This window comes from Nuphar pumila, chromosome 4 (assembly GCF_984573655.1).
Source record: "Nuphar pumila chromosome 4, dmNupPumi1.hap1.1, whole genome shotgun sequence".
In the NCBI taxonomy this organism is placed as follows: Eukaryota; Viridiplantae; Streptophyta; class Magnoliopsida; order Nymphaeales; family Nymphaeaceae; genus Nuphar; species Nuphar pumila.
This window is the reverse complement of record NC_143252.1, coordinates 105,376,117-105,448,205: the sequence shown is the minus strand read 5'-3', so window position 1 is coordinate 105,448,205 and position 72,089 is coordinate 105,376,117. Positions and strand designations below refer to the sequence as shown.

The window sequence follows — 72,089 nt, the reverse complement described above, 5'->3', positions numbered from 1 at the left end:
TCAGCAATCGATTTTACACAGATAAAGAAAAGGAACTTGGAGTGAGTGTTTAGTGAAATACTCTTGTAGATGTGGTAATGTGCTCACCCTTACTCATTTCAAACATAATGAAAACTGATTATCTCTGATTTTGAAACATGACCATCCAAATGCTTCTAGATTCGAATCAGATTCCCCTTTTGCAAGAATGTAAAAGAACATACACAGGAGATCAGGATACGAGTATGAAATTCATCAACAGACATGTATAAGAGATAGTGGTGTTGATGCCATATTTGTTGCAGGTGGAATGTAATAGGTAAGTGCAAAGAATGCTATGCAAGACAATGAACCAACCGACATCTATGATGAACTAGTGAGACAGATTTTTGGGTATGTTACCAATAGTTATGCTGGACTAATGAAGGTCCAATTCTAGTATGCAGATGCAAAATGAAGAAAGAAAGGACACTGATGCAAATGACTTAACAGATGTGGGATGCAGAACATACACACAGTGGATACTAATTTGACATGATTGATACAAGCATGATGCTGTATCAAAAGGCTAACAAGCATACAATAAAATGAAACCAATCAAATGCAATGTGTATATGCAATCATGTTGCCGAAACTATGTGAAACATAAAAATTGCAACGAAGAACAATGTAAGCAGAGGCTGAATCAATGATATGCATAGGATGTGAATATTTTGAAATGAAAAGGATGATGCAAAGCATAACTATATGATGCAGTCGAGATCGAATGCAGCAGAGAAACGACTCAATGCTTCAATAAAATAACTACAGGTAATGCACAAACAACGAAAGTACAAAAAATGAATTTACAAAACAGAAAGAAAAATGATCATCGGAGAAGAGAAGTCAACATTCTGTTGCAAAAAAGGGGGCTTAGTTATGAAGATTTTTCAAAACCCTAGGGATTGTTTTTTCCAAGATTTTTGAAAAACCTAAAACATAAGGAAGACACGAGGGTTTTTAAAAGATGAGATCCAGATGAGGTTTTTGAAAAGTTTTTATAAAATATTTGTTTTGAAATTTAAGGATTTTTCGAAATGAGGTTTTTGGGAAAATACATGGTTAATTTCAGAAATTGAGTTTCAAAATGGATCTGGATTCAGAATTTTAAGTGAATATTCGAGTTTGGATCTCGAAATTTAGGAAATGAAATGAGTGGATTCAAATGGATACTAGATGAAATGTCTGAGCCATTCAGAAAATTGATTTTATATATTTTTTTAAATTTTGAAAATAGGAGGATCTATCTCAGAATTGGATTTTGGATATCGAATCTAGGATCGAGATTGGGTTAGATATGAAAATTGAGTTTGGATTTCGGATCTTCAACCAAGAACTGAATCCGAGAATTGACTAGAAGTTGACCCAATTGCTCAGCAATTGGGGGTCAGGGGCAAAAGGGGAATTTTTGAATTTTTAAAAAATTTGGGGTGTTCACAGTTATGCATTTAATATTCATCATACCTACAAATTTGATAATTGTGCTAAATAATGCATATCTGTAGGATATCCATATGGTCAAGTTGGTTATAGAGTATATGATTTGGAATCACTCAAAAATTTTGTTAGCAGAGATATAAAATTTTATAAAAATATTTTACCCTTTTGAGATCATAAAACTCCCAACATTGATGAAGACAATGTATTACCCATACCTATCTTTGAACTATAAGAATCCATTGTACCAAACCAAGGCCATGAATCCAACTCCACCAATTCCAACGATTACCAAACTCAAGGTTCCAACTTCCAAACATTTTCTTCCAATCAGGACGATATGAACCCTAATGTTGTTACCACTGACTTATCTACCCAAGAAATGCCTCAAATTAAAAAATGAGACCATATTTGCCAACCACCATCGCATCTCATGGATTTTAAATGTTATTTTGTAACTCTTGTACTCCAATCGTATGAATCGTGTGATGATACTCAAAGTACCAACTATCCACTTAGCCACTACCTTATATATAATAAGTTTTCTCATTGTCATAAAGTGTTTTTAGCAGTCATTACTCAAAACTCTGAACCAAAGACATTCTTTCAAGCCATGAAACATCAACATTGGCATGATGCCATGGTCATTGAAATTCAAGAACTTAGAAAGAATAACATCTAGGAAGTGACAGAATTACTTGAAGGTAAGCAACTTGTTGGATGCAAATGGATTTATAAAATCAAATATAAATATGATGTTTCTATTGAGTGGTACAAAGCATGGTTGGTCTCCAAAGGATATACTCAAATTAAAAGTCTCGATTACAACAAAACATATGCTCCCGTAGCCAAACTCATCACAGTTCATTGTCTTCTTGCCATTGCTATCATACAAAATTGTCATCTATATCATATTGATGTTAAAATTGTGTTTCTCCATGGTGACCTAGATGAAGAAGTCTATATTATGTCACCTCCAGGATTATCTAGTCAAGGGGAGCATCAGGTTTGTTGAATGAACAAGTCCCTCTATGGATTTAACAATCATCGAGAAATTGGTTTCCAAAGCTCTCATCCTATTCGAAACAAATTGAGTTCGTTCAATCTAAAGCAGATTATTTCTTATTCTCTCGGATTGGGAAGACCAGCCAAATGTTCATATTGGTTTACATGGATGGCATCATTAAAGTTGGAGATGACATTGCACAAATCGTGGAACTTTAAAAAAAAATTCAACAACGTTCTATTTTAAAGACCTCATCCATCTCAAATATTTTCTTGGCATTGAAGTGATCCGATCCAAATAGGGAATATTCTTATCTCAGCGAAAATATGCACTAGACATATTAGATGACATGGGCTATCTGGGAGCTAAACCATGTAGTTTTCCTATGGAGCAACATTTGAAACTTAATAATAAAGATGGGTCTACATTAGACGACCCAAGTTCTTATCGGGGCTTGATCGAATGTCTAGTCTACCTCACTATCACATGGCCTGATATTTTATATGGGGCTCATATTTTGGGTCAATTCTTAAGCCAACAACGTACTCCTCGTATGGAAGCAACACTTCAGATTTTGCAATATCTCAAAACCACACTAGGTCTAGGAGTTATGATGCATTCATCTAGCTCATTGGATGTTATTAGTTATAGTGATTCAGATTGGGCTTTGTGCCCCATGACACGTCGATTCACTTTCGAATATTTTGTCATGATCGGCACCAGTCCAGTATTTTGGAAATCAAAGAAACAATCTATTGTCTCCCACTCCTTAGTTGAAGCAGAATACCACTCCATGGCTTTAGCATCTTGCGAGCTCACAAACGCACAAAGCACATAGAGATTGATTATCATCTCATCTGAGAGAAAATTCAAAGTGGCTTGATTCACACTCAATTCATTTCCACAACTTCACAACATGCAGACATATTTACCAAGCCATTGGGTAGTGATCAATTTTCTCTTTTGAAGACCAAGTTAGGCATGATCAACCCCATGCTTCAACTTAAAGGGGCGTAATAGAATTATCAAGCATATCACCTTCTATTTGTCTACTTACCTTTCTTGCTTATCCATTCTACTGTGTATATCCATTGTACAGTCAAACCTTTCCCATTTTGTTGTATTCAGTTAACTAAAATCAAGGAAGAAAAGGTTGACCCAGGCTGAGAGTCGACATGTATATATACTCTTTATTTTTCAGTTTGGCAACAATACATGAAATCAGAAATATAATTTTTCTTTTGATTTGATTTTCAAAACATCCTTCCAAAAGTTGTATCATTAATAAATAATATATATATATATATATATATATATAGTGCTAAATGAGTTTTTCAGATTTTTTTAATTTTATTTTTAAATTTTGACCATACAGATGTGATCTATGTACTTGATTTTATAGGGATAAGCTCTGGAAGTGTTCAATTCCAACACATGGGTGAGTTTTTAAAATGTTCAAAAAAATCAATGGTCTGAAATCCTTATAAAATTTTGAGGCTCTAAATATCATTTGTTTCATCGAAAACACATGATCCAGGCGTGGATTCCTTGTAAATCAACTATGCCCAACACATTTATGGGGTTAGAACTGCTTAAAATATGCCGAAAGAGTAGAAAAACCCATTTAGCATAAACAATTTCTCTCTCTCTCTCTCTCTCTCTATATATATATATATATATATATATATATATATAGAGAGAGAGAGAGAGAGAGAGAGAGAGAGAGAGAGAGAGAGAGAGAGAGAGAGAGAGAGAGAGAGAGAGAGAGAGAGAGAGAGAGAGAGAGAAGCTAGGTGGTGTTCACTTTGTCAATGTATTTTTAAAAGGATATTTTGATGAAAAGTATTTATGAAAGTTGGTCACCAAATTTTAAAAATCCAACTTTCATAAGTAGTGAGAACCGGGATCGAACTCAAGAAACGGGTTGATAAAACTTTGTATTTCACTTAAAGCAAATTTATTATTGCCTTAATACGAAATTCTAGAATTTCACACTTTGATCTATTGCATTAAATCAAAGGATGAAATTAAAAATCATAGAAATAAGATCTAATCATTTAATCACTTAACCAATCTAAATCTAAAAGATCTAACACAATTAAAATTGCAGAATCATAAGTTTAACTAAAAAAACTCAAAAGATCAAAAGAAACTACAAATACAAATCCATGCAATTCCTTGCATAGATTAAAAAGAGAGAGAAAAAAGAAGATTCATTAATTTTTTGAGAATCTGATTGCTCTTCAACCAAAAAGATATGCAACTTCACTCCGAATTGAGCTCCAATCATGCCTCTATTGCTGAATTAGAAAAAAGAATGAGAAAAAGAAGAAGAAGAAGAAAAGAGAGAAAGAAACAACAAAAGAGAAAAGGCTTGGAAATCAAAAAAGGGAAAGAAAGAGAGAAATGAGGTTGGCGTGAAATGGGCTGAAGACCCTTTCACGCCAACCCCCTATTTATAAAAATTATATCTAGGTCCTCTTTTTGACAAAATTCCAAAACAAGGATTAAAATAAAAATAAATGCTATGCACCATTTCCAAAAAGAGTTTTTCTAAAACATTAAAATAGATTTGGTTTAAAATTTTTGCTAAACACTTTAGAATTGCATCCAAGATCCAATTAAGGTGTTTTGGATTGGATCATGGTCCGATCTGCCTTGAGATCTGGTTCAGAACCATAAAACGGTCATAACTTCCTCGTTTTAACTCCGAATTTCTCAAGATTTAAAATGTGACTTCTTTAACCCTGAAACATCATAAGCATGAAATGTAAATCAATAAAATACACTTAAATACATGATTTATGTAATAAAATGAATGCATGTTTATGCACTATCACTGGGGTTAGGCAAAGAGTAACACATCAAGAAGGGATGGAATCCCATTAGACACTTTATCTTTCGAACAAGGATTGGGACCATGAGAGGCCATAAGAGCTAGCATTCTTGGGATGTCATTGAACATTTTTGGCACCCGTATCTTTTTTTTATGATGAGGTACCTTGCCAAAGATAAAAAAATCTGAGTGGGATCCCACAACCACCTTGCCTTATGAAGGAACTTGTACCTGTACCTTTGTGACATGGAGATTTCATCTTTAAGTCATAAACTAATTTCCTCGTGCCAAAAGCTCATGAAGATGCAAATGAGGCAAAATTGGCTAGTAGGTAGGGATGCACGCGAGCCGAGTCTGAGCTGTTCGAACTCGACTTAGTTCAAAATCACTTTGTCCAAGCTCGGCTTGAGCTTGGAGCCGAGCTTGTAAGGCATTGTCCGAACTCGGCTCGGTTCTGAGCTGAGCTTAAACAAGATTTATTAAAAAAAAAATTGCAAAGGAGGGATTTGATTCCCCAACCTCCTTAATATTAACCAATGGACCAACCCTTAAGCCAAAATATATCTTTTGATTATTATTACTTAAAAATTCTATGCATACTAAAAATTCTCAGCGAAAAAGGCACAAAAAGCAAGATTTTAACCCAACACATTCTTAATAAAGACTAATAATGCAGTTTCAATTTTTTTTGCAAAGATATATATATATATATATATATATATATATATATATATATATATATATATATATATATATATATATATATATATATATATATATATATGGGGTTTGCTATGAACTGAGCCTTATCGAGCTCGACAAGTCGTTCAAGCTCGGGGCATTAGCTCGTCCGAGCTTCATATACCGGTTTAAGCTCAACTCATTTACAAAGCGAATGAGCCTGAGCCAGCTCGGTTAGGTTTGCATTCCTACTGGTAGATATGGACCAACACACAGACTTCCTTGGAACAGATCTTGGGCGACTAATCTCTCTCTCTCCCCTACTCACTTTTCTGACTCTGAAGCATGTGCAACACCAAAAACCAATGTTTCCAATATTGATCCTTTCTTTCCACATGTTCTTGCCAATCACTCTCATTAGTCAACAATGTAAGATGGTCAATGGATACAGTTTCAATGCAAAGGAGACAACAAGATAAGGCCGTTTGGGCTCCACCAGCACCATGGTTTTGTCATGATAGGCCAAAGAGATATACATTTCATTTGTGATGAAAGGCCAAAGAGATATACATTCCATTTGATCAATTTGCTACTCTTGGATATGGTTCAATGCAAGAAAAAATAGAGAATCCATGCACATTTAAAGAATGCTATGAAAAGGTTTTAGGGTGCGTTTGATAGCCTCAGATCTTAGATCTAAAAGCAGTGTACCTCCCCTCTCTCACCCGGTAGACGATAACACACATTTTGGGAATTTTGGAGATTTCACATCTTTTGATCTGAGATCCACATTTTGCGTAATTATCGGGTTTAAGCATACACCCTACACTGGATCTAACCTTGACAATCAAGATCCAGGGCATCCAAATATGCCCTTAGAGTTTTCTTTTTGTGTGGCAGTTTTGGAAGATTGAAAAAATAATCAAGGGGGACATTTTACTTTTTTGAATTTATAACCCGAAGAAACCACACCTGGCACGAAGACCTGGTCACGCTGATTCAGCCTGCCATACCCATAGTCATCGTGCCGATAACGTAAAACTTTAATTCTAGGACCCCTGCCCCTGGGGCCTATGCTAAGGATTGGCTTGCTTAGAGGGGCAACACCCACGAGAATCAAACCTTGACTGCCCGTCTAGTAGCCAAGGCCCCACCCTACTGCCAACCACCCTTGGGATCCATATCACTTTACATGGTATCAGAGTTAAAGACATTCAACAATGGGGACTCAGCTTGTTTGGTAGGAGCTGTTAATGCACGTCGCAAGTTCAAACTGGGGTGCAATCTGTTAGTTGTGGGGCCCAACAGAAACGGATGAAAGATTAGGTGGGCAGGACACTAAAGCGTGCTTATTGCACCTGATTTGGCGTTCATTTTCTTAAAAAAATAATAATAATAAGGCTGGTCAAGGGCTTACGCAAGCTTGTGCAACAATACTATTTCAAGTGACCGCATGTCTAACTTGCCAGTTATTTGTCAACTATCAACCAACTTTTCCATTACTGTATTTAACCCCTTGTATTTTATGTCTGATACGATTCCAAAAAATACTATATTAGTTTCTAATAAACATTGATACGGTTTCTAAAAGAATTGGTACCAGTTTCTAACAAGTTGATATGAAATATATATTTTTATAAAGATACCTATAAATTGATTAACATAATATGTAAATCAATTATTATTTTATAATAAAATTTTTGTAACATAATATTAAAAAAGCTTAATAAAATAGTGTCTATATAAAATGAAATTGTTATTTGTATATATAAATACTAATAGAAATGAACTTGATACTCACTTATAGTATAAAAGAAACTTGTTTCTATGTAAGTTGGTAAGTGATTCTTAAGTAATTAGGACAAATTTCTTAAACATTTGATACTTCTTTCTATGGTTTTGAAGATGAGTTTTGTCTCGGTATCTTGTACTAGGATGCATGAAATGCAATACTATTAAGGTGTATTGAGTACCAATGCAACTCTGCTTTGAACATCTAAGTATTCACGTGTACATCCCTACCTTTAGGTACACTCATACAAAGAGTAGGTAGGGCAAGCAGCTCCACATAAAGGCATGATAAATCTTATGGAAGTGAGACCTAAAGTATAGGGCACGGGAAGAAAAAACATTTACAAAAACCAATCTAACACATCTACTGCAATGTGATCATGACAGCAAGGGAGAGCATATGTTAGTCATTTCAATATTTTAATATCATCCATATATCTCAATGTGCATTTTTTATCAGCAATTCTCGTGTTATCATTATTCAATGTGTGGGAAAGAATTACATTCAAAAGGGTGCATCTATTTATTGTAACTAAAGAAAACATGAAAAACCCTTAAAAAAACCCGGTTAGCAGCCTCTCTACCACTCTCTTATATAGGGGTGGGCATCGGGACGGCCCTATTAGGGCTCGGTAAAGGCCCAACAGACTCGACCCGATGGCCACCCTTACTCTCTTATATATATAAAAATGATGCAAACATATTAAATAAAGTTTTCAAGTTTTTTCGTTTTATTTTTAAATTCTGATCAAATAGATGTGATCTAGTACTTGATTTTACAAGGATTAACTCTCGGTGTATTCAATTTTGACACATGGGTGAGTTTTTATAATATTAAAAAATCCAGTAAAAAATCTTTGTAATTTTTGAGGCTCCAAATATCTTTTTTTTTAACATGATCTGTGTAGTTATACACTGCCGGTCCCAAGCCCGGATAAAGGAGGAGGGTTGCGGTAGGCCTGTGACAGCCAGCATAAAAACTTTGTCATATCCTATGAAAATGAACCAATATGAGAATTTCGTTGGGGCGTTCCCTACTGAGCGACGCGCTGTACTCTCTAGGCCCGGAGGCAGTGATAAATGTGCAAGGGTTGCTAGGTCGTCGCCCAGAAGCGACGCGTCACACCGGCGCCCGGGTGTGGTGTCAAATAGGCAAGGGTTCCCTCACTTTGTTGGACGGGTGGGGGTAAAGAAGTTAGTCCAAGACCATAAAATTAGGTTAGCCACTTGGAACATAGGGTCTTTAACTGGTAAGTTGGTAGAGTTAGTAGATGTTATGTGTAGGAGAAAGATTGATATTTTATGTCTTCAAGAGACCAAATGGGTAGGTGAGAAAGCTAAAGTGATAGAACCTTGGGGATATAAGATTTGGTATACAGGAATAAATAGGAATAGGAATGGAGTAGGGATTGCTATGAGTCGTCAGTTTATAGATAATGTAGTTGAGGTCCGTAGGAAGGGTGATAGAATTTTACTTATTAAATTAGTATTAGGTACGGATATTATTAATATTATTAGTGTTTATGCACCTCAAGTAGGTTTAGATGATTCCATTAAGCATCAATTTTGGGAAGATTTAGATGGAGTAGTACAAGAGACATCTTATGGAGAAAAGCTTTTCATCGGCGGTGACCTTAATGGACATGTAGGCATTAGTAGGGATGGATTTGAGAATATCCATGGAGGCTATGGTATAGGAGAAAGAAATGAAAGTGGAGAAAGGATTTTAGATTTTTGTTTGTCCTATGATATGATCTTAGCAAACACTTGGTTTAGGAAGAGGGAGTCTCACCTAGTAACATTTAAAAGTGGGGTTAATACGAGTCAGATAGATTTTTTCCTACTTAGAAAGAGAGATAGGGGTTGTTGCATCGATTGTAAGGTTATACCAGGAGAAAGTGTAGCTACACAACATAGAGTCTTAATTTTAGATCTTAGAATTAGACAATGCCGCAAAAGGGATAGACATAGGATAGATCCTAGAATTAAGTGGTGGGCACTGAAAGGAGCTAAACAAGGAATGTTTGTAGCGCAGGTAGTTAAGGAAGTTGATTGGTGTCTCGAGGAGGATTCAGAATCAATGTGGAATAAGATAGCGGGTGGTATGAGAAAAGTAGCTAAGGAGGTATTGGGTGAGTCTAAAGGCGGTGCACCACTAGGTAAGGATACATCATGGTGGAACGAGGATGTCAAATTAGCTATTAAGGTTAAAAGAGAGTGTTATAGAAATCTAAGTAAGAGTCGTGATAATGAGAATTTGGAGAAGTATATGATAGCAAAGAAGGAAGCTAAAAAAGTTGTTCGAAACGCGAGGGCTAAGGTATATAAGGAGGTTTATGACAAGTTGGATACCAAAGAAGGCGAGAAGGATATTTATAGGCTTGCAAAGATGAGAGATAGGAAATCGAAGGATTTGGGTATGGTTAGATGTATCAAAGATGAAACGCAAAGGGTTTTAGTCAAAGATGAGGAGATTAAGGAGAGATGGAAAGATTATTTTGATAAGCTATTTAATGATAGTCATGCTCAAGATCTTGGAGACTTCTCCATTCCTTTTCATGAGATAAATCGTGACTTCATGCGCAAGATTCAAAAGAAAGAAATTGCAGAGGCTTTGAAGAAAATGAAATCAAGAAGGGCAGTTGGCCCAGATGGTATACCTATCGAGGCTTGGAAATGCTTGGGAGAGAAAGGTTTAGAATGGTTGACAAATCTTTTTAACTTGATTTGGCGAACAAATAAGATGCCTAATGAGTGGAGGAAGAGTACTTTGGTGCCTTTATATAAGAATAAGGGTGATATACAAGATTGCACAAACTATCGTGGTATAAAACTCATGAGTCATACTATGAAACTTTGGGAGAGGGTGATTGAGTCTAGGTTGAGGAAGGTTGTCATGATATCGGAGAATCAATTTGGTTTTATGCCTGGAAGATCATCTATGGAAGCTATACATCTTCTTAGACAACTTATTGAAAGATATAGAGAGAGGAACAAAGATTTGCATATGGTTTTTATTGATTTAGAGAAGGCATACGATAGAGTACCTAGGGACGTTCTCTGGTGGACAATGATGAAGAAAGGTGTTTCTCTCAAGTACATTAGTATAATTAAAGATATGTATGAAGGAGTAGTAACCAATGTCCGCACTTGTGGAGGGGTGACAACCAATTTTCCGATAACGGTTGGGTTACATCAAGGATCTGCTTTAAGCCCTTTCCTATTTGCGATAGTGATGGATGAGCTTACGAGATCAATTCAAGAAAATGTACCGTGGTGTATGTTGTTTGCTGATGATATTGTTTTGATTGATGAGTCTAGAGCTGGGGTTAATGCTAAGTTAGAATTATGGAGACAGACATTGGAAGCTAGAGGTTTTAAGTTGAGTAAGAGTAAGACTGAATATATGGAATGTCGGTTTAGTAAGCAACGAAGTAGTGATGGGAGTGTAGTGAAGCTTGGTGAGCAAGATATACCGGTGAATGATTATTTCAAATATTTGGGATCCATCATTCAAAAGTATGGAGAAATTGATGGAGATGTAAATCATAGGATAAAGGTTGGGTGGATGAAATGGAAAAGTGCTACTGGAGTGCTGTGCGATCGTAGAATGCCATTGCGGTTGAAGGGAAAGTTTTATAGGACGACTATTAGACCCGCTTTACTATATGGTACGGAATGTTGGGCTGCCAAGAGACATCATATTCAAAAAATGAGTGTAGCTGAGATGCGGATGCTTAGATGGATGTGTGGAAATACAATAAAAGATAAGATTCGGAACGAAGAGATACGTAAGAAGGTAGGTGTTGCACCCATTGAAAATAAGATGCGAGAGAATCGTTTACGGTGGTTTGGACATATTCGGCGAAGGCCTAATGATGCTCCAGTTAGAAGGTTGGAGAAATGGGAAAATATATTAGTTAAAAGAGGTCGGGGTAGGCCTAGGAAGACTTGGATGGAGATGATAGGAAAGGATATGAATGCTTTGAACCTCACCGAGGACATGGCGTTGGATAGAAATGATTGGAGGAAAAGGATTCATGTGGAAGACCCAAAATGAATTTCTTTTTTGGTTCATATCGCTGACCCCAATTGTTTTGGGATGAAGGCGTAGTTGTTGTTGTTGTTGTTGTATGATCCGGGTGTCGATTTCTTGTAAATCAACCATGCACAACACATCTATAGGGTCAGAATCGAAAACCCATTTAGAATATTTGCATCACTCAAATAATAGAACTACATAAATTATATATATATATATATATATATATATATATATATATATATATATATATATATATATATATATATATATATATATATATATATATATATATATATATAAGTGTGGTGGAATTCGTACACTTTTTCCCGTAAATCGAATTGTGCATGTGGTTGGCATGATTCATTTGCTAAAAATTGACTAATCATTTTTTTAAGAAAAAACAACATTTTTAGTGTTAATTATGTATAAAAAAAAATTAGTTGTTGATTAACCTGTAGAAACCTACTCGTGTCATGATTAGATAATCCAAAAACTGATTCTTATAAAATCAATCGCATAAAGCACGTTTTGTGCGGTTAAATGTTAAAAACAACTATAAAAATTAGATTCATAGGGAGCAAGAAGAATTTCACTAGGGACTGCACACACACACACACTATATATATATATATATTAGTGGATAAGTGTGGTTCAACGTAGTCAATTGGTTAGAAATTAACCTTTGGATCCTGCTTTTTTGATAAAAAAAATACCTTTTTAAAGATCGTGAAAATTTGGTGAATATACAACCATTGTTTTTTGAATCAGTAAAAGAATTTGCACACATTAGATTTTGGTGATTCAAAATTCAATCCCCACCGCACAGACCATGCAGATAAAATCTGTATGGTTAAATTCACGTGAGCTCTTTCCAACTCATTGATACCATATGCACATCTACACTATATTACTTGGGCATCATCATCATTTGCTTTAGTTATTGGACTGAAACCACCAAAAGCTTTTGCCGATTTTAATAAATTTTCCTGCAAAAGGAAACACATCCCTGAAAAATACAGATGATACGGGTCTTCTTTGTGACTGCAGATACTTTTATCATCATGGCCATTTTCTGTGCTCTAGTTCGTACGTTGAACGGTGCATGTGTAACATGCCTTTGTTTTCTTCAAGAAAAGAGCTTTGATTCTCTCTCCCAATATTTATGATCATGTAAATCCATTGATAAATATAAAATGCCCTCTTTTTGGCAGACACAATGGACGGCTGTGATTCCACCAAACATGAATCATTGCGCTTAATCATGTGTTGGCCATGCTTGATATGGTTACTAATGCAAATAATTGAAATTCTTTTGAGATGGAAAGTAAATGGTATGTTGGCCATGTCCTTGACATGGATAATAAAATAAATAATTGGGTTTCTTTCAACATAAAATAAATGGCATATTGGGCATGTGTTTGTTATGAACAATAAAATAAGTAGCTTGAAGTGGGAGGGAAGGCATCTAAATCAGCCGGGGTTGTGTGTTCACCTCCCAACACAAATTGGTGTGTTGGGTTGTGTACCGAGGAATATCTTGGGACCCACAATAATTCATATGCCAATGTTACATATAATGATTTTATAATAAAATAACATATAAAAAAGATAAATAATATATAAAAAAGATGGATATACGTTTGACAGAAATGTCTTCTCATAAGATAGATATGTGTTTGATGGAAAGGTCCTCTCGTAAATAGCTTTGCACATTCCCGCGAGTCCAGGTTTCTGCCTTGGTTTTTAGCTTGTGTTACAATACATTGCCTCCTTCTCATTCTTGCCTTGTATTACAAAACATTCTCGGGTTCGTTCCTCCCTCATAGAGATAACTATAAAACGGTTGATTGGTTCGATCATTGGTGGGCATCATAGGGGGATTTGTCAGCCATCTCTTTTTACAGTCTTCTCTTTTTCTTCATTTTTGTTAGGCAGTATGGAAAAAAGCAATGACGAACAAACATTCCAACAAGTGCCATTAAGGCATCGTGAGTATCTTTCCATGTCATCATGCTATTGTTGAAGAACGTATGTCATCGTGAGTGCCATTAAGGCGTTGTTTTGTTATTGCAGGTGGATGTTGGCTTTTTGACGGTTGGAAAATTAAAGATATTTATAAGACGCTGGGACTTGTTGACAAGAATGCTTGGTTACATATGCGAGGAATAGCTTATACCCTATCTGGTATCGTTCATTCACTCAGTATATACAATGTAACACAAATCACAGTTGTAATAATATACTACTGATTTATGAGATATTGTTTTGTTTGTTAATATCGATTTGTAAGCTATTATGCTGAATTGTTGTATCGATTTGTAATATAATATGCGACATGTATATCGATTTGTAAGACATTATGTGTTTTCTAGTATCAATTTGTAAGATATTTGTAGTATGATTTTAAAACATATGCGTGCAGAATTTACATTATTGCGCACTTGTCGTATCGATTTGTAATATATTATGTGATATGTATATCGATTTGTAAGATATTATATATTTTTGAGTGTCAATTTGTAAGATATTTGTAGTATGATTTTAAAACGTGTGTGTGCAAAATTTATATTGTTGCACGCTTATGGTGGTGATTTGTGTATTCAAATCGCTGCTCATTTAACAATTTCTATTGAAATCGCTTCACAACATCATAGATATAATTAAATCGTTATCATGTGAATCGCTATCGTCAACACACATAATCGATAAATTATTTCTTTTATTGGCATGGTAAATAACAACTCGATGCATATTATAAGCAAATAACAATCACTGTTTCTTTTATACTGTGATTCATTCAATCGTTTCTTTGACTTGCTTAACTAATTATTATCCATTGTTATATGCATCTTGAATAAATCATAGTAAACATATGCACCGGCTAAAGCAAATTAATATCTTGCTTATGACAGTGGTGAGCTTATCATCTAGTTGCAGTGAAGATAATGTATCACAATCATTGGAAAGTTATGGAAAAGTGAACATCTGTACTAATGACGCATCTGAAGAAGTGAACATGTGCACTAATGATGCACATGATAAGAAGGGTGCAGACATTGGTTTCACTCTTGACTTGAATATTCCAGCACAAGAAATGCAATTCAATAAAGAGATAGAAGATCATGACAACACACTTGATAAAGGAGCAGGCACTAAGAATCTACATGATAATACACTTGACTTTGTTCCCGCAGAAGGAATGCAGTTTAATAATGAAGAAGTTGTATACAAATTTTATAATGATTATGCCTTAAAACTTGGCTTCAGTGATAGAAGGTATTCTTGGTCAAAAAATGTACAGGGTGCCATGGTGAGAAAGACATATGTTTGTTCTAAGAAAACTTGGAAGAAGTCAAGTGGAAATCCAACAAGGAGCAAGCCAGATTCAAGATATAACTGTCCAACGAGAATGGTGTTAAGAAGACTTTCGAATGGAAAATATGTAGTTTGTACTTTAATTAGTGATCATAACCATGAATTAGCAGCTTCATTTATGACTCCTATGTTAAGGTCACATCGTAAAGTAACTGAAGTGCATGTTGCAATTGCTGAAATAATTTATAGCATCAATATTGCACCAAGAAAGATATACAATTTATGCGTGCACATAGATGGTGATCACGAGAATATGTCATTCACACCTATGGATCTAAGAAATCACTTGAGAAGGAAGATGACAGATAATATGCAGAATAGAAAAATATGTTCTTTGGTTGATTACTTACAGAAGAAATCAAACAAAGACCCTGGTTTCTTTAGTGCAATGCAACTGGATGAAGATGGATATGCTGTGAATATATTTTAGGCAGATTCAAAGTCAAGAGTAGATTATGAATGTTTTAATGATATGCTTATTTTTTATATGACAATGAAGATTAATATTGAACAATGATCATTTGCATAGTTTGTCGGAGTGAACCATCACTCACAGAGTTGCATATTAGGCAACACTTTTTTTATGAACAGACCAAGAAAACCTTTGAGTGGTTGTTCAGAGTATTTACACAGGCAATGAATGGGAAGTACCATGAAGCTGTACTTACACATGGTGATCATGCAATTGCAACTGCAGCTGCAGTGTCTCATGTATGGCTAGATGCACATCATCGCCTATGTTTGTGACATATCTTTCAAAATGCAGAAAAGAACACAGGACAGATATTTAATCAGAAGACAGAGTTTGATAAGAAATTTACAAGGTGTGTACTTGAGGGCGTAGACGAGGTCACCTTTATATTTGATTGAGAGAAAATGATTCAGATGTACGACCTTGAAGATTGTGTGTGGTTACAAAATTTATATGCAGACAAAGAGAAGTGGGCATTGGCATATGGAAGACAATACTTTTGTGCAGGTATGATAAGCACACAAAGAGCTAAATCTATGCATGCCACACTGAAGAAAACCTTGTATTTATGTTTAACAATGTTTCGCTTTATGAAACAATATGAATTATTTGTAGACGGTCTTAAACAAAATTAGCTTGAACAAAATGTAAAATGCTTCAACACATGCCCTGTAACTTTGGGTATGAAAATATTGATGCGATCTGCAGATCTGTATATACTAAATGTATTTGAATGAATTAAGAAGGAGGTTATACAGGTCATGAATTGCAACATAGAAGGACGTATGCAAACCGAGAATATGCACAAATACCATATTGTATAAGAGGGCAAAGCGCATCCAAAAAGGCAAGAAGCACATGTTATGTATAATATTGACAACAGAACAATTGAATATATATGTAAAATGTATGAATTCAAAGGTATTTTATGTCATCATGCATTAAAGGCACTTAATCAAGAGAATATACAAGAAATACTTGAGTCATATTTTATGCGAAGATGGATGAGATAAGTAAAGATTGAACTACTGGATACAGATAATGTCAGTCCATCTAGTGTTGATGAGAAGTGTCACATAGCCTTCCGTTACCAACAACTATATAGGTTACTTATGCATATTGTAGATTTGACATAAAAAAGTGAAGAAGCCTATGTATGCATGAGAAAAGTGTCAAGGGACTTACTTGAAAACATATAGTTAATTCACCATCAGTCCATTGCAACTCATGAAGAGCAGTCTAAGAAAATGAGAGTGAACAATGAAGGTAAAAATCATGCTTCCCCTAATCCGCATGAGAAGTTACGTCGAAGCATAAACATCATCTTCATCAAGTCAGGAGTCAACGTTGTAGATTATGATAAAAAAATTTACCTAGCGAAGGGTATCAAAAGGAAATCTTCCTCTAATCGCAGTCGTCAGAGAACAAATGGTACACTAGAATTGGTTGGCAAGAAAAGGTCTAAGAAACAACCAACCCTAAGCAAAAGCAACCAAGTCCTTCACATGAATAGGTATGTAATACATTATATTGATTCCCATATAAATTGCATTATGTGCAGCTTATTAATATCTAACTTGTGTAATTTCTAACATGCATCTTTACCCTACAAACGTGCACTACAATGTTGGAACCTTTAATCCTCCCGACTAGTTTGAGTAGAACAATGACATCAGTTTTACAAGTCTTTTGGTATGTAATCAATGTTGAAAGGATATTTGCATTTCTTGTTAAACTTAATGTAGTGTCTTATATTATTCTGTTTCATAACAGGCTCAGTTCAACTCAAAAGTCAGCAATGGAATACAAGAATCGCGTGTGAATTCTTCAGTTACATAATTGTATTTGATTATATTAATATGATGGAACATAACATTATATTAACATGATGCAACATAATAAAACCTGCGTGATTTATGAATTATGTAATTTGATATAACTCAATAAATCTTCATGATGATTGACTTATGTAATTGAAATCACACTGTAAAAATTGCACTACAAAAATCATTGTAAATAACGATCATTTCAAGATCGATCGTTGTAATATGTATCCTTCACATGTATAAATTGTTGTCTTATCTAGCCTATAGATCTATGGTTTTGATACCATTGGTAAATCGTCGTTGTTGAGTGCTTATACCATTAGTAAAAATCGTTGTCTCATGTAGCCTTCACATGTACAAATCATTGTAGATACAAAACATTTTTTTCCTTTCAGTGTAATTTTTATTTATGAATGTTAAATGTATGATGACGATTTATACAAGAGGTGCTAACAAATATAGCATTTACCGACTTCCCCCATTTGGTAAATCACTAGTATTAAATCACTATTGCTGACACGTTTGTGGTTGTAAACCACGCCGATGAGTTACATTTATTACCTGTACATGATTAATGTAGTTTAATTTTTATACCATTAGTATATTGCCTTTGTAGTTTCCTATCACGATTTACTAATGGTATAAGAATGACGTCTATGTTATATAAATCATTATACCATGTAGTGTCCTATGGCGATTTATTTGTTATATAAATTGTTATAACATGTAGTGTCCTATCATGATTTACACAATGGCGTCTATGTCAGTCACAATTGGATGAAAATTGCATTATACATGAGTACAAATCGCAGTAAAAGTTAGCCTTTAAACACCACTTACATGAGTACAATTAGAAGTATAATGTATAAAATTTGTATTTAAATCAAGATAGATGAACATATTTTATATTTGATTAAACAAAAATGTGCTCAGCAATATGTATATACAGTCTATTACAAAATTTATATACAATACAAATTCTATTTCAAATCTATGTACATCATATTACGCCTGACGGGCTTGTGTCATTCGTTGATCTGTAAATGAACTGAATTATAAGTAAAAATCATTGTTTCATCTAGCCTTCATATATACAAATCATTGTACATATATTGTATTTGAATCATTACTCAAAAAGTTGTTCTGTAAATAAACTATATTAAAAGTAAAAATCATTGTCTCATCTAGCCTTCACATGTACAAATCGTTGTAAATACATAACACTTTTTTCCTTCCAACATGTTATATAAATTGTTCGGCCATATAGTGTCCGATAGTGATTTACACAATGATGTCTATGTCGGAGACAATAATTTGCCTTTGCTACAAATAACAGTTTAACTTATTGACATGTATAGTAAAAATGATTTATCATGTAGCCTATCAGCTTAATTTACAACCACATCAATTTACATAGTGTCATATATAAAAGGATGGAAAACACAAATCTTTTAATTCTGGAAGTATATGTCAGCATTCCTCTTGATATCAGTATTTATCAGCATTCCTCTTGAAATCGAGGTAATTGTTGAAATTTTATTTCAACCTAGAGAGATTTACATAATTTTTATATACAGTCTTACAAAATTTGTATACACAGTCTACAAAATCTGTTACAAATCTTTGTACATCATATTATTCCTGAGGGGCTCGCGTCGTTCGTTGCCTTCTAGGTATTCTTGTCGTCTGAGTTTTTTTCTCTTCTGCAATTAGAAAATCTATCAATTTTTTACATAGTTCTGTGCGGAATCCAGGTATATCATCCTTCAATAAAAAGGTGATGTGAGACCAATATAGAAATTGAGTCCCCAATAATATAGGATAATAAAATATGTTTAAGTATAGAACATACAATGTCAAAATCAGGTTCTTGTCCATTGTATATTGCTTCAATATACTTTATTACAAATACGTCACAATTGATTTGTAAAGAAGCATCAAGTATGCAATGAAACCTTCACTCGCTAATGTCGACACACAAGACGTCTTTGAAGAATCCCACCTGTGGTTAATGCAGAAGAAAGTAAATTTTGGGCCACCGTACAAGATATGATACACTTATAGATAGAAACTTACCAAATGCATAATGCCATATTCTATACCAGTGTGGAAGTCTAATGAGTTGTAGCACCATAGTTGTAGTGTTCATAAATCCATCACGTATAAGACACAATGCTTAGACGATTACCATAATGTAGAAATCAATATCTGCAAATCAATGATAAAATATCTTACAAATCAATATAAAAATTCCTATTAATAGCTTAGAAATCGATATTAAGAATCAACATACAAATCAATATTAACAATCAAAACAATATCTTAAATCAATATAATATCTTACAAATCGATAGTAGAAATCATGTTAGGACTGTTATGCCTCACAAACCTTGGACATCAGGTTTCTTCACTTACATTTTCACTTGACCAAAAGTCTCTGCAGTGATCATCGTTACCCCAACATTGTAGTCTATCTTGAAATCTATTGGCGTATGGCAGTCGGTGAATGAAACTCTGTTGAACGAAACAGTGATAATAGTAAGGTTAAAACATGAAGCAACAAAAGTAAATCAAAAAAGAAAATAAACATATAAGGGAACTAATATACTATGAAATAAGGGCTGACAATGCGTCTAGTGTTGGTTGTTGTGCTGCTTTAAATATATATGACAAAATCGTATATAGTCTGCTTGCAACAAATATACACATGTTAATATATATACCCATAGCATACATAAATGTATAGCTGATATTGGTTTCATACGTATAAAATTACTGATAGTGTTTTCTTCTGCAAATTCATCTCGCAACTAGTTGATGTTCTCTTGGAGCTCTTTGCTGAGTTTTTGGGCACCTTTTTTTATGGATGTTCCATTAACATTAACAAAATATTCAATAAACAATTTATCACATTATATTGCAATTTTTTCTACAGTACACAAAATAAATCAAATATACGACATAAAAGAGACATATTTTAAAGATACTCGTCACGAGGTTTATAAAATATACCCCTAATTCGCCATCACTGACTGTGTAGTTGTCGTCGTCTCCTTTTTCGCTATCGATACCCCCTTTGTGATGAAGCAAATTATATGTTTGGCCCCCGAATACGTCATTTATAAAGGAAACGTTGGTTCGTCTGTTCCTTACTTGAAGCAAAACGAAGCAACACCCTCCTGAACTTGTGCGATGTGTCATTCATTTATAAAGGAAACATCGGTTCACATCCTGCTCATTTTCAAAAATCATGTGCAAAGTATATAATAAACGAATAAATTACATTGCACATAAATTAAAAAATATTGTTTTATTTACAAATCGCTATAGAAAATAGAATATCAAGATAAGATCTTCATAATACAAATCATTTCATGGCCAAACCATTGATCATGATATATTGTATCTAAATACTCATATTTTTTGTAAATGAATGTGGTTGTAAATCACGTCGATTTGTATTTATGAAGTTACCACAACAATAATGTGTAATATCGCGATTTACTCATATCGATTTGTAACTGTTTCTAAAACATTATTTTAGTATAAAACTTAAATTAGTATCAAGTTGTAAATTGATTTGTATTTATGAAGTTACCTCGATTTGTATAATTGAAGTTACCTCGATTCATATTTTACTAAGTCTAAACATCGTGTCGATTTGTTTATTGTTTTTTTTTTGCCTTTTATGAATCAATCATTATGTAAATCGCGATAGGACATATCGTTCATATAGACAAATCTCATAAAAGCAAATCACGATAGGATAAATCATTTCTGATTTATGTCCGTGGCTGTATAAATCATGATAGAACACTTCCTCTATAAAAAACAAATCGCGATCTGTTATAAAAAGAATTATATAATTGTAGAATGTTACATTACAACAAAGAATTATAATTGGTTGCAAGCTAATCGGTATCAAGTAAATTACGATAGCATGTAACCTTCATACGTACAAATCATTTAAGCTTTTTATCAATCATTGTGTAAATCACGATAGGAAGACAAAGCTCATAAAAGCAAATCAAAATTTTCATAGTACACTACGCTAAACGCTTCTTCAATTTTTATTTATGAAGGTTGAACATTACAACGATTTGTTCAGTGGCACTTGTGTGTTACACTTGTTAAAAAAAGTCATCGAGTAACATGCCAACTTGTACTTTCAGATCCAGGTAGTATGTATTGATTCAAGCTAGTTGTGAGATATAGATCTTGAGAAATTGATCCAATTATACATGAAGATCTACTATAAAGTCATTGAGTAACATGCCAACTTCCACTTTCAGAACCATGTAGCATGTATTGATCCAAGCTAGTGGTGAGATATAGATATTGAGAAATTGATCCAATTATACCTGAAGATCTGCTATAAAGTTATTGAGTAACAAGCCAACTTATGCTTTTAGATCCAGGTAGCATGTATTGATCCAAGATACTTGTGAGATATATATCTTGAGAAATTGATCCAATTATTCCTAGAGATCTGCTATAAAGTCATCAAGTAACATGTCAACTTCTGCTTTCAGATCCAGGTAGCATGTATTGATCTAAGTTAGTTGTGAGAGATAGATCTTAAAAAATTGATCCAATTATGCTTGGAGATCTGCTATAAAGTCATCGAGTAACATGCCAACTTATGTTTTCAGATCCAGGTAGCATGTATTGATCCAAGCTAGTTGTGAGATATAGATATTGCAATAAATATGTCGATTTACGCAATGACGTCTATGTCTGCCACAATGATTTGCCTTTGTTAATAAAATATTGTTATAGTATAAAACTTGAATCGATGTGGATGTAAGTTGATTTGTATTTATCAAGTTACCTCGATTTATACTTTACCAATAAAGATCGTGTCGATTTGTTTTTTCTTTCTCATTTTTGTCTTTTATCAATCATTGTGTAAATCACGATAAGACCACTCATTTTTTACTTATACTTTAAAGTCATCAAGTAACATGCCAACTTATGCTTTTAGATCCAGGTAGCATGTATTGATCCAAGCTAGTTGTGAGATATAGTTGTTGCAATAAATATCGCGATTTATGCAATAACATCTATTCCGCCACAACGATTTGCCTTTGTTACTAAAATATTGTTATAGTATAAAACTTAAATCGATATGGTTGTAAGTCGATTTGTATTTATCAAGTTACCTCAATTTGTACTTTACCAATAAACATTGTGTCAATTTATTTTTTCTTTCTTTTTTTCGCCTTTTATCAGTCATTGTGTAAATTGTGATAGGGCAACTCATTTTTTACTTATACTTAAAAGTCATCAAGTAACATGCCGACTTGTGCTTTCAGATCCAGGTAGCATGTATTGATCCAAGCTAGTTATGAGATATAGATGTTGCATTAAATATCGTAGTTCATCTGCGCGATTTACAACCACAAACGTTTCATAGATACATCGTGACCAATGGTTTGGCTTAGATATAATACATGACCATCATCATCAAATTTAAAATATCATCATCAAAGAAAACACAGATGGTTTGGCTTAGATACTCTATCGCTTTACAGTTACAATACATCATGACCAATGGTTTGACTTAGATATAATACATGACCATCATCATCGAAGTTTACATAGAAGATGCCATCATCATCATCATCATCTTTGAAAAAAATATAGATGTTTTCATCCTCGAAGTATATATTAGCATTTCACTTGACATGCCATTTGGAATGGATCCAATGGTCAAGCACATATCAGCATCACGACCAAGGCAACAAAGAGTTATCAAATATGGCGTATTTGTCATGAAGTATATCAAAGTAGACAGAACAGATCTATCCTCGGTTATCAGCATCTCCCCCCGTCTATCATACACAGGTAGATGGAACAAAGAAAAAAGAAGAAAAAAAAGATGAAGAAAAAAAAGAATGACATAAGAAGAAGAAGAAGAGGTATATGTGCGTAAAACCCTAATCTATGTAAAACCCTAATATAGATCTATGTAAAATCTTATTCTATGTAAAACCCTACCTGACCCATTGTCCAGGTCTAAAACCCTAATCTATTTAACCTCTCTTCATCTTTTCTGCGACAACGTAACTTCTTCTTCTTCTTCTTTTTTCTCCTTCGCCTTCTTCTTCTTCTCTTCTCCTTCTTCTTCTTCCTTGTATTTTTCTTTCTTCTTTGTTTTTTTTGTGTTCCTTCTGAAAGTGCAGTAGGATCGAGGCAACGAGCACTAGAGGGGATGAATAGTGCTTTAAAAAAAATGTCTGCGAAATATTGACGGATTTTGCAATTTGAAAAGCAAACACACAAAGAACACAATAATTTATCCTGGTTCGGTCTTTCCCGACCTACATCCAGTCCCCAAGCAAAACCCGCTTGAGATTTCCACTATCAATCTTGTGTAACTACAAGATTATACAGACCAAATATGGTCCCACTTTCAATAACACACCTACTGAAAGCAAACAACTCCTTTAAACCAAGGAGTCCTGCCTTTTTTACAGAAAAAAGAAATAAGTAACAACTTACAAACAATCTATGAGCCCTTCTTATGAATGCAAATGAGATGCAATTGGCTTTTGAGGTTGTTGAAATACTCTACTCACGAATTCACTATCTCTCAAAGGAATTTGAGTGAAAAATTGAAGTGAAAAATATCACGTGAGTGAGAAAATGAATATGAGTGAAAAGCAAAGAGTAATTGATTCAAATTGATTGAATTGCAGTGCTTTTGAGTGTAAAATGCACTCATAATTATAGTTGAAAGTTTCCATACGTTGAGGGTATGAAAGGGTGTCAAAACAGTCCATTTTGAACGATCAAAACGTTTGAAAAATGAAAAGACACGCCTTTTTAAAGTTTCAGGAAAAACGGTAAAATTAGTCGACTGGAACAGTAGTTAGTCGACTAATAATTAGTTATTAGTAGACTGACAGTTATCGTCGGTCAACTGATCTTTTTATCGAGCCGTTTGAAAAACTGAACTTTTGAAACTTAGTCGACTAGAAAAAAGTTAGTCGACTGATAATATCATTAGTAGACTGAAAAACCTTTCAGTCGACTGCTGCTAGAATTTTCTGAAAAACACAAGTTCTATCTGGTCGACTGATAAAAGCATTAGTCGTCTGCTGCTAAATTTCCAGAAAACACATGTTCTATCCAGTCGATTGATAAAGTCATTAGTCGACTGCTGCTAAATTTTCTAGAAAACAGACATTCTGTCCGATCGACTAATAAAACCTTCGGACGACTAATTTGATAAAAATGACTTTTTAGAAAATATGGCACAGAAGGGTTAGTCGACTGATGAGTCTATTGGTCGACTAATAAACACGAAAATTTAAGAAAAGAGTTTTCTAAAAAGATTTTTATGAAGGGTTCTTTTAGAAAAGTTTTTCTAAAGACTTTTTAGGTGAAATGCAATCGAAATATGCACTCTAAGTAAGGCTCTTACAAGAATCTAAGTCTTTAAATGAATTTTACATTTGCACACAAGTCTTTAAAGATTCTTCATCGAATTCTTCAATGCTTGTCATCTTTCTTCATTGCCTTAGCTGAAATGCAGTTGATTCACTTATTCATCATCAAAACCTAGTACTTGAAGTATCATGTACGGCTTCAGTGGCGTAACACCTTCTACCTGTGTTTGATAGATGAGGTTTGATGTTGACAACCTAGTTGTTTCACGTCGTGAGAAAAAATATGGATAATCATCGATGATGATTATGGTGGTTATCTTCTGTGTATACATCGATATATTTATAACACATACGCCATAATCATCGTTCCTAAATCGATGCCCACAGGCATGAATGAAGAGCTTGGTTGCCTGTTGGTCATGCGAAGTCTTATATATGCTCGATCTAAAATAAATAAGAAGACCATGACTATGGCATATTTCTCATAAAGTATATCAAAGTTTATGCAGAATATAATGACCATAATCATCTTTAATTGTTGCTGTCATACCAGAGCAAGCACAAATATTCTACATGACAGACATGGGGTGATGTTGATGACCATCTATTCGATCTATTCCTATTGTCGGACCCTCTATCGTTCACAAACCATCCTTCGCAGTTGAAAAAATATCTGCCTAATCTTCGATATATTTCATGACAAATATGCTACAGTCGTGCAGTTCCTTCTTCTCTAACTGTAGAAATATATTGATGATGATGAGATCCCATACATTAAGCTTCGTCAGCTCTGCCTCGAAGCTTTCTGCACTAGCAAGCTAGATTTCATGAGCACCTAGATTGCATTCGAAGCACATTACTATTTGAACGTGAGGGTGATGCTGATGATGATGTTTGTTTTCTTTGATGATGATGGTCATGTATTGCATCTAAGCCAAATCATTGGTCATGATGTATTGTAACTAAATACTCATATTTTTTATAAATGAATGTGGTTGTAAATCACATCGATTTATATTTATGAAGTTACCGTGACAACGATATGTTTTTGTTTGTCTTTATGAACAAAATCGATTTGTATTTATGAAGTTACCTCGATTTACATCGTTGAAGTTACATCAATTTGTACTTTACTAAGTCTAAATATCGTGTCGATGTGTTTATTATTTTTCTTTTCTGCCTTTTATAAATTAGTCATTATGTAAATTGCGATAAGACATATCGTTCACATAGATAAAGCTCGTAAAAGCAAATCATGATATGACAAATTGTTTCCGCTTTATGTCCATGGCTGTACAAATCATGATAGAATACTTTCTCTATAAAAAACAAATTGCGATCTATTATAGAAAGAATTATAAAATTATAGAGTGTTATGTTACAATAAAGAATTATAACTGGTTGCAAGTCAATCAGTATCAAGCAAATCGTGACAGCACGTAGCGTTCATACGTACAAATCATTTTAACCTTTTATCAATCATTGTGTAAATCACTATAGGAAGACAAAGCTCATAAAAGCAAATCATAATTTCTATGGTACACAATGCTAAACGCTTCTTCGAATTTTATTTATGAAGGTCGAACATTACAACGATTTGTTCAGTGACACTTGTGTGTTACACTTATTAAAAAAATAATTATACAATTATAGAATGTTATGTTACAAAAAAATTTATAGAATTACAATAAATAATTATATGGATATAAAAATCACAAAATATTTATTCAGTGGCACTTGATGACTCAGATGGACTATGACATACAAATCGTCTCTTTCTTTTCCTTGGTGGACTCTCTTTCCTCGGTGGCCTCTTGGTTTTCTCGATCTTATTAAAACCACTGGTAATCATCTCTACCAGTGTATCATATTGTGACCACATTTGTCTCCCCAAATTCTGCACCTGCTTCTGTAAATCCTTATTCTCCCTCTCCAACATTTCTAACCTTATGGTGGAGACTACCTTCTTCTTTGTGAGCTATGTTGGCTCCTCATCGTGTACTGTAACTGAGGGAATCATAGTTATAGCCGAAGGAAAGCGATGGACGTTATTTCTATGCTGGGAGATGACATGCTGAGAGACAGGAGGGACCTTACTTCCACATTGCTTCTTCTCAATCTCCAGATTTCGATGCATGGTTCCTAATATTTTTTGAAATAGTTGGGGTCATATTGTCGTTCTTTATAATCATATGCTATGGCATAAACACCTCATTTATTCTAGCTATCCAATTATTTCCTGAAGCGTTAGTACCAATTCACGTTCCTAGCCCCACCACTATTCATCTTCCTTCTCACTACCACAAGCTACTTTGGGGTCAACTACCCCAAGCCATCTTGTAGGAGGACTCGACTACTATGCTGCAACTCGGCTTCAGATTTGCTAAACAGCCAAATATCGCAGCCAAACAATCTCGCAGCCTCAGCAATAACCTCTTGGTCTTCGTCCTCCCCATCTCTATACGGTCTCCACACAACCTGTACATTGAAGATTGTAGTTTAGGTATAAGTATAATTATTCATGCTAATGAATGCTAAATATTAAAATAATTTATAATAACGAGTGCTAAATATATTATAACGATTGTTACTAATGAGTGCTTTGTATTAAAACGATTTACACTAATGAATGCTAAATATTACAATGATTTACAATAATAAATGCTAAAGCGATAACGCTTTGTAATAACAAAGACAAAATCCTGCAATGATCATTACTTAAGAATGCTAAACATTACAACGATTTACACTAATGAAAGTTAAATGCTAATGTGATAACGATTTGTACTAAGAAATACAAAATCCTGCAACGATCATTACTTAAGAATGTTAAACATTAGAAAGATTTATACTAATGAATGCTAAATACTAATGCGATAACAATTTTTACTAATAAAGACAAAATCCTGCATCGATGATCACTTAAGAATATTTAACATTTCAATAATTTATATTAACGAATGATAAGTGCTAAAATGATTGTAAACAATTTTAAACCATTAAACTCATTTAATTGCATACCATCTAAAATGAACTTAGCATTATCCTCCTTGACATTTATTATAGCCCACTAGTCGATCTTGGAAAAACCATAAATCGCAGGGCCACACTCAGGACGCAAGGCGACAATATGCTCTCATGTCCAGGCCTACAAAAACAATATACTATTAAGACTATAACCTTCAACGATCTTAGTCTACAACTACTAAATATGTAATAAAAAATTACCTAGATAAATGACCAAAACCCTCTGACAGTTTTTATACCCCTACTCGCACGATAAAGTTGACTATACAAGTGTGCGAGCATAGCAGAACCCTACGCATAGTTGTCAACTTCAACTAAGTCTTCCAAAAACTACAGTCATATATAACTTAACCTCGATCCAGACAAATCCAAAAATAAATTAAGTCCAAAAAAATAAAGAAGGAAGACGTACAACTCTTGGTCAGTTGTTTCAGATGCACATATAGCAGACCGACCTTCTCATTTATTACAAAAAGTAGAAACTTTCATCGATGTGGAATTGCTTCCACCAGAAATACATTGACCCCAGTCCTCTATCAACATTTCTAGAAGGGTCGTGCACTTGTCTCTTGCATTATAGTTTGAATCTCATGCTAGGACAACACTTCCATGGCACTTAAGACCCGTAATTTGCACCACATCTTCTAGGGTCATGGTGATCTCAAAACCATCAAACTGGAATATATTTGTCTTATGATTCCACTTATTAAACATGTGGGTCATGGTGTTCCAGCATATTTCAAAATAATGCTGGTCCAGAAGGTCGTCAAAGTGTATATTTCGTAATCGGTCATTCTGATATTTACTCAGTTGTCCATACCATGACAGAACTACATGCCATTGACACCGCCCTTTGAGCTTTTCACCTGGTGCTCTACTTCTCTTCTGACCTTCCTGTAACACAAAATAGCATATTATTTGTATCAAATCATAATTAGTCTCATTTGTACTTCTACATGTCGTTGTACACAACAATCGCTATATATAATAATCATTATACACTCGTTATCACTGTAATCGTATACACAATAATCGATATCAAAGTAATCGCTATATGTATTAATCGCTATTACAGTAATCGCTATGTATACGTCATAATAATCGCTATACATAGTAATCACTATCACAGTAATCAATATATATAATAATACTTATCACAGTAAATCATTACATAATTGCTATACACACTAATCGCTATTACAATAATCGCTATATATAGGTCACAGTAATCACTATACATAGTAATCGCTATCACAGTAATCACTATACATAGTAATCGCTATACATAGTAATCACTATCACAGTAATCGCTATATATAATAATACCTATCGCAATAAATTTTGACAAACATGAGCCATTTACGTACCTCAGTCACACTTTTCTCATCTTCATCTCCTCCCTCCCTCATCTGCCTTTCTTGTTGCTCCATCATTCGCTCCTCCACCTCCCTCCTCTGCCTTTCTTGTTCTTCATTCATTCTCTCCTCCTCCTCTCCTCATCTGCCTTTCTTGTTGCTCCTTCGCTCTGCTGTCTCCCTCCTCTGCTTTTATACTTCTTCCTTCCTTCACTCCTTTGCCTTCCTCCTCTACTTTTCTACTTCTTCCTTTATTTCCCTTTCATTCTCTTCCTCCTCCTGTTTTTTCCTTTTCCTTTCCTTTTCTTTCTCCTCCTGTTTCTTCCTTTTCTTATATTCCTCGTCCTCCTTCTCTTTCCTTTGCCTTTCCTTCTCTTCCTCATCCTGATTCTTCTTCTTTTGCCTTTCCTCTTTCTTCTTCATCATTTGCCTTTTCTTCTCTTCCTCCTTCTTCTTCTTCTTCAATTGCCTTTCCTTCTCTTCCTCCTTCTCCTTATTCTTCCTTTGCCTTTCCCTCTCCTCCTCCTCCTTTGTTTGCCTTTTCTTCCTTTTCTTTTCAATCTCCTTTTCCTTCATCTTTTGCTTTTTATTCTCTTCGTCATCTTTCTTCTTCTTCATCATCTTTAGTTCTTCCTCATTCTTATTCCTTTGCGTTTCATCTTCACTATTTGATGGATCAGGCTCCACATTATAAAATTCTAACGCTTTGTTCTTGTCTTTATCATTCTCAATCTTCATTATATTTTGATACGTTTCATGACACTCATATATATCGGATTGGCGGATCACTTCTCCAGTAGTCATCCCCTCGAACGGTGGGGGCTTTCTTGCCTTACAAATTTTAGTCACTGCTAACATGTACTACACATAAATTTAATCCCAACATTATATGTTACAACTGCCTCCCCAAGTATATATTATTACAAATTATCACATTCATTACACAATAACCAACATTATAAATCATCATAATATTTGGCTTCATAAGTAAACATCGTTGTAAGATTTAACAAACGTAAGTACAAATCGAGGTAACTTCATAATACACATTGTTACTACATCAAATGTATAAATCGTTGTTGCTTTAAACGTACAAATCACTACTGATTTAAATGTATAAATTGTTCATGCTTCAAACATACAAATCCACTACAAGAAAAATGCTAATTAGCGACAGAAATTTGTGATGGATTTTTTCTGTCACAAATTTGTGATGGCTTAGCGAGAGAAAGCTATTCGTCGCTAAAATTTTACTTATTTGCAAAATTAGCGATGGAAAATATTTTGTCAGTATTCCATCACTAATTAGCAATGAATTAGCAATGGAATTTATTCTGTCTCATGATCCGTTGCAACTTAGCGATGGATCAACGGCAAAAATTTCCCGTGGCTACCCCGTCGCCAAGTAGTGATGGAATTTTTCCATCGCTAATTTCCCCATAAATCCCTAATTCGAGTCCCTTTCTTTTCCTTTTTGTTTTGTCTCCACCGCTTATCGTCCGTCTTTCATCGCCTGATGCCCGCCGCCCACTACCCGCCGACCTCCCCCTTCGGTTGAGGTAACCCCCGACTCCCCCTCTCTCTTTCCTTTTTCACCGGTTGTTTCCTTTTTCGCCAGGGAGGGGTCGAGCCTCCCTGTCTCCCTGCCTTACGGGATGTGAGGGAGGGGCTCATCCCCCCTCTCTATGTTTTTTTTGCCGGGGAGGGGCCGAGCCCCCTCCCTGTCTTCGTGTCTTACAGGATGCGCGGGAGGGGCTCGGCCCCCTCCCCTATTTTTTTTCAAGGAGGGGCAAAACCCCCTCCCTGTTTTTTTTTTCACCAGGGAATGGCTTAGCCCCCTCCCCGTCTTACGAGATGTGCAGGAGGGGCTCGAACCCCTCCCCTATTTTTTTTTTTGCCAGGGAGGGGCCGAGCCCCCTCCCTGTTTTTGTTTTCGCCAGGGAGAGACCGCGCCCCCTCCCTGTCTCCTTGTCTTACGGGATGAGAGGGAGGGACTCTGACCCCTCCCTGCTTCCTTTTTTGCCAGGGAGGGGTCAAGCATCCTCCCTGTATTGTGTTGTATATTTGTAATTTGCAGGTACGTTGTTGAGCTACACTACAACAAAGCAGTAGATTAGCGACGACCACATTCCGTCGCTAATCCGTCGCTAATCCGTCGCTAACCATGTTAGCGACGGATTAGCGACAACGCAGCGACAGTATGCTTACGTCGCGAATATTTCGACGCTAACTGGCGACGGAATAATTCCGTCGCCAAGTCCGTCGCTAATTGCGACGGAATAACGAGCGCTATATTCCGTCGCCAATCCGCCGGTACTAAACGGCGACCACGGCGTGGCGACGGATTTAATTTCGTCGCTAAGCCGTCGCTAGATTAATATGAATAGCGACGGAATCATCCGTCGCTAATCCGTCGCAAAAACAAAAAAAAATCAAAAAAAATTTATTTAAAAATTAATTACCGAGAACTGTACAATTTATATTTCCTGTACAATTTATATTTCCTGTAAATAAAAAACAAACCACACAAAAAAATTCATATAACAAGTATCTATAATAATTAATCGTTCCACCTTAAAACTAAGAAGTTTAATTATTTACAATTCAACAATTACAATTAGGAAAAATAAAAAAAATAGAACTTCTTCAACACAGTCCTCTAATCATCGCCAAGATTTTGTGCGTCTTCTTGTTCATTGTCTTTATCTGTCCCTTCAGCTCCACTACCCTGATTATCGCTAGCAGCCTACACAAGAAAAGAACAGTCAGTATTGATAAACAAAATATAATGAAATAAATTACACACTATATGTGATTCTATCATGTGCTCATGTGTGATCTAAGGCAATAAAAAAACTCTATATGTGATTTTATCATGCTCATATGTGTGCTAAGGCAGTCAAAAAATTGAATATGTGATTATAGCATGTTCATATGTGTTCTAAGGCATATAAAAAAACTCTATATGTGATTCTACCATGCTCAGATGTGCTTTAAGGCAGGCAAAAAACTATATATGTGATTCGATCATGCTCGTATGTGTGCTAAGGCAGTAAAAAAATTGAATATGTGAATATAGCATGCTCATATGTGCTCTAAGGCAGGCAAAGCCAAAATTTTTATATGTGATTCTATCATAAATGATATATAACATGTTCATATGTGTTCTAAGGCAGTTAAAAAACTCTATATGTTATTATAGCATGTTCATATGTGTGCTAAGGCAGTCAAAAAACAGAATATGTGATAATAATATGCTCATATGTGTTCTTAGGCAGTAAAAAAACTGAATATGTGATTATAGCATGCTTATGTGTTCTAATGCAATCAAAAAAACTTTATATGTGATTCTATCATGCTCATATGTGCTCTAAGACAGACAAAAAGTTATATATATATATATATATATATATATATATATATATATATATATATATATATATATATATATATATATGTGATTCTATCTTGCTCATATGTGTGCTAAGGCAGTAAAAAAATTGAATATGTGATTATAGCATGTTCATATGTGTTCTAAGGCATCTAGAAAAACTCTATATGTGATTCTACCATGCTCAGATGTGCTTTAAGACAGTAAAAAAAACTATATATGTGATTATACCTGAGAGGGACCTGGAATCGAAGATCCCCTATCCTGAACAACGGCCTTGATCTCATTTCGGAGAAAGGGGGCGACGGTGTATTGGAAGTAGTTATTCAGTGATTCATTAATGATCTCGCGTACATCATCACCGGAAAGAATAGTCGGCTGCTTGGAGCTTATGTCGGCGCAAGAAGTTGGTGAGCCGTAACTGGAAGAACCAATAACTGGTGAAGTGTTCATATTACTCCCAAACCCGAACACGCGACCTTTTTTGGGTTCACCTGCTGCAGTCACCCATGCTGTAGGATCAAATGATGGATGCTGAGTAGCGTCTTCGCCATATCGCTCTACCATTTGTTGCTCATATGCCTCCTACAAAATAATGTTTAAAGTATTCATTAATAATTAATGATAACATTATGATGACTTGCATATATATTGCAATGATTATTAATAGAAATAATACATACCGTTGTCGTTCTCGCCTTCTCTGATACGAAGACTCCCGTGGTCTTCCGTTTATGTGTTTCTACAAACACATCCTTATATGGTACACTGCCTCCTTTTTCTGCTTCCTGCGAAGTTAAATGACAAAAGATTTAGTACACAAATTTGCAACAATACTTATAAAATTAATATTATATATTGATGAGTTACCATTTTCTTTAGGTGGCTCCCAAATGTCTTAGATCCACCTGTGTGTAGATGGGCTTCGGGCATCTTCGATCGATTTTGTGAAGCCTTCGCAGAGCGATTTTTAAATGCATCTCCCGCCCACATATCGCACATTTCATCCCAGTAATCTCTCCTGATAGTAATAGGACCATGGCCCTTCCACAGTAATGGATCATCTACTACGCCAGATGCTTTTTTTGCTGCAGTCTTCATAGTGTGTAGCATGTCTGTAAATCGATTGGCAGCCACCTTCTGCCACACCTTCCTTGCATAATTTTCTTCCACCGTAGTTGCAAAGCGATTCGAAGCCTATAAATATTTTCAGAAAGTTAGTAGACATTGCTTAAATAAATTAAATATGAAACACATTAACTATGAGGAACAACTGTATACCATGAATGAGGACCACAATCTGTCTAATACCTCCTTTGGGTACTCTTTCCATTGAGCAACTGGTCCTGGTAGATGTTGAAGAAGTGAATTTCTAATCTCCCGTACTACTTCTTGTGGCTCAAACCTCGTGCTGCACATGAATTGTTACACAGTAAATATCAATATAAAATATTTAAAAGATATGCAATAATTGAAAACAAAATACTTACGGTCGATTATCGATATACACTATTCGAATGAGTCTTCTTGTGCCAGCCTGAGAAGACCCTGTTTCCTGTGTTGGCTGTTGACTTGTGCGATCAACTGGTGTAGGTGGGTCGTGTACAGGCGCAACATCATCTGTAAAAAAATACACACCAAGTTCTCAGAATGTGCATTTGAACTAATCAAGCATCTAATTAGTTATATGATATACCTATCACAGGAGCCCGTGAAGATGAAGGTTGAGCCTGGCTACTACTGGATGAGCGACCACTATAACCTCCACGAACCATATTCTAACAAATAACATATGTCATACAATACATTCAAATAATTCACATCAAGTATTACAATGCATTCAAGTCATTCACATCAAGCATTGCAATGCATTCAAATAATTCAAATCATTGACATCAAGTATTGCACTAATTCAAATCATTCGTTAATTGCATAAATTATAATACATTCAGATAATTGAAATCATTCACATCAAGTATTACAATGCATTCGAATCATTCGTATCAAGTATTACAATACATTGAAATAAAATTTTTAATCATTCACACCAAGTATTGCAATACAACTCACATCAAGTATTACAATGCATTTAAATAGAGGTTTGTAGTATAAGATTTTGCTCACTAGCTTGAGAATTCTTCCTCGTCACTAGTCTGACTTTCTTCTTCTTCTTCTTCTTCTTCTTCTTCTTCATTGTTTACCCATCCACTTGGTACATCATTTGGATCACATTCCTCTATGAATGTTTCATCAGCCAATGGAGATATGACATGCATATCATGCGCAACATCGTGACCATAAGCGAAGTCACAGACATCATCTGATTGATAGTAATCACTGTCTTCAGCTAACTCATCTTCTTGTAACTGATCATACTCGGGGTATAGTTTGGATTTCACCTTGCAAACTGCCCACCATTCATTTCTATCTGACTTTTTTATACTCGGATATGAAGTATAATAAACTTGTTGAGCTTGCGAGGCTAATATGAATGGTTCATATGTTTCAAACCTGGATTTATGATTCACCTCCACAATGCATGAAGCTTTGTCGAGTCTTGTTGCAGTTGGATCAAACCAATGACACTTGAATACCGTAACCCTGTTATTCATGCCTAAGTAAGTCAACTCCATTATTTCCTCTATAACACCGTAGTAATCATGTTCATTTTCACCGTAGCTGCTACCCTTGACACACACGCCACTATTTATCGTTGATTTGTTTATACCGTAGTCTTTTGTATGGAATCGATAACCATTTACGATATACCCGTTGTAGCATTGCACAACTTTGGTCGGACCATTTTCTAAATCACATATTCCTTGATCTTTAACATCACCATGGCGAACCTACGCACAGACATAAACAATTATTGTGATCACGATCAATTAACTTAGTGTTGTTTATAAGTACAAAATTTATGTTAACTTCTTTACCAACTGTTTCAACCACTCCACAAACTTAGTTTCACGTTCTTTTTGTACTTCTGCATTAGTGAGATGTGAAACTTTGCTTTGCAACTCCAGATCAAATCGTCTGCAAACCACAAATACTTATATTACCGAGCCATGTATCCACATATAGAACATAAAAGGATTTATAATTGAGTTGCATATACATATACTTACTCGATGTATGGGTCGATCGCTGAACAATTAAAAAGAATATAGATGTGTGCTGCATCTTGCTCTCGATCTGTCAATAGCCTTGATCGGCAACTACCAAATGCATGCCCAAGTCGTTGAAATATCGACAGCTTGTCAGCTACAGTTACTTGTTCTCCATCATCGTTACGGGGCGGGCATGTGTAACGTGTTGAAATATGAGGTTCGAAGTACATAGATGAGAAATTTGAAATCTCTTCTAAAGTGTACGCCTCACAAATAGAGCCTTTTACTCTTGCTTTATTACGAACCTTTTTTTTTAGGTCGAACATGCATCTGACAAGAATATACATTTCAAATTTTAAATATCTGTCATTAAAGAGACAAATATAAAAAAACATATACCTTTCAAATGGGTACATCCATCGATATTGCACAGGGCCACCAACCCTTAGTTCATATGGCAAATGTATGATCAAATGTTCCATAACATCGAAAAATGCTGGCGTAAATATCTTTTCTAACAGACAAACAGTGGTGATGACAGAGTCCTCGAGATTCTTTACATCTGATACAATGACCTCCGATGCGCACAATGTTCTGAAAAATCCGCTCAACTCAGACAATACCCCCATATAGGTTTGTCTAACATATCATGGAATGCTAGGGGTATCAATCGTTGCATAAAGATATGAAAATCATGGCTCTTCAACCCATATAACTGTCCATCGTCAATCTTCACAGCCCGAGCAATGTTAGAGACATCCATCTGGAAATCTCAGTTGTCTCAACCATTGACATACATGTTTTATTTGATCAGGTCCGAGCACGTACTTCGCCTTTGGTTTCAGTACTTTGCCATTATACTCTTTGAGTTCCAATTCTGGTCTTTTACATATTAATTTTAAATCCATACGGGCCTTCGGATTATCCTTCGTTTTTCCTTTAATATTCATTACTGTATTGAACACATTATCAAACACATTTTTCTCTACATGCATCACATCCAAATTATGTCGTATCAATAGGGTCGGCCAATACGGTAGTTCCCAAAAAATAGATTTTTTCGTCCAATTGTGTTCCTTCCCAAATCCACGGAAGGGTGTAGGATTGCGGGCATCTGTTAATACATCTGGAAAGTATCGCAATCTTCTTAAAATCTCTATGCCAGACAATCTTGAGGATGAACCTTCCATTTCAGTTGTGCCTGCTGTAAATGCATTCTTTTGACGTCGGAACGGATGATCGCTGGGTAGAAATCGACGATGGCAATCAAACCAACAAGGCTTCCTTCCATGCCTCAATCTAAAAGCTTTGGAATCCTCCATGCAGTACGGACAAGCCAACCTCCCATGTGTGCTCCAACCAGATAACATACCATATGCAGGGAAGTCATTGATTGTCCATAGAACAACGGCCTTCATGTTGAAATTTTGTTTTTTGTGGGCATCATACGTGGTAACACCGTCATCCCACAGTACTTTTAATTCATCAATCAATGGCCTTAGATATACATCAAGATTTTGGCCAGGTGAGGTCGGACCAGGGATCAACAGAGACAAGAAAAGATTTGGACGTTTCATACACAAGCTTGGTGGAAGGTTGTATGGAGTTACAAATACTGGCCAGCATGAGTATGGAGTTGATCTACCCCCAAATGGATTAAATCCATCTGTACATAGACCGAGTCTAACATTTCGCACTTCCATTGCGAAGTTCTGATGAGTACGATCAAAGTGCTTCCAAGCTTCAGCGTCAACAGGATGCGTGATCTTGTTTTCATCGTGTCGAACTTTATTTGCATGCCATCTCATGTGTTTAGCTGTCTTTGAAGACATATACAATCGCTGCAATCTAGGAGTGATAGGAAAGTAGCGGAGCGACTTGTATGAAACTTCCTTTGATCTCGTGCTACCATTGCCTCTTGTCTTTGGCTTGAACCGAGGATGCCCACATGACGGGCATGATATGTCGTTTTCCTGCTCCTTGAAATACAACATGCAGTGATTTGGACAAGCATCAATCTTTTTGTAACCCATACCTAGAGCGTTGACCATAACTTTCGCACGATAGAAATTTTGTGGCAATTTCTCATTTTTAGGCAACATACTCTTCACAATCATGCACAAACGGTCAAAACATGATTGACTCAAATTATACTCGGACTTCAAATTCATTAGTTGAAGAACTGCAGACAGGATAGTGTGACTCTCACAACCGTTCCAAAGTGGCTCATCAGCATCTTTAAGTAAATCATAAAATCTACTAGCTGCATCGTTTGGTGATTCTTCATCTACGACAGTTCTTACATCACTAGAACTCATAGCAGAACCCAGTTCTGTTCCTGCAGCATCAAATATCAAATTCGTATATGGATTATCGTGCACCACATTCACCCGTGCATCAAAATCGTTTCTAAATTCTTCTCCATGAAACGCCCAGTTCTGATAATCACTCACAAAACCCTTCATGTATAGGTGATGTCTAACGCCATGAGGTTCTACAAATCGATTATTCTTACAAATCTTGCAGGGACACCTAATCCGACCTGTGGGATCTACCGTACTGACACTCGCCGTTGCAAATTCAATAAAACTATCGACACCATCCATATATTCATGCGATAACTCATTGTCCACTATCCTACGGTACATCCATTCACGGTTTGCAGTCATTCTGTCGTATGATGTTACGAATAGTATCCTAACGAATTAAGAAAAAAACAATCAGAATGCGACGATGAAGAAAATATCAAATTTATCATGCAATATACTATGTCAAACAATAACAAGAATTTTGATGCATGCATTGATAACTTAATATTTTCATGTGCAAACTATTAATGACATGATACAATCATTTGAAGCATGCTTTTATTATAAAATTTCACATGGAAGTCAAAATCAAATTGAAAGTAACTACATGCAAGCATGGATACAATTACATCAAACATTGCAATACATCATAATCATTCATATCAAATAAATGGCAAACATGTACCTGCAACAAACACACTTCAATATCTCTCTAACTACTACCATGCTTAGCATGGACTCTGTACTCCAAAAATAAGAACACTTCCATATTTCTACATTAAAATCATGCTCAGCATGATCTCCGAACTCCAACAAAGCAGTCCTAGATATCAACAACTAAGTGAGTGTGTGAACAATAAAGTGTTGCATTCAATAAATTAAATAACATGTGATACGTTTGCATCACTTACTCACCATGGGTATTTACCCGATTTGCATTGTTTTTGTCATTTACTTACCACAGGTGGCCGAGCACGAGTTGGTTCCGTTGAAAAATCTGCACAAAAACAAAACAAATTAAGTAACAAACTAACTAATCATGAAACAAGATGAAACACTAACTAAAAAAATTAAAACAAATTAAAACAACTCTAACTAATTGAAAGAAGAGAAAAGAAAAATAGTATATATGTTAAGCCAAATCTAACTAGAAGATGCTAATTTAACAAACCAACTATAACATGTTGAACCAGTCGACTAACATAAAGTCATAGACAATTTCTAATCTGAACTACTTAGCAAAGGAATAGTAAATCAATCAATTAGTTTACTAGAAAAGATGTGAACTCCGTTTAACCACCACTATCATAAAGAATTCAAATAGCCCTAATCTAACTAACTGATTGTTAGAACATTAAATACCAATCTATCTAAGAAAAATATAATTATAAAAGACTAATAGATTGAAATACTCTAACTAACCAGATTTCAAGAAAACAAATTGAAGTAAAACTAACTACCAGTAGACATTAACAAACTAACAAATTGATAAAAATTTATGAACTACTCTAACTAGAACAAACTAACAAATTGATAAAAATTTATGAAATACTCTAACTAACCACAGTTGATTAAATCTCAACCTAGCCAGTTGATTTCGATTTGAATTTTTTTTTTATAATTAAATTTTTTTTTGAATTTTAAATCTCAACCTAGCCAGTTAAACCACCTGCCTTTCCGGCAGGGAAGGGGGTTAAACCCCCTGCCGGAAAGGCAGTTCCGGCATGGGGGGTTGACCCCCTGCCGTGCCTTTACGGCAGAGGGGTTGACCCCCTGCCGTGCCTTTACGGCAGAGGGGGTCGACCCCCTGCGTTTTCGGCAGGGGGTCGACCACCCATGCCTTTCCGGCAGGGGGTCGACCACCCCTGCCGGAAACGTAGGGGGTCGACCCCCCATGCCTTTCCGGCAGGGGGTCGACACCCCCTGTCGGAAACGCAGGGGGTCGACCCCCCTGCCGGAAAGCACGGGGAGCGGCGGCTGGCGAGGTCGCCGGTGGCCGGCGCAGTCGACAGCAGAGAGGGGGAGACCTGGAGCGAAGCTCGGGGGCCACTGGGTCGCCGGAACTCAGAGCGGAGGCGAAGAGGTGGCTGCAGGGAGGATCGTCGGTCGTCGGCGGCTGAGGACGCCGGTTGCGAGTCGCCGGCGAAGGGGAGACAACACCTCCCGGCAGCAGCCACAGAGGAACAGCAGGGAGGAGGAAGAGGTCGGCGGCGGGTCGCCGGTGCTCGGAGTCCCTGGCGCAGCCGCTAGCCAAGCAGGGAGGTCGGCAGCGAGGATCGTCGGCGAGGCGGCGGCGGCCGGGCGGTGGCGAGAGCCGACGGATGGCGGGAGGGAGAGGGCGGCGGGCGGGAGCAATACAGCGAAACATGAAAAAGAGAAAGAGGGATGGGATTAGGGATTTACGCGATATTTAGCGACGGCTTAGCGACGGAAACATTCCGTCGCTAAGCCGTCGCTAAATCAAAATACAAAAATCGCGACGAAATATATACTGTCGCTAATCCGTCGCTAATTAGCGACGGATTAGCGACGACAGAGTTCCCTCTCTAAATCCATCGCTAAAATGGTGTTCTTGTAATAAAAAGTAGCGACAAAAAATTTAGTCGCTAATCCGTCGCTAAGTAGCGACAGATTAGCGATAAAATTTGTTTCTTCGCTAATCCGTCGCGAATTAGCGACAGATTCTATCTCTAGCTAATCTGTCGCTAATTAGCGACGGAAAAAATCCATCGCTAATTTCCGTCGCTAATTAACAATTTTCTTGTAGTGCTAATTGCGCGATGCTTAGTACTAAGCATCACATGCAACTAAAAATGAAATGCAAAATAGAAAAAAAATGCAAAGGCAAAAGTAATGCAAATCGGGTAAATACCTGTGGTGAGTAAGTGATGCAAGCGCATCACATGTTATTTAATTTCTTGGATGCAACACTTTTTTGTTCACACACTCACTTAGTTGTGGATATCTAGGACTGCTTTGATAGAGTCTGGATATTATGTTGAGCATGATTTTAATGTATGAAAATAGAAGTGTTCTTATTTTTGGAGTTCGGATTCCATGCTAGGCATGATAGTAGTTAGCGGGATATTGGAGTGTGTTTGCTGCAGGTACATGTTTGACATTATTTTGATATAAATGATTTGAATGTATTGCAATGTTTGATGTCTCTGTATCCATGCTTGCATGAAGTTATTTTCCATTTGATTATGCCTTTCATATGAAATTGTATTATGAAAACATGCTTCAAATGAATGTATCATTTTATGAAATATGATTTCATATTTTTAAATATCTTCATGATGTGTATAAATATGATGTGATGGTGTTATACACAAAAATATTGAATTATCAATGCATGCATAATAGTTCATAGAATTGCATTTTATGGTAAGCATGCATGTAGTATAGAGAGGAAGAAAATTTATGCATTAACTGAAACAAAAAAATTACTCACAAACAATCACCAAACAAGAATTAATAGATTAATTAGATATTTTTTTCATCATAGCATTATTATGATTCTTTTTTAACTGGTGATGATAATATCTATAACAGTATAGGATAAAACGGTTGCAAACCGTGAATGAATGTACCGTACGATAGTTGATAATGAGGTGTCGCATGAATATATGGATGGTGTTGACAATTTTATTGAATTCACAATGGCAAATGTCAGTACAGTGGATCCCATTGGTCGGATTAGATGCCTCTGCACGATGTGTAAGAACAATCGATTTGTAGAACCTCATGACGTTAGGCATCACCTATACATGAAGGGTTTTGTTAGTGGTTATTAGAATTTGATGCTTCATGGTAAAGAATTTTGGAATAATTTTGATGCACGGGTGAATGTGGTGCATGATAATCCATATGTGGATTTAATATTTGATGTCGTAGGACTAGAAATGAGTTTTGCTATGGGACCTAGTGATGTACCAACTAGGGTAGAGGAAGAAGCAACAAACGATGCAGCTAGTAGATTTTATGACTTACTTAGAGATGCTGATGAGCCACCGTGGAATGGTTGTGAGAGTCACACTATCTTGTTTGCAGTTCTTCAACTACTGAATTTGAAGTTAGAGTATAATTTGAGTCAATCATGTTTGATCATCTGTGCTTTATTGTGAAGAGTATGTTGCCCAAAGATGAGAAATTGCCAGAAAATCTCTATCGTGCAAAGGTTATGATCAACGTTCTAGGTATGGGGTATCAAAAGATAGATGTTTATCCAATTTACTGCATGTTGTATTTCAAAGATCAAGAAAATAGCAGATCATGTCTGTCATGTGGGCATCCTTGGTTCAAGCCAAAGACAAGGAGAAATGATAGCACAAGATTAAAAGAAATGTCATACAAGTCACTCCGTTACTTCCCTCTCACCCCTAGATTGCAACGATTGTATATGTCTTCGAAGACAGCTAAACACATTATATGGCATGCAAATAAAGTTTGACATGATGAATGCAATATCACACATCCAGTTGACGTGGAAGCTTGGTGGCACTTTGATCGTACTCATCAGAACTTCACAATGGAAGTGAGAAATGTTAGGCTCGATTTATGTACAGATGAATTTAATCCATTTGGGGGTAGATCAACCCCATACTCGTGTCGGTCGGTATTTGTCACCCCATACAACCTTCCTCCAAGCTTGTGTATGAAGCATCAAAATCTTTTCTTATCTCTATTGATCTCTGGTCCGACTTCTTCTGGCCAAAATCTTGATGTATATTTAAGGTCATTGATTGATGAACTGAAAATATTGTGGGATGATGGTGTTCTCATGTACGATGCCCACAAAAAATAAAACTTCAATATGAAGGCTGTTGTTCTGTAGACAATTAGTGACTTTCCTGCATATGATATGTTATCTGGTTGGAGCACACATGGGAGGTTGGTATGTCCGTATTGCATGAAGGATACAAAATCTTATAGATTGACGCATGGAAGGAGGCCGTGTTGATTTGATTATCACCGTCGATTTTTACCCAGCAATCATGCGTTCCGACGACAAAGGAATGCATTCTAAGCAGGCACAATTGAAATAGAAGGTCCACCTGCATGATTGTCGGGCATAGAGATTTTAAGACGATTGTGATACTTTCTATATGGACTGACAGATGCCCATAGTGCGAGACCTTTCCTTGGTTTTGAGAAGGATCACAATTGGACAAAGAAATCTATATTTTGGGAACTACCATATTGGCCGACCTTATTGATACGACATAATATTGTTATGATGCATGTGGGAAAAATATGTTTGATAATGTGTTTAATATACTAATGAATGTCAAAGAAAAAACGAAGGATAATCCAAATGCCCGTACGCATTTAAAAGTAATATGTAAAAGACCATAATTGGAACTCCAAGAGTACAATTGCAAATTATTGAAACCAAAGGCAAGGTACATACTTGGACTAGATCAAGTAAAGCATGTATTCCAGTGGTTGAGACAGTTGAGATTTTTGGATGGATACATCTCTAACATTGTTCGAGCTGTGAATATAGATGAAGGCCAATTGTATGGGTTGAAGAGCCATGATTGTCATGTTATCATGCAACAATTGATTCTCCTAGCATTTCATGATTTGTTAAACAAATCTATATCTGGGGTATTATCTGAGTTGAGTCGATTTTTTAGAACATTGTGTGCATTGAAAGTTGTAGTAGTTGAGGTAAAGAATCTCAAGGATTCTGTCGTCACTACTATTTGTCAGGTAGTGAAGATATTTCCTCCAACATTTTTCGACGTTATAGAATATGTGATCATACACTTGCCATATGAACTTAGGGTTGGTGGTCTTGTACAATATCGGTGGATGTACCCATTTGAAAGGTAAAATTTATTTTATATTTTTCTCTCTAATGCTATTAAGAATTTATTGTATTACGAGATGTATATTGTTGACAGGTGCATGTTTGACCTAAAAAAAAAAGGTTCAGAATAAAGCAAGAGTGGAAGGTTCAATTTGTGAGGCATACACTTTAGAAGAGATTTCAAATTTCTCATCTATGTAGTTTGAGCTTCACATTCCAATACGTTACACTTGTCCACCTCATAATAATGATAGAGAACAAGTTATTGTGACTGATAAACTATCGATATTTAAACCACTTAGGAAGATCTTTGATAGTTTCTGATCAAGTCTCTTGGAAGATCGAGAGCAAGATACATCATAAATCTATATCCTTTTTAATTGCTCAGAGATTGACCCCTACATCGAGTAAGTATACATAATATGTTACACTTAGTTCTCTACGTACATGTTTTCATAATATAATTATTTGTTAAATGCAGATGATTTGATCTGGAGTTGCGAAGGGAACTTTTATATCTAATTGATTCAGAATTACAAAAAGAACGTGAAAATAAGTTTGTGACATAGATGAAAGAGTTGGTAAGGACGATGACATGCATTCTTTTCATGTGAACAACAATATGTTACTTAATTGGCTGTGTTTAGAGTCATTGTTTATGCTTGTAGGTCCAACATGGTAGTGTTAATGACCAAAGAATATGTGATTTACAAAATGGTCTGACCAAAGTTGTGCAATGTTACAATGAATACATCATAAATGATTATCGATTTCATACAAAAGACTACGGTGTAAACAAGTCAACGATGAATAGTGGTGTGTGTCCAGGGTAGCAGTTACGGTGAAAATGAACTTGACTACTACAATGTTATACAAAAAATAATAGAGCTCACTTACTTAGGCATAAATAACAAGTTAACTTTATTCAAGTGTCATTGGTTTGATCCCACAGCAACAAGAGTCGACAAAAACTCAAGCATTATGGAGGTGAATCATAAATCAAAGCTTGAAACATATAAACCATTCATATTAGCCTCACAAGCTCAACAAGTTTACTATACTTCATATCCGAGTACAAGGAAGTCAGATAGAAATGAATGGTGGGAAGTTTGCAAGGTAAAGTCTAAACTATACCTCGAGTATGATCAGTTACAGGAAGACAAGTTAACTGAAGATGGTGATTACTATCAATCAGATGATATGTATGACTTCTCTTATGGTCACAATGTCACACATGGTATGCATGTCACATCTCCATTGTCTGATGGTACACGTATGAAAGAATGTGATCCAAATGATATACCAAGTGTATGGACGCCCAATGTAGAAGAAGACGAAGAGGACAAAGAGAAGGAGGAAGAAGAAGAATATGAAAGTGAAACAAGTGATGAGGAAGCATACTCGATCTAGTGAAATACATGTTTGAGTGCTATGAATGATTTGAATGTATTGCCGTATTTGATGAGGTAGTAGTTAGTGGAATATTGTAGTGTATTTGTTGCAGTTACATGTTTGACATTGATATGCTATGAATGATTTAAATGTATTGCCACGTTTAATGTGACTGTATTCATGCTTGCATAAAGTTAGTTTCTATTTGAATATGTATCTATGAAATTGCATATCATATAATTGATCCAAATAACATTTTTATTTGTTAGAATATGGTTCGTGGAGGTCACAGTGGTCGAGGACCAAGTGGAGGCCATGAGACATCATTAGGTAAATGTTTTTGTATTATATTTAAATATAGGCATTTATTATGTTTTTGCTTATATGTTGATATAAACATTGTTACTTGTTAATCGTCTTTATAGGATCCCAGCTCAGTGATAGGCAGACTCAGCCTTCGTCTTTACACAATGCTTTGATAGGTATATCATTTAAATAATTATATACTTGATTAGTTTAAATGTGCATTGTATGAATTTCTAACTCATTGTTCTGTAGGTGATGTTTCGCCTATACATGACCCACCTACACCAACTGCTCATACACATCACAAGACAACGCCGGATGCAGGGTCTTCTCAATGTGACACATGATGACTCATTGAAATAGTGTATATCGATAGTCGACCGTAAGTATTTCATTGTCATTTGTCCAATACTTATCTTATAAATAGTGTATATCGACAGTCCATTGTTAATATGTATCAATTCATGTGCAGTGCGAGGTTCGAGCAACAAGAAGTAATACGAAAAATTAGGAAGTCACTATTGCAGCATCTTTTAGGACCGATCGCGCAATGAAAAGAGTATCTGACGGAGGTGTTGGAAAAATTAATGACCTTATTCATGGTATGCAATCGTTTATCATAACTAATGTGTTTTATATTTAATTTTTTGTTATACTCATGTGTGCTAACTTTTTGAAAGTATTTGTAGGTTTTCCATCACTTCGCAACTACGAACGAGAAGAAAGACGCGAGGATTGTGTGGCAGAAAGTGGCTGCTAATCGATTTGCCGACATGCTGCATAATATGAAGACTGCAACAAAAAAATTAACTGGTAGGATAGATGATCCACTACAGTGGAAGGGTCATGGGCCTTCTACTATTAAGAGAGATTATTGGAAGGGCATGCGCGATAAGTGGGCAAGCAATGAATTTTGAAACCGCTCTGCAAAGGCTGCACAAAACTGAGCGAAGATGCCTGATGCCCATTTACACACAGGTGGATCTAGGACTTTTGGGAGCCACCAGAAGAAAATGGTAACTCATCAATATATATATATAGTCAATTTTGTAAGTATTTATGCATACTTATTAATTAATTTTTTTATCATTTAACATTACAGGAAGCAGAAAAAGAAGATATTGTGCCTTACAAGGATGTGTTTGTTGCAATACATAAACGTAAGAACATGAGAGATTTTGTATCAGAAAAGGTGAGAGCGACATCGGTATGTATTTATTGTATTAATAAATATTATAATATACAAGTTACTATGAATTACGTTATCATAAACATTATAATTCTTAATTATTAATTGATATTGTAATCATTACTTTGTACGAGTTATACAAGCAACAAATGGTAGAACGATATGGCGATGACTCCACTCAGCATCTGCCTTTTGATCCTGCAGCATGAGTGACTGCAACCGGTAAACCCAAAAAGGGTTGTGTGTTTGAGTTTGGGAGTAACATGAACACCACAACAATCGTTGCCTCCTGCAGCCATGGCTCACAGAGTTCTCTCGCCAGCATCGACTCCTAACGTTCGATTGACTCTGCTATGTCTTGGGATGGTGTCTGACAGCGTCTTGAGGAAAAAATGTAGTACTTTTTAAATGAAGTCATTCCCAACATTGTCCATAATAAATTGTGCAACTTTTTTCAGGGCAGGGGAACTTTGTCTGCATTCAACATGAGCATCGGTACCCGTCAGGTATAAAGATTCATGTCATTTGTTTTATGTTGTTAGATTTCAAGCTAGTATATGCATGATTGAATACATATATGCATGATTGCCTCACTATGAATTTTTTTGACACATTTAGAACACATATATGTATGATTGATTCACTATACAATTTTCATGACACCCTTATAACACATATATGCATGATTAAATCACTATAAAAGTTTTTTTACAACCTTATAACACATATATGCATGATTTCATCACTATAAAATTTTCTTAGTGCCTTATAACACATATATGCATGATTGAATCACTATGAAAGTTTTTTGACAACCTTAGAGTGCATACAAACATGCTTTCATCACTATGACAACCTTAGAAAACATATGAGCCTGATATTAGCATATATGAAAGTTTTTTAATGCCTTATAATACATATATGCATGATTGAATCACTATAAATTTTTTTGACTGCCTTAGAACATGATATGCATGATTGAATCACATATAAAGTTTTTTGACTGCCTTAGAACACATATGAGCATGATTGAATCACAATAAAAGTTTTTTGACTGCCTTATAACACATATGAGCATGATATTAGCATATATAAAAGTTTTTTTATTGCCTTATAACACATATATGCATGATTGAATCAATATGAAAGTTTTTTGACAACCTTAGAACACATATATGCATGATTGAATCAATATGAAAGTTTTTTGACAACCTTAGAACACATATATGCATGATTAAATCACTATGAAAGTTTTTTTGACAACCTTAGAACACATACAAGCATGCTTTCATCACTATGAAGTTGTTTTACTGCCTTAGAACACACATATGCATGATTGAATTACTATAAAATTTTCCTTAGAACACATATATGCATGATTGAATCAATATGAAAGTTTTTTGACAGCCTTAGAACACATATGAGCATGATTGAATCACTATGAAAGTTTTTTGACAACCTTAGAACACATATAAGCATGATTTCATCACTGTGAAAGTTTTTTTACTGCCTTGTAACACATATATGCATGATTGTGATACATAACGCATTTATTTGACAGCCTTATAAACCATATATGCATGCGTGAATCACTATGACATTCTTTGACAACCTTAAAACACATATCTGCATGATTGAATCACTATAAATTTTTTTTTCAGTTTTAGAACACATCTGAATTTTGTTAATGTCCTTCAGTTTATTGCTAGTATATGTGTCATTCAGCCATTTACTTTGTTGCATTAGATTAGGTGCATTGCATATAATTTATTTCATTATATTTTTATTTATAAATACTAACATTTTGGTTCTTTTGTAGAATGCTGGAGATGATCAGCGTAGAGGAGCTGATGGAGGCATGGAGGGAGGGGCAGATTGAGAAAATGAAGAGAATGATGCCCAGAATCTTGGTGAAGATTAGATTCATGCGTTTAAATTGTTTGACGTACTTGTAACTAATTATAACTTAGCAAAGACTGTATTTGATTGTTAAAGTTGTTTAACTTAGAACTTGTGTTAAATTTGTTTTACTTGTATATATATTTTTTATGTGTACTTTATTTTTTATAAGCAGGTTATATGAATTATATAACGAGAAATTTTTCTCGAGTTTCATATTTCAAAAAAAAAAAAATTAAATTAGCGATAGATATTATCCGTCGCAAATTTAAATCAGTCGATGGCTTGCAACGAAATTTAAGCTGTCGCTAATGTCCGTCACCAAATTGGCGACAAACATTAGCGACAAATACGTATCTCTCATTACAGCTTAGCGACGGATTAATATCTGTCGCATAACCAAATCAATCTTTATTTAGCGACGGATTGACGACAGATAAATTATATTGCAGTTTAGCGACTAGGGTTATGCGATAGACGCTATCTGTTGCTAATTCGTCGCTAAACACGTTAGCGACGGATAGAGTCTGTCGCTAATAAACATTTTTCTTGTAGTGATCATTGTAGAAATCACACCCTTCATAAATACATATCATTGTAAACTTTGGGCTTCATAAGTAAACATAGTTGTGCGATTTAACAAATTTAAGTATAAATCATGGTAACTTTATAAATCATAAATACACATCGATACTGTTTCAAACGGAGATACAACAGTACGTGATGCCGACATATACGAGGATACGAGCCCCGCGTGCTTATATACGTGGCACTCATTCGGACCCCCGAACACGCAGGGGAAAACATATAACCTGCTTCGCATCTAAATTGTCTTACCCATCTACCAAGCATTGTTTGATAGACATGCTTTTAGTGTGATACAATTAACCAAAAAAGAAGAAGAAATCATATTTTACATCATAACATATAGACTGTGGGCTGTCTGAGAGTATTTTAAAAGTCACATTTTGTGTTACAGGGAGGATCAGGTGCAATGTGATTGCACACTTTTAGTGTGCTGACCACTCTGCATCTTCGGGATACAGCCCATCAACTATGGGGCCCAACATCATATGGCTGGTGATCAGGTGCAGCAGCACAACAAAAGTGTTCTGTCACATTACACCTGATCTGCCTCATCAGCACAACAAAATGTATTCATACTAAGGTTTTACACTTGAAAATGACATTAGGGTTTAATTGGGCTTACCAAACTTTTATGGTAAGAACAAAAAAGTGTAATAGCTTGTTTGAATGCAGAGAATATGACAAGAGGCCAGATATGATCTTGGGCTCATACGGCTTTTTTGTTTATTTTTTTCCTGGATAATCAAGCTGAGGTTAGGCAGACCCCTACTAATATATTATACTAAATTAATCAGTGAAAAAAGAATCATTAGGAAATCAATCCGGAGGTTTCTGTTTCCACTGGTTTTCGTCACTCAATGTGGCCAAATAATGATCCAAAACATTAAGGTCTTTTTGAACAAAAATAACTTTTACATCTACCAAAATATACCAAGGATCTCAAATCTTCGTTTTTTAGATACTCCGGAGGCCACTAAATATGCGGATCTCTTGCCAAGGGACACGAGAGGTGCGTCGAGCAGAGGTGGCAGACAGGCGTGAACCGGCATGGCCCGGCACACTGCCTGCTGATTCAGGCCCATTAACGGACCGGTTCATTGAACTGGACCATTTGTGAGAAGGCCAAACCACACCTGCCCAGTGGAACCGGCATGATTGGGCCGGTTCACGGGTTGAACCGGTAGAAATGAAAAAAAAATGGACACCATGATTTTACCTGAAAAAACTCGAAGGGAAAAAACCACAAGACCAAAGTCCGAAATTTCACTATAAAAAAAAATTACAAGTAGATTACAAATTAAAATTAAAAAGAAAAAAATCTAAAACTATAAATATTACAACTAAAAAAAACTCAAACTAGCTGTAGCCATTTTATAATCGATACAGTTTATTGGATGGGTTGTTAGACGGGTTGAGGCGGGTTTGCGAGTTGGTCTATACGGTTCACGGGTTAAATGGGTCCGGGTTGTAACAATTTTTTGGGATGGGGGGTGTGAAACCGGCACGACCCACTACACGGTTCAAGGGTTGGGCCCGGACCATTTACTGTAGCTCTTGGGCCATGCCGGTCCGGGTTTCAACGGGCCGGTTCCGGTCTGGTTAACGGGTCCAACTGGCCCATTAGCCACCTCTAACGTCGAGTAAAAGATTTTTCTATTAAAATCTTAGGATCTAAAATCACCTCGGATCTAAGAGCTAAAGACAATCAAATTACCTATCAAGGCCACTCTTAAGAAAGGATGTGTCTTGCGCTTTGACAAATCTACTCACCTTTGGAACACTCCAGGCTACAACAAATCTATGTCTCACAAGAAGGCAAAATGTGCCAACCTCAACCATTCCCTATTTTATCAAGGTACTTGGATCAGCTCCATTGTCAAATAGATGCACCTCCTTTCTTTCGTCTCTCACTGGGTGCCTTTGGTTGGTAGGCTTCATAATTCAGACCGATTTTGACAACATTGGTCAAATGTATTAAGAAATGAGTTTGAATCATAATTTGGTTGTAACTGACCCATTTGCCTTTCCTTACGCAGGAACATTATTTAGCTTCTTCTATCTGCCCATGTCTAGCCCCATTTCATTTGTATTAGGGCTTGGCAGGGCTCATGTTATTTTTATGATCATTTGTATAATTGGACTTTCTGTTATTACTACTCTCCTTGCTTAACCTTGCGTACACCTAATTGGATGTATCAACTCACAATTGTGGATGGCAGTGCACCGGGCAGGCGGTCTGACTCACTCACTAAGTTGAATAGGCAATCAATGAATCAGTCTAAGTCTAAGCATCAAAACAGCTCAATAAGTACGTGTGGAACTTGTTTTGGACCTAACCTTGGTTTAAAACTAGTAAATCTCAATGGTTTGTGCAAGTTTTATCTAACTTCATCCAATTCGAGTCATGTTTCAACTACATATTTTACGAAAAACATTAAAACAACGAAAACTTTGGCTTGCCCAATTTTTATTCTAGGTTCAAATCTCAATCTCAACTTTGGCTTGCCCACAAGTGCACATGCTGCCATTAGAACTCAGGATGCGGCTTAATTTCTGTCAACATTGCCATCTAACCTGTGAAAAACATGCCATTTTTACTTATTTGTCATAGTGATTCCTTTTCCCAACATTTGGGTCCCATTGAACAGCTTGATTAACTTCATAATCCCAATATGGCAGATTCTCTGAATTGTTTTAAAAATCGATTCAGGTCTAATATTGATTGCCCTAAAGGGGTTTGGCGCAGTGGGATGAGGTCAAGGCTGCTAGGCAGGCGGTTTAGGTTCAAATCCCATGAGTGCCACCCCCTTGCACAAGCCAGCCAAGGGGTAAGCTTCAGGGAGTTTTACATTGCAGGACAGTGATCATAAGTAGGGCAGGCAGAGCCAACGATTAGATCTATGATATTGGGGGAGGTTTCTACCTGTAAATATTAAAAAAAAAGAAAAAAAGGTCAGATACCGATTACTGGCAACATTGATTCCATCTATCTCAGTTGGCCCTTGTCTTTTAGGAAAACACTGTCAAATTATTACCTTGTTTCAAGTACATGACTATTTGGTTGTCTTCCTGTTATGAATGGCCTCACAACATGTCCACTCCAAGATGTGAACCACAAGTTTCACTTAAACAAAAAATATGAAACTCATTTGCTTTATGTGATTGATTTTGATGTATCTAATAGCTTCAAACTCAAACTTGAGTTCTCTTTGAATCACGTGTATTTGGACTCTACTAGTACACTAACATATGAAAAAAGTCATGTCCAGAATACAATGGTGAAGATGTCTAATCACTTTCTTAAAGTGATTGCATATCACCTGATCTCCTTTTTCCCATCTTCAAAAAGAGAAATGTATGAGAGTTGGATTCTAGTTCCTCCTAAATCCATGAATCCAAACACATTGGGAATCCAATTATCAAGCCATGGGTAGAGGGCTTTCAGTGGGCTTGACTATGAGGCTGCTTATGATATTTCTTGAACAAAGGCCTTGGATAGTGTGCGTAGTGAGGGCAAGCTTTAAGAGATAGAGGAGAAGGGAATTGAGTTGTGATTAACAACCAGTGCTTTAGAGAGGGTTTTGTTTAATGTAATTATCGATCTCTTTTTATCCGCAGAAGCATGGGCTGGATTACTTATCCTCCGTTGGGTAGTCGTTACTCAATCATAATTGTTTTATTGAATTTCTAAACATGCTGAAAATCTAATGTGATGTGGGGTTCACTATCTCAGTGGTTCATAACTCAATGACCAACTACGTAAGTGTATCATTGAATTATTGGTCCACTCATTTGAATCCAATACTTAGATTCATATTTTAGTTTCAATACATGAATCCATCTTTGACTTATGGGCTTCATGTGTGAGACCCAATTACTACACTGGATCTGTACCATGATCCAACACCTTTCACTTGGCTATATGGTGTGAACACTTACATTGTATCATAACTGATGTATTATGTATCACATTTCTTTCACATAACTATATGAGTTTTTTATCATATCATAATTTAAAATTTTAACACTTATTGTGCAATACTGCATTCAAATAAATAATTATATTGTGAGTCACACTACTTAATTAGTGATGGGGTTCTTATGACTATTTCATGACTGTACCATAGGATATCGTCGGGTTTATACACGCATTAGTGGAGTACTATGAAATTAATTGATTCATGAATCCATGATTTGTCAAACATAGCAAATACTTTCACTTTTCAAACTTTCACCATAGTTTATACTTTTACTATCCAATCATATGTTGATCACCACTTGATCATTTTATATCAGTATATATATATCCAAATAGTCATAAATGTGTCTAACTAACACCATGTTGCATTTCATGCATAAGCTTCTAAAACATAAAAAATATTCCTTCATGCATTCATACAAGCATACTATATGAAACATTATTTATGATGATTATTTATCATCATATACAAATAAATATTTATATGTGCATGTGTAAAAATTATAATTCAACTCTCACTATTTCAATGCATTGCATTTAAGCAATATTTGCATTAAGTTGTGACATCATGAGATTTTATATACACTAGCTAAACTTTTTTTCCATGATATATCACCATCATGAGGATATTTATAAATTAAGTTGATTTTTTAGCATAAAATAAAGCATAAATCCCCATATCCAAATCTAATTTGGATATACACTAGATCTATATTTAATGAGAGTGATCTCATTACCATTTGGATATGCCAAACATGATAAGCCAATTATAAGGATTTAATCAAACTACTAGCTTGTGAACATTTAAGTTAAGATTTATAATCAGATTCATTTAAAAAATTTAGATCCAAATCCATTGGATTTTTATGAATCCATATTCAAAACTGACTTTCGATATTATCTTCAAGTCCAACATGATCTATAGTAACAAATAAATTTTATGCAAAATAACACCATGGATCACAAAGGATGTGACCATAATCTAAATATATATTCATATTCACATGTTCTAAATTTAAATGAATTCACATCACACATCCAACATTATACCTATTTGGATTTATCCTGATCAAACTAGGACCCATACAAGATATATTATTAGGTTCATTGGATATAGCTTTCTTTATCAAAAATAAAAAAGGTGGTCTTAACATTTCATAACAAAATTGGTTTTATATTTCTGCTCAATTAATCTACCTTTGTGCCTTTCCACTTCCTGTTCAATATTTAGAATATGGGATTTCTTGGAATTTTGGCCAAACCAAGTTCTTAGCCTGTTAGTAACACACCTTTTTTTTTCTAATGTGATCAAACTATCTGATTCAACCCCAAATAACAAGCAAACTATCTTATTCAACCCTAAATAACAAGCTTTACTTGCTGTCTAAACTCTGAAGCAGTGGCTTTAAGATTCTGGTTTTCAGATTTGATCCTTGTGAAATGATTTTATTGAGCCATATGGCTATCAAAGAACCTTTTAATGCGGTGTACCATCCATGGAAAAGGATTGGCCTTTTAGGGTATATGTTTGGATCTGCAGAATTAGGTCGAATTTGGATTCCAGTTTCATCAAAATTCCCCTTCTGTTTTTTATAGAAGAGTTTTGATTGAAAGTAATTGGATTCTGATTACACCCAACTCCATCAATCCAAACACACCTTTAGGCTACCTGTTTTGAGGTGTTTGGCCTAGAGTTATCGGAAACACATGAAACATTGGGCTTCCAAAATGAATTGGAAAGCACGAAATTTGTTTGGAAAGCACATTTTTATTTTTAAAAAGCGTATTTTTCACATTTTTGAGAAACATGCTTCTCAAAAAGGGAACCGCAATTCCCCCTGGCTTCTTCCTTTTTTTAAATTTTGTTTCGTATTTTTATTTTTATTTTTTCTCTTTTTTTTCGCTTTTCCCTCGCTTCTTAGGTTGCTTCCTGTTAGCTTACCAAAAGATTTCTAAGTCATCTCATGCTTTCCGCTTTCTAAAATTTTGAAAGTGCCTGCTGGATCAGAAGGCTCTCTTGTAATACAAATCTACTTACTGACCCTCCCTCCGCATGTCTCTTTACGATTACTCACTTTGGAAAATGATAGCATCACAAGCAGGGGTTTTGAGTCTTTTGACTTGACAAATAAAATAAGAATTTGCATCAAAATTAAAAAAAAAAATTATTCAGTAAATAATCAATGATAAATATAAAGAGAGAAAAAAGGGCCACAATCCCAAATTCGGTCGGTTCATCAGTAGAATTCATGTTTTATCCTCAGCTTATTAACTAGGCGTTGGATTGAATCCGATCCTCATCTGAACACGACTCCTCCAAAATCGAGAACAAACAAAATCTAGAAAAGAAAAAAAAAACAGATAAAAAACCCCGAAAAAGTTCCCAGAGGAAACTGCAGAATGAAAAGAAGAGAACACAATGAGAAAAATGAAAATCAGAACCAAACGGGGATCTTCGAGAGCATCAGTTTTAAAAAGCTCGATATTTTCAGACATCATCGAGATCCTCATGTCAATTTTCACAAAACTTCATCACCTGCTCCCAATGAGACACCACTCAACCAAATGAAAACTGGAAAACAATAAAAAAAGAAGACAAAAACACAAAAAGAATCATCAGATCCAGAGAGGGCCTGCAACGAAGAAGATGACATTAGAAAAAAGGGTGAAAAATATCGCATAAATACAGATGAAGAAAGGAGAGAGAGCCAAGAAAGAAAGAGGCGCAAAGAAACCCAAAAACCTCATCTCATTCCCCCCCCCCCCCCCCCTTACCCTAAGCCCTTATGCTTTTATATGCACAGAGGGGGGTGGCTAGGGCTGCAAATGGATCAGATACGAGATGGATCCTGCTTGATTCAGATTAGAGTCCAATATCCGAATACAAGATACGAATGAGATCCGATGATGCAAAGTTGATTTTGGGGTCCAAGTATGTGTGGTAATACTGGACCCGCTAAAAGAAGTCTGATATCAAGTCTTGTATATGCAAATGGATCAGATCAGATCTGAACCCAAACATAGATCTGACTTAAGGTATTGATTTTAATCCAATCCGAATGTGAAAATAATCCAAATGGGCGAATCTGAACTACCTGAATACCCTTTCGGGTCCTACTTTACGAATCCCTATCTACCAAATAAAGTTCGGATCCAGATCAGTGGTCCGACCATACATAATCCATTTGCAACCCTAGTCTCGGCGTTGGACCTACACCTCTTTTCCGTGGGATGAAAAATGACAAAAAGGTCCTGGTTCCTGTTTCGATGGATCGGGTCATTAACAAAGGTCAGGTCTGGTATTCAGTGAGGGTTTACTGAGTGCAAGTTTTGACCCAGGTTTGAACTGGATCTAGTCCATCTTGTTAGATCTGGGTAGCATGTAACTTGATCTAGATTGGTCTCTAAAAGAATATGGCTGGGTCTAGTATGATCAAGGTTAGAACACGGTAAACAAATATACTTGGATTCAGACCAAATTCAAGCCAAACCCTACATGGAAAATCAACAGATGTTACATATTTAAAGCAAAGCCATTACCAAGGAACTCAGATCATAACTGGATCCAACTCTACTGTGAGACCTGAATTAGATATGAAAATCTGAAACAGGATCCACTCTTCAAAAGTTAAATAAGTTCTTGTCAATCATGATCCGACCCATATCCGGTTTGCGTCCATGCTTATAGGAATGGTCAGGTAGGAACACAAACCAACTGGGTCCTTGACTCGGCTAGGGCCAGATCTATTCCCAGTTGTATCTTTGAAAAGGAAAATTGGATTACCCAGTTACTGGATTTGGGTCACACTGTATGAGATCAAGAGCTTGACCCAGATCATGGGGTGGCCAATTTTAGAGGACCTTATGGTCATACATAGGTTTTGAACTGGGTGTGGGTCCTCGTGGGTTATACATAGATCCAACCATTAGGTGATCGTATTGGGGATAGAGAGGGTTAAATTTTCTGATGAATCGAGCAACGGATCTGATCTTTAGCTCCGACTTCCCCAGCTTGAACGCCCAAGACCCTCAACCAACCAGCCTTGAGCCAGAGTCCCAGAACAGAGGCTCATCACAGGGCTCTAGCAACAGAACTTGAGCAACCACAAATTGGGAACCAGTGATGCCCTCAAGTGACATTGGTACTGGATCCAAATCCATTGGGCAACCATTATTTCTCCTCCTAGAACTTCTATAGGTATGAAGAACGTTTCTCTCAACACAGCTTCCTCGGACCTTCTCCAAACCAATGTCAAACATCACATGATCCAGGGATCGATTTGCAAAATGGTATAACAGAGGAACTATTTTGCAAATCGGTTAAAAATCAGGGACCAATTTTGCTAAAAACATTACACACATAATTTATAAGTGCATTTTTAAATTTTGCCATATTTCGAGTCACTAGAACATGAGAACTAATATGTCGAACCACAACTTTCATGGATAATGGAAGACGAATATATTCATTTGAGTCTGAAATTTCAGTTTGGCGCTTGTTCTTATTTACGTTTAGCTTCTTGGTGTCTGAAAGACTGAAATTTACAGAATAGCACTTATTTTCTGGATTTAAATTTCACTACCTCTGTCCTTTTGAAATTTTAAGACAACTTTTCTCATCTAAAAATACAAATAATTGGTATGAGTTTTCTGAATTTTTCAGAAAAAGAGGTCAGAACGCTCTGAAATCAGTTTTTCTTGAAAGGAAAAAAAGAAAAAAAAAATCCCAAATCACAAAATTGATACTTTTGCTTTCTCAGCTTTCTGGAATGGCAGAAAAGTTTGGGTACTATGACAATAAAAAATATTTGTGGAAAGTACAAAAATAGCAGTCTTAGTACTTTGGAATTAAAGTGCAGAAAGATTGAAGGGAGATCTTGGAGACAAGATTTAGGGTCTGTATTTGGTACTAATGAAGGTATGAAACTATTGAGCTGGAAATCATAGGTTCAAGTTATATCATCTCAATCTGATCACAGAGATTAAATGCGGATCTTGAGGACATGATATAGTTAATTAGTTATAAAGTAGATCCACAGTGATTATAAGCATCATGGATTTTATACATCTTTTGTTAACAAATCAAAGGCTATTTTAACACCGCACTATTTCGTTTTTTATTTTCTTGTAGAATGTGTAGATGAATATCAGCGCAAGTGCGGATCAGGCTCCAGACCTACCCAGGTCTGAGATAGGTCCAAAACCCATTGACAAACCTAATGCTGACAACTTGATCAAATCCTCGTGCCACACTTAGATAACCTCTATGCTATAATCCAACAATAGCCCTGTAATCAACACACCACACCACACATTAACATGATCACTTGAGCAGTTTCACAGTGCCACACAAATTGTACAACACTACAACTTGGTTGTCTACTAAGCACAAACACCATACACTTAAAGAGTGAAGAAACAGTAGAGGTTGAGCCAAAGCCTTCAACTGCAACTGTAAGGTGGTTTCAATGGCGGGTAAGTGAAGAGGCCGGAGAGGAAACCATTAGCCATCCAATTGTAGGCAGCCTCTGTCAGGTGGATGCCGTCCCAACTCACATACAATGCCGGATCCACACACGCACTTACGCCCGGAATACCACAAAAAGATGAAAGGTTGAAATTGTATGGCTCCCCCTTCCCACAACAAGCTCTCAATGCACTTTCAAATCCTAAGATGAAGAAACAAGCAAAATCAGTCATATGGTGTTGGGCAAGAATGGAGCACCATAACTTGGTGAGGGCAGATCAGGTGCAATGCAATTACACACTTTTAGTGTGCTGCTGCACCTGATCACCCGCCATCTGCTGTTGGGCCCCACAGCTGACAGGCTGTATCTCAAAGATGGTGGGTGATAAAGTGTGAAATGACATTTCACCTGATCCTCTTTCTATGTTGGTTCGTTTGACATACCAAATTTGGATGGAATTTTGTAGAAGCCTAGGGCAGCATTGTAGTAATCAGCATAGATGATTCTGGTATGTGGGTATTGCTTTCGAAGTTTCCAAAGAGCCAATTGCAGGTAGGAGTTGTAGTACACAGATAACTCATTGAATCTCTTAAGGCAACCGGTTTTTGCATCATAATCCGATCCGTTCTTGGATTGAAATACTGTAAGGTAAAGAGGCGAGCAGCCGAATGGAAGGTTTCCAGGAACAACCAATTCCACGACCCCTTGTTTTATCAATTTCTGCATTTTTTTTCCATATCATGATACAGAGTCAAAATTCAGAACCACAATATGAGAATTTGGCAAACTTAAAAAAAAAAGTGGTTTACTGAGGTTAAGTATAAGTCTTGGTTGAGTGTTATTTATGAAACATTGAGGTATCACAAACTTGTAGCCGTGGGGAGACAAGGCTCAATCATTTACCCGACAACGGATCAGGTGCAATCACATTGTACACTTTAGGGTATCACTTAGTGTTAGGAAACGTGCTTCTCGGAAACTCGCTTCGGAAGCACAATACTGCTTGCTATGGGAATCTCGATTCTCCCACGCTTCTTATATGCTTCTCACACACATGATATATGTTTCCTATATGCTTTTCTCACATTTCTTTTCATGTTTTTCATGTATTTTCTCATTCTTTCATTCACTTTTTATGTACTTTTTCTAAATTGGTAACCAATCATGTTAGATTTTAACAAAAAAATTAACTCTTTTACTGAAAAATCATGAAATATAAGAATAATCAATTTTAATTTAGGTTTTATTTGATTCTTGTTCGATTCCTATTCCTATTCAGTTACCATATTGCTTTATTTTTTATTTATATTTCGCTTTTTGCTTCATATAAATTTCAAAATGCCTTGCTTCTCGCTTAGGCTTTCGCTTCCTAGTTTGGCAACCATGGTATCACTGCACCTGATCCACCATCCATCTTCTATTGGGCTCCAGAGTTGACAGGCTGTACCTCAAAGATAGAGGGCATTCAAGTGCAGTGGCACAAAGTGTGCAATGCGATTGCACCTGATCTACACACGAGCACATTCAGTGATAGGCCGAGTACCTTTTGCACTAAAAATATACACCCCCTGCTCCTCACCTTAAAAAAGTGGGGGAGGTGAGGGCATCACTGTCAGTAATTGGGCAAGTCAATGTTTTCAGTATCAGTATGTATTGGCTGCTACGCATAGTATAGGCAAAAAACCGATACACTTACCCTTAAATCAGTTATTTTTAATAAATATAAAAAATTACTTAAAATTAATTTTTTAATTTAATAGCTTTAACATGTGTCACGTTCTGATAGACACGTAATATTTTTTTTTAATTATTTGTTGGCCGATTCAGAACTATTCACTTGAGTATCGGTATCGGCCCGATTCACCTGAATTGTTGGCCAAACGATACAGGGCCGATACTGACAACATTGGGAAAAGGTACTTGGACTGATCAATGTAACATCCCTCACATTCAACGCTTATATTTATGTGAAGGGATGCCTGGGTCCTCTGGGACAATTGCGTCCGATAACTTGTGGGCAACAAGTCCCACGTCAAACCTGAGACTGTTGCATCCCCACCAGAAATGGGACACAAGAGTGCATTGCATCCCCTTATTTTGTGTCCGTGTACAAAATGGCCCCAAATTGCGCACCTCATTGAGTCGATTCCCTCAAGGGCCTCAACCTTTATTGATCAAAGTACTCTATGTGAAGAGAAGAAGAAAATATCAAAATGATAAAAATGAAAAGGAGGAAAGAGGAAAGAACTCACCTGGACAGAATCAGTGATGGCTTGAACTATGTCGGGCACGTAGTCAGTTACCTCCTGAATACTCTTTCCTTGTGTCAGCGCAAAGTTGAGATCATTCCCTCCAATTTCCCCAACCAGGAACAGAGATCTCTTCAGGTAGGCTTTGCACTCTGTCACCATCCAAAATAAATAAGTCAAAGAAAAAATTTATTGCCAAACATATTAAATCAGGCAATCAACCTCGCATATCACCAACTTGTAGTATATATATATATATATATATATATATATATATATATATATATATATATATATATATATATATATATATATATATATATATATAGCCCTCCAAAATAAATATATATAGGGTAAATATTGGCTACTAATGAAGGTATGAAACTAATAAGTAGAAATCAGTTTTTTATTTAGAAACCTGTTTTGAATTATATGATTATGATAAATAATTAGGTTTTTAAAGGGGTCCAAAAATCTATATATGCATGGTCCACAATGTGTCAAAATTTCAAAACCTAAAAGAACACAGGAAAGCACTATCCAAGGTTTGATCCTTAGCAAACAAACTATGCTGAACACATCTATGCGGTTAGATTGAGTGGAATCAACTTGCACCTATGATTTCTAACTCATTAGTTCCATACCTTCACTAGCAGCCAATATTAACCCATATATATAAGGAGGATGGTCCACCCCTTGTCCTCTCGTTCAAAATCTATATGTTATATATGTTTATTGACAAATTTGACCTTATAAATGTGATTTCCATGGTTGAAAATATATGAATAGACTCTATAGGATTTTACAAGGATCCAAAATTCAATGGTTTTGAAATTTCTAAAATTTTCTATTATAAAATATTACCTACACATAAATTTTTTTTAATCCAAGAGTCTAATCATTTGTTTTCAACTATGGAGATCACATCTATAGGAAGATTTGCCAAAAGACATATCCAACATACAAATTTTATAGGAGAGGACAAGGGTCACCATCCCTCATCTCTCAATCTCTCTCACACACACATACACACACTATATATATATATATATATATAGAGAGAGAGAGAGAGAGAGAGAGAGAGAGAGAGAGAGAACTACCACGTGAAGTATATATGTAGATGTATTTTGCATGGTAAATTTTCTTGGACTAGACTATTGGGTTGTGTATTTTGGATGGAAAATATGATTTTTTGATGCTTGAATATTTATAAAGATTATGAGTTGCTGATTTTAAATCTTAAAAAAATCTTGTTTATGCATCATAATTGGATTATTAAAGAGCAGGTTGTTATAAAACCGAGCGTGTACGTAGATCACATCCATATGGTTAGATTTAAGATAAAAGAACAAAAGTTTATCAAAATTAAGGTTTACACAGTATTTCTCATATTCCAATTAGGGGTGGCAATCATGTCGGGTTGGCAGGTCGACTCGACGGGTTGGCGGGTCAGCATACCTCAACCCGAACCCGACCCGTTTATTAAACGGGTCGGCTGTGGCAAACACGAACCTGACCCATTTAATAAATAGGTAACCCAACACGACCCGCCAACCCATTTAATAAATGGGTTGGGTCGGGTAAACGGGTTCTCAGGTTCGCGGGTCAGGTTGACGGGTCGGGTTGGCGGGTTGGCAGACGGGTTGGCGGGTTGACCCACCCGCCTAACCCATTTATTAAACGGGTCAGCAGGGTTGGCGGGTTGGCATACCCCCAACCCGAACCCGACCTGTTTAATAAACGGGTTACGCGGGTCGACCCGTTTATTAAACGGGTTGGCTTAAGCCCAACCCGAACCCGCCTAAGAGGCGGGTTGGCGGGTCGGGTTGGCGGGTCGTGTCAGAAATTGCCACCCCTAATTCCAATGATATGTATATATATATATATATATATATATATATATATATATATATATATATATATATATAGAGAGAGAGAGAGAGAGAGAGAGAGAGAGAGAGAGAGAGAGAGAACTTCAAAATGTGGTACCTGCTTCTGTAGAGCAGAGTGAAGGTAAAAGCTTGTTGAACCAATCAAGTTGAATACTTAGTGACAAATTGGTCCAGGTGAGGATGACATTCCTTTGCTCAAAGTATGAAACGTCTAGTGCAGTGGCTCCAGCAACAGCAAAGTTCACTCCCTTTACATAATCTTTAGCAGTCAGGTTCGCCAGATTTGGAGGTAAAAGGGGAAGACCATATGATTGGGCTGTAGGATATTGAACAAAACAATGTGAAAATTATGACATTGTTAGTAACTCAATTCACTAAACAAGTGCTAAAAATCACACTAGGTTTCTAGCTCAGTTTCTTTTCATCTAGTCCTGCGTTATTCCTAAATTGTCACCACGCTAGCCCTTCAGTTTTTTTTTTCCATTTTAACTTTACATCAAGGGCCAAGAGGTGTCATGTTGACCTTGGATCTAATACTCTCCTTGCCCACTAAGGATAGTTTTCCATTTGGCTTTTGTCTTGCAGCAAAGGATAAACACCCTAGGTATCAAATCTCTACCTCCTTCAATTTGAAAACCTTAAGCTGACCCACCTGCCTGATAGCCATTTGTCTTGGCATTTCTCGAGTTGGATGTGGTGTCCATGTCGAGAAATGTTGAGATGGATGCTAAACATGCAGCACCGCTGCCTAAAAAATGACCACTATAAATTTATAAACTTGATATGCTCTACTTGTTTGGTAGAATCTTATTAGATTTGGACTCTCATTCAAATGAGAGTGAACCTCATTGTCATTGGCTAAACAAACATCAAAGAATGAGTTGTGAGATATGAGCTCTCATTTGCCATTATAAATGAGAGTTGATTTCTCATTTAAATGATAATCAAAAGGATCCTCATGTGGTTCTGAATCATGACTCCAAATCAAATTTGATTTGGAATCACATGTGGCCCAACAAACCAAACTATCAATAGAAAAAAGTGCTGGGCCCATCCAAGTGAAGGGCATTTCATTCTTACAGTTTATGGATGTTATTCTTCTTGAGATCGACGGCATACAGAAGTTCCCTGACGGAATACCGTCAGAGCACACTCTGACCTGATCCTATCTCCTTATCAGCACCATGTGCATCATACTGTGATAAGTGCTCAAGATCAGTCACATTTTTTAAAAAGAAAGTCACGGTCAAGATGGAAACTACACACAGGGAGTGAGAACCAATCACCTAATTAATGAAAGTGGAGCAAGAAATAACCCACCTATGAAGTCGACGATCAGCAGGCCGTTGGAGCATCGACCGGTCGGACGTCCAAAGAAGGTTTCTCCATAAGGAGGGTTGGCTATAGGCAGGAACTGGTTGGGCTTAGACAAGAGATAGTTTCCAGTGTCAGCAAGTGAGTCTCCAAAACTGAAGATGGAGTCGTAGCAATTGGGTTTTGAATCAACAGACATGAACAATGAGCAGCATACAAGAAACCCAGCAAGGAACATCATCAATGTTGGCGAGGAAACCATAATAAATTCCCTCCTTACTCAAAGTATAGATGATATCAAGGACTTTAATAGAAAATAAGCATAATACATAAGTAGGTAATGAACTTTGTGTGTGAGAAATAGAAAATCAATAATAAAGCAAGAGCATAAACTGGAGGACCTGTGAGCATAAATCAATAATTGGCCGCATGTATTTATAGAGGCCTTGGGAACCCCCAAGGAGTTTCCACCCTTTCACCACGCAACCTACAATATGAAATTAAAGATGTAATAGGACGTGTTCAAAATGAGATGAGCAGTTGCAAACTGAAGTTTTCTTTTTTTCTTTCATTCTTTAGATTTTTTTGAAGACAAGTTGCGTTGTATCAATCTCCCACGTTTCCCTCAGTTTCCCTTAGACACAAAACGTGTTGCGTGGAAGAAATTGAAATGCGTACGAGGGACGCAGATAAGTCAAAGAGGCAATTGGTTCTCTGATTGAGAATATATATATATATATATATATTGAAAGTTAAGTTGGGGGTTAGTCTCACCCTTACGAGATTGAATTATAAAAAATGAGAGGATTACCATAATCTATATGTCCGCTCACGATTTCTGGCCACCTCCTTTGGCTAGTTTGGCAAAAATTTTGGACTTAAAAACTTAAAATATTAGAAAAAACTCATAAATTAACATACAATGTCAGCTAACAAAAAAATAAAATAAAATAAATTTTATTTCAAATATGTTCAAATTTTTTTATAGTTAATGAAATATGTAATTATGGAGAGAAAATTCATGAATTAACACTACAAGAAAAACCCTAATTAGCGACAGACAAAATCCATTGCAAAGTGTCGACGGATTAGCGAGTGAATGATAGTCGTTGCTAAAATATCATTTATTTATGATTTTAGTGATGGAAAATATTATGTCGATAATCCGTCGCCAAGTAGCGACGGATTAGCGATGGATTTTATTTCATCGCCATATCCATTGCAGCTTAGCGACGGATCAACGGCAGAACTATTTCTTCGTTGAGTCATCGCCAAATAGCGACGACTTAGCGACAGAATTTGACCGTCGCTAATCCGTTGCTAATTTCTCTGTAAATCCCAAATTTTTTCCTCTTTCTTTCATTTTTCTGTTTCGTCTCCGCCGCGTTTCCCTGGCCTACCTCCCGTCGCCCCCCGGCATGCCACCCGTCGGCCCCTGGTCGGCCTCCTGTTGCCCCCTGGCCCCGCCGCCTGTTGCCCCCCGGCCCGCCTCCTCTTGCCCCCAAGCCTGCCGCCCGTCACCCCCCTTCTCGCCGCCTGTCGACCCCTGGCCCGCCTCCTGTCGCCCCCCGACCCGCCGCCTGTCGCCCCCCAGCCCGTCGCCCGCAGCCCCCCGGCCAGCCTATTGTCGCTCTCTAGCCTGCCTCCTGTCGCCCCCTCCTCCCGCCTCCTGTCACCCCCTGCCCGGCAACATCGCTGTCGACCCTCCTACCTAACTCACTGTTACCCTCTCCATCTTTGGTAGCCTTGTCGAGCCCCTTCTGTCATGCACCCGACCTAGGCCGACACCCCCGTCCGGACATCCCCTTTCCCCCTCTTTTTCGCTCGTGTTCCAGACATCCCTGACGCTTTTATTCCGGCTCCGGTGACCTTGCAGGTAACCCCCCGGCCCGCCTCCCTGTATTGTACTGTATATTTATGCTTCGCAGGTACGTTGTTGAGCCAAAGACACGCGATGCTTAGTGCTAAGCATCACATGTGGCTAAAAATGCAATGCAAAAAAAAATAAGAAAAAAAATGCAAAGGCATAAGTAATTTAAATCGGGTAAATACCTGTGGTGAGTAAGTGATGCAAGCGCATCACATGTTATTTAATTTATTGGATGCAACATTTTTCTATTCACACACTTAGTTGTGGATATCTATGTCTGTTTTGATGGAGTTTGGAGATCATGCTGAGCATGATTTTAATGTATGAGAATAGAAGTGTTTTTATTTTTGGAGTACAGATTTCATGCTCAGTGTGGTAGTAGTTAGCGGGATATTGGAGTGTGTTTGCTGCAGATACATGTTTGATATATGTTTTGATATGAATGATTTGAATGTATTACAATGTTTGATGTTTCTATATCCATGCTTGCAAAAAGTTATTTTTCATGTGATTATGCCTTCCATGTGTTTTTGTATCATAAATTTTTTGTTCAAATGAATGTATCATTTTATGTAATGTGATTTCAAATTTCTAAATATCCTCTTGATGTGTATGAAAGAGAATCTATGTATCATCATAGCATTAATTTATGTGGTGATGCTACAAGATTTTTTTTTTTCAAATGAATGTATCGTTTTATGTAATGTGATTTCAAATTTCTAAATATCCTCTTGATTATGCCTTCCATGTGTTTTTGTATCATGAATTTTTTGTTCAAATGAATGTATTGTTTTATATAATGCGATTTTAAATTTCTAAATATCCTCTTTATATAATGCTGGTAATGGTAATATCTGTAATATTATAGGACAAAATGGATGCAAACTGTGAATGAATGTACCGTAGGATAGTTGATAATGAGGTGTCGCATGAATATATGGATGGTGTTGACAGTTTTATTGAATTCGCAACAACAAGTGTCAGTACAGTGGATTCCACCGGTCGGATCAGATGCCCGTGCACGATGTGTAAGAACAATTGATTTGTAGAATCTTATGGCGTTAGACATCACCTATACAGGAAGGGTTTTGTTAGTGGTTATCAGAATTGGATACTTCATGATGAAGAATTTTGGAATAATTTTGACGCACGGGTGGATGTGGTGCACGATAATCTATATGTGAATTTGATATTTGATGTTGTAGGACCAGAAATGGGTTCTGTTATGGGACATAGTGATGCACCAACTGGGGTAGAGGAAGAAACAACAAATGATGTAACTAGTATATTTTATGACTTACTTAGAGATGCTGATAAACCACTATGGAATGGTTGCGATAGTCACACTATCTTGTCTACAGTTCTTCAACTACTGAATTTGAAGTTAGAGTATAATTTGAGTCAATCATGTTTTGACCGTCTATGCTCTATTGTGAAGAGTATATTGCCCAAAGATGAGAAATTGCCACAAAATCTCTACCGTGTGAAGGTTATGGTCAATGCTCTAGGTATGTATTGCATGAACTTATTTTTCGAATTTATTATGTATGTTCGATAAGTATAGAGTTATGAATTGAATGCACTTGTAATGTGTTAGAATTATTTGAATGCATTGCAATATTTGAATGTCTTGTATGAAGTTTTTTTCAATTTGATCTGAATGATTATAATGATTAAAATGTATTGAAATGCATTATAATGATTTGAATGTATTGAAATGTATTGTAATGATTTGAATATATTGAAATGTATTGCAATGTTTGAATGTATTGCATGAACTTATTTTTCGGATTTATTATGTATGTTCGATAGGTATAGAGTTATGAATTGAATGCACATGTAACGTATTAGAATTATTTGAATGTATTGCAATATTTGGATTTCTTGCATGAAGTTTTTTTCAACTTAATCTGAATGATTAGAATGATTTGAATGTATTGTAATGATTTGAATATATTGAAATGTATTGCAATGTTTGAATATATTTCTAGTATATTTTTATTTGTTAGAATATGGTTCATGGAAGACACAGTCATCGAGCACCCAGTGGTAGCCAGTCTCAGCCTTCATCTTCACGTGTTACTTCGATAGGTATATCATTTAAATAATTGTATACTTGATTAGTTGAAATGTATATTATGTAAATTTCTAACTCATTGTTCTGTAGATGCTGTTTCGCCTACACATGACCTATCTACGCCGAATGCAGGGTCTTCTTAATATGATACACGACAAGTAATTCAAATAGTGTATATCGATGGTCGACCGTAAATATTTCATTGTCACTTGTCCAATATTTAACTTATAAAAGTGTATATTGACAATCGATTGTTAATATATATCTTTTTATGTGCAGTGCGGGGTTTGAGCAGCAAAAAGTAATACGAGGAATTACGAAGTCATTACTACATCATCTTCCAAGATCGGTAGCGCAATGGAAAGAGTACCCGAGAGAGGTGTTGGACAGATTAATTTCCTCATTCATGGTATGCAATCATTTAAAATAACAAGAAGTGTTTTATATTTATACGTGCTAACTTTCTGAAAGTATGTATAGGCTTCCCATCGCTTCGCGAGTGCAAACGAGGAGAACAACGCGAGAGTAGTGTGGCAGAAGGTGACTACCAATCGATTTGCCGACATGCTGCACAATATGAAGACTGCAGCAAAAAAAGCAGCTGGTAGATGATCCACTGCAGTGGAAGGGCCATGGGCCTTCTACTGTCAGGAGAGATTATTGGGAGGGCATGTGCGACAAGTGGGCGAGCAATGATTTTTGAAACCGCTCAGCAAAGGCTGCACAAAACCGAACAGTGATGCCCGATGCCCAGCTACACACAGGTGAATGTAGGACTTTTGGGAGCCACTAGAAGAAAATGGTAACTCACCAATATATATATATATATATATATATATATATATATATATATATATATATATATATATATATGATCCAATTTGTAAGTATTTATGCATATTTATTAATCATTTTTTTATCATGTAACATTGCAAAAAGCAGAAAAAGGAGGCATTGTGCCTTACAAGGATGTGTTTGTTGAAACACATAAACGTAAGAGCATAGGAGATTTTATATCAGAGAAGGTGAGAGCGACATCGGTATGTATTTATTGTATTAATAAACATTGTAATATACAAGTTACTTTGAATTATATTATCATAAATATTGTAATTCTCAATTATTAATTCATATTCCAATTATTACTTTGTAGGAGTCATACGAGCAACAAATGGTACAGCGATATGGTGATGACTTCACTCAGCATCTACCTTTTGATCCTACAGCATGGGTGACTGCTACAGGTGAACCCAAAAAGGGTCGTGTGTTCGGATTTGGGAGTAACATGAACACTACACCAGTCGTTGCCTCCTGCAGCTATGGCTCACAGAGTTCTCTTGCCAGTATCAACTCCCAACATCTGATTCACCCTGCTATATCTTGGGATGGTGTCTGTTAGCGTCTTGAGGACAAAATACAATACTTTTTAAATGAAGCAATTCCCAACATTGTTTGTAATGAGTTGTGCAACTTTTTTCAGGACAGGAGAACTTTATCTGCATTCAACATGAGCTCAGGTGCCTGTTAGGTATGCATGACTAAATTACTATAAATTTTTCCTTATAATTCTGTTAATGTCCTTCAGTTTATTACTAGTCTATGTGTCATTCAACCATTTATTTTGTTGCATTAGATTATGTGGATAGCATATAATTTATTTCATTAAATTTTGTTTATAAATACTAACATTTTGGTTCTCTTTTGTAGGATGTTGGAGATGATCAGCGTAGAGGAGCTGATGGAGGCATGGAGGGAGGGGCAGATCGAGAAATTGAAGAGGATAACGCCCAAAATCTTGGCGAGGATTAGATTTGTTTGACAACTTGTAACTAATTATAACTTTGCAAGGATCGTATTTGGTTGTTAAAGTTTGCTTAACTTAGAATTTGTGTTTAATTTGTATGTATTTTTTATGTGTACTATTTTTTTTTATAAGCAAGATATATGAATTGTACGAAAATTTTTTCTCGAGTTTCAAAATATTGCAAAAAAAAACTTTTTAAATTTTTTATTAAAAATTAGCGACGGACTAACGATGAATATTATCTGTCGCTACTCTGTCACCAATCTGAAGCAGTCGTCGGTTTGCGATGGAATTTAAGCCGTCGCTAATGTCCGACGCCAATTTGGCGACAAACATTAGCGACGAATTAAATTTTGTCGCATATCCGAATCAGTCTCTATTTAGCGATGCATTCGCGACGTACAAGATTCGTCGCTAAGTCATCACCACTTAGCGACGGTTTGGCGACAGATAAATATTGTCGCACTTTAGCGACTAGGATTATGCATTGGATGCAATCCGTCGCTATTCCATCGCAAAATACGTCGCTAACTTATTTAGCGACGGACTAGCAACGGATAGCATCCATCACCAATACGCATTTTTCTTGTAGTGTAACATGTTAAACAACGCCAGCTAACAAAAAATGAAACCAATTTTATTTCAAATATATACAACGATTTTTGTAGTTCATGAAATAAGAAAATGATGACATCTCATAACCTGAAGTTTGATAGTTCAAAATAATGTATTAATTATAACCACTGATGAGAAGGAATGTAAGGTGAACATGTTGTCAGACGCTCATCGAGAGTACTAAGTTGCTTAGAGATCTTCTTAAGCTCACACCTAAAGTTTTTCAAAGCTTTTGTGTATCGTTTCAACATCCATGCTTTCATCATTTCAAGAATGCCAAACATTTCTTGCAATAAGAATATATATATCTTACCTATTGTTAAATGAATAAACATAAAATATTAAAAAAATACATTATATATAAGGAATATGCATAACACAAAGTCCAAGCATCCTCTTTGTAAGAATCTAATAATGCATTCCAAAAAAATATAAAAGTGTGGTCAGAATCTTGTGTAATTATTTCTATGAAGCTACTTAGGTATTGTGCCTCCCGTCCTATAGGTTGACTGTACATATCAATGTCAACTTTATGTTTTTGTTCTTGTATCCATACGTCTGATAATACACCTGTAAGAAACATCTGTTAAAAATTTAACAATAAGTTAACAATATTTATGATAAAATAAGCATTCAACATAAGTATGCATTCAATAATATATTGCAAAAATATAGATTATAATGCAAAAACCCATAAAATCTATAGATATTACAATAAAGCACAAACATATCACTAAATAAATGAAAATTTACCACTATCATATAGACATTCTTAAATAGGCGTGTAAATTGGACTTTCAATGTTTGTTTCAACGATGTCTATCGTAACCCAATTCATATCAACATCACCATTTACACTCTGGACACCATCAATAGCATGTGATTTTCTAGCCCAATATGGTTTTGGCTCATCATCATTCATGTCATGGCAATTCACCTATATATATATATTAAATTAATTGCAAGCATATGGATTAAAATGCAAAGCCCAAAAATTCTAAGTTATATATGAGATGTAAAACCCTTAAAATCTAAACGACACTAAAAAAATCAAATTAACACTACAACAAACCAGTGGATTAGCGACGACCTAAATTCATCGCTAATCTGCCGCTAATTCATCGCTAACCAGATTAGCGATGGATATCTTTCATCATGAATTTTTCGACGCTAATAAGCGACGACATATATCCGTCGCCCATTCCGTCGCTAAGTAGCGACATACTGTATTTGTCGCCAGTTCTGTCGTTAAGTTGTGACAGAATAACGAATGACAACTTCCGTCGCAAGGCCGTCGTTACTAAACAGCGACTTTGGTTTGGCGACGGATTTACAGTCGTCGCTAATCTGTCGCTAACTTCAACGGTAATAATAAATAGCGACAGATATATCCGTCGCCAATCCGTCACAAACAAGGAAAAAAATTTAAAAAAAAAATATTTGAAAATTAAATATTGAGAAAAAAATTCTCGTGCTACAATTTATATTTCTTGTACAATTTATATTTCCTGTGAATAAAAAACAAAGTACACATAAAAATACATATAAAAGGAAAC

The 72,089-nt window shown here is 36.0% G+C and overlaps 1 protein-coding gene, 1 long non-coding RNA gene and 1 other non-coding gene across 4 annotated transcripts; all 3 read right to left on the bottom strand.

Moving 5' to 3' along the window:
• Positions 1-31,813: 31,813 nt before the first annotated feature.
• On the bottom strand, positions 31,814-39,143 carry LOC149840414 (uncharacterized). 2 transcript variants are annotated; one of them, XR_016431554.1, is made up of 2 exons: positions 38,989-39,143; positions 31,814-32,009 (listed from the first exon to the last, which is right to left on the bottom strand). It is a non-coding gene; the product is annotated as an uncharacterized LOC149840414 (long non-coding RNA). The 2 variants fall into 2 exon arrangements; XR_016431555.1 differs by lacking the exon at positions 38,989-39,143 and adding an exon at positions 34,145-34,269.
• A 16,559-nt stretch (positions 39,144-55,702) lies between these two features.
• On the bottom strand, positions 55,703-55,786 carry LOC149840413 (small nucleolar RNA SNORD36). Its single transcript, XR_016431764.1, has one exon. It is a non-coding gene; the product is annotated as a small nucleolar RNA SNORD36 (small nucleolar RNA).
• A 2,900-nt stretch (positions 55,787-58,686) lies between these two features.
• LOC149840412 (GDSL esterase/lipase At1g28590-like) lies at positions 58,687-69,401 on the bottom strand. The gene is made up of 6 exons (XM_090005064.1): positions 69,373-69,401; positions 64,174-64,340; positions 62,951-63,169; positions 60,965-61,113; positions 59,156-59,432; positions 58,687-58,913 (listed from the first exon to the last, which is right to left on the bottom strand). The coding sequence occupies exons 1-6, from the start codon at positions 69,399-69,401 to the stop codon at positions 58,687-58,689; spliced, it is 1,068 nt and encodes a 355-aa protein (XP_089861190.1).
• Positions 69,402-72,089: the final 2,688 nt, after the last annotated feature.

Excerpts from the sequence above, each read along its gene's own strand:
- LOC149840412 (XM_090005064.1), bottom strand. The coding sequence starts at position 69,401 with ATGTTACTCCCAAATCCGAACACACGACC. Across the intron at positions 64,341-69,372 it reads CCAAATCCGAACACACGACC|CTACGACTCCATCTTCAGTT; the intron begins CTTTTTGGGTTC and ends AAAACCCAATTG. Across the intron at positions 58,914-59,155 it reads CAAAATTCCATCCAAATTTG|GATTTGAAAGTGCATTGAGA; the intron begins GTATGTCAAACG and ends TCTTCATCTTAG.